Raw genomic sequence first — 72,089 nt, 5'->3', positions numbered from 1 at the left:
GAGCCAGGAACCTTGAGTTTTGGCATGAAAACCTAGCTGATAACATGCAGAGAAATGTGCAAGGTGTGTGAAGGTGTGCATCTTTGATCTGCAGAAGGAAACTTCTCACACTTCAGAAATCACAGCCTAGTTTTTAGAAAAATTTGGGACAAATCTCTACAGTTAGAAAGTGATGCTGGCTGTGCTGAAGGAGGTTAAAACATTATCCAATGAAAATGATAACACCACAGTGAAGAGACTGATGTACTAAATAAACGCCCTGGTGATGCTGTAGCCCATCAGAACAGGTGTGGGTTTGATCTGATCTGAAAGTCTTTAAGCAAGAGCGCCAAGTGAAGCTCCAACACAAAACCAAAGGACCTGAGGTTTCTGCACACCGTAAGTGGGATCTGAAATCCTGTCAAGTAAAAGCCAACTGCATTACAGTGTTATTGATTTATATAACCATAGACAGATAATAGCAACAAGGGCAGAAGTGAAGAAAATGCAGATTGCTATCAGACTGTTCAGATCAGGTCAAGAAGAGAGGCACAAATGAACTAAACAAAAGGCCAAGTCCCCCTGGGGCACTGTTGGCAACAGCTACTGGAGCAGTCTCACTTGCAGCATCAGTTAACCAAGCCATGCACTAGAACAACATAATGAAAGGTGTATGAAACTTATCTGCTTCCTTCAGAGAGTGTGACTAATTCTAGTAAGCTTTGACCCCAGGAAGAAGATGATACAGAGTACAATCAAATAAAGGAAGGGAAAGATGCAGAAATACTGGATCCCGGAGGGAGGTATGAAGATTGCAGGAAGGAAGAGGTTGGAGGTATCACTCTAACACCAATTTATGTAGGCAGAGCTGATGGGAGCCTACCTGCTACACCACCTTACTTAATTTAATTTTACAAGCTCTGACTCCTCTGACATTGTTATTCTCTGTGCTGCACACAGAATAGTAACAATACCACCCACGCATAGACAGAAAAATGATAAAGAAGTCCAAATAGGATACAAAGATCTGAGACCTGGCTCTCACATGGGATGAGGGATGGATGCACACTGGATGTGGACAAAAGCTCATCTTCACTGTGGTGGAAGACAATGATTTCAGAGTAAGTGATATGAAATAAACCAATGTCTACACAGTAAATAGACTGGGGATCCAGCTCAGATGCACGCTATCACAAGTGCCTAAATGCAATGGAGTGCTATTAGATTAGTTGATACTGTATAGGCAGAGCAGTGGGGATGTGCTATTTATGTCTCAGAACTTCTATAGCTACACTTGCTCCACACAGCATGCAAGCTATTAAATACAGTTTCAGTAAGTCTGGAAGCTGTTGCCTTCATGCATCATCTAGTTCCATCCTGGAGCTGGATCAATCATTGCTAGCTTGCACGCTCCAGAGTGCTGCACAAGATGACTTCTAAGTCACTTCCAAGACAAAATTTGTATTTTCAAAGTAGTTCCAAAATTATATTCATGTGAACTGATAAATATATATATTTTTTCACAAGTGAATGATATCCTGTTATTGTGAATGCTGATGCCTTCTCCCATGTGGATCCCTACATACTGCCTAATGTAGCCATTAGGTTTTAGAACACATTTAATGGAAAATATAATAGCAGATTACAGTGATCACAATGATTACAATCTCAAGACCACAGAACACCAATGTAAAATGAGACTAATTAAGTAAACCTTCAAAAATCAACAACAGCAAAAGGCCTTCATTACTAGGCAATTTGTAGGACAGGGTACTGTTACTCCATACAAACAGTACACATTCCAACAGCAGATCCCAAGGGTATATTTTATAACCAATTCCATACTGTCAAGTAAGATAACACAAAAAGATAATGAGAAGTAGTCACACAGTGGATGGATTGAATACCTTGATAATTTCAAATACATTGCTACATTAACTTTTGATAACTTTTGCTGATGTGTATTGAATTAAAGAGATTTTCTCATTACTGAATTTGAAGTGAGAGAAAATAGGCGAGTAATTCAAGAGACACTCGCCACATCAGGATATGCCTTTTCTATGTCAGTGAACGTCTGTCTTTGCAAAAATGCAGATTTTCAGACTCTTCAATTTTTGTGAAAAAGCTGCTTATTAATCCAAGTTATTCGTTGGAATAAAATTTGCATAAAATTTCATTTTTGACAACAGTATTCATGTAAGGAAGACGCTAAGCTCATTAGGTTACTGTTAGATGTTTCTGCATTATCCTGATTCTGAAAACTGATCCCCAATGTACAGCAGAAGAGGACTCGTTATTTTGGTGTATCTTCTGTTCTTTGATAAGCTTCTTAAGAATCAGTATTTCCTATCCTACTCTGCACACGCATGTATACATATACATACACATATATATATATATGCATCTTGATTTAAATTTGGACGTTTCACAGTAAAAAATCTATAGTGCACCCCAAGTAATTTATTTTCATCTACCTCTTAGAGCCATATATTATAATCTACATTATCTAAAACCATCACATGGCAGGAACTTTTCCTTCAGAAAATTAACTGTAAAATAAAGAGAATTAAAACTAAGATATAAGCTGTTCATATTTGAAGAGTTTAAACTGATGTGTTAAACTTTCCTTTTTTGTGTAATTAATTGTGATTTATAAGGACTGTTTTTAGAATAAGCAGTTTAGGAACTGTTAAGTACTGTAGTTATAAACAAAGATTTGACTCCTCAGGATATTGACTGGAGACTATAAAAATTATCTTAGGATCCAACAGTATGAACTTTATAGTGAGTATAAATGTTACATTACATTACATATTACATTATCCAGATGCTTATTAAGTTATACTTATTCATTTTTGCTATTTTTTTTATGTCAAGCGAGGAGGAGGGAAATATTCCTGATGCATTTGAAAGTAGTGGTTGTGCAAAGCATGGGCTTAAGGGTACCACAGAACACAAAACCAGAGAAGGGCAAGTGTTTGATATGTTACCTATTGCCACTATTATTTCTGTGAGAAAGAATCCATCCAGTGCCACAGGAATTTATTTTATTTTCCGAATTTACATTGCTTTTTTGGTCTACATAAGCCTGAGGCCCATCCAACTTGACCTTGAATGCCTCCACAGATGAGGGCATCCAAAACTTCTTTGGGCAGCAGGTTCCAGTGCCTCACTTTCCTCTAAATAAAGAGTTTCTTCCTAACATCTAATCTAACTCTCCTCTCTTTAGTTTAAAATCATTCCCCCTTATCTTTGAAGGCGCATTATTTTAACATATCCATTAACTTCTTATTTTACAGTGAACTTGAGTTGGTAAATTAAACTCCAAATATTTTCTCTTGAAGGGATATTTTGATTGATCTTCTATCTCTCTGAAAGAAAGCAAGCATTCAAGAATAAAGATGGAGCTTGTCTGAGAGGTATATTATAATAATAATTTAAGTAAGAAAGCTTAGGACTTTAGACTGTTGTAAAAGACTTCAGTTTTATCTATTGACTTTTGTAGCATTTGGGTAGTAAGAATTAGATCATAGACAAAGAGATACACAGAGGTGTGTCTAAACACCCAGATAAGCAAGGGTTCCAGCATTTTCTAGTTAGTGTTTATTTATTTCCCACAATTTTTTGCACAAGGTGGATGAACAGATAGACTCAGATGCAGAGGTCTCTGCAAAGTGAGAAACAGAGAACATTTCCCACTCCATCACACATCCAATATTACTTCTACAAATGGGTGGATCAAGCACAGACAAGGCTGGCAGCATTCCAAAGTCAAATGTATGAGTTGAGTTTTTCATTAGCTTGCTCATTGTTTAAATTATCTGGCACATGGCTTAACAAACAACTTGTATAATGGTAAGTAGTTTTCATTAACTTACAGTATTCACCATCTGAGAGACTGTACTTTAAAAGTCAAATTTGATTTAGTTATCAGTGAGACAAATGCTATGGCTGCTCTCTTTGTGTTCTCTTGACACACCTTGGCTTTAGTTTTATGAGCTCATAAGAGGGCTGCAGCAATAAATAATAATGGAGAACTGTTTCTTGTTAATCTATGTTACTCTATGCAATCTCTTCTTTCTATAGGCAGAGCTGGAATGAACTATCATATCAGATAAAGCAAACTTGTCTCAGGGGTTTTTTACTACATAGAATTCAACTTCCCTGAGTAATACAGTTTAGGAATGATTTTGTGCTTCTTAAAGATGATATTTACATATTCCTTTCTGATGTAGAACCCAAGATTAATCACTCCAAAAAATAGTGTCTTGTTAAGTCTGAGACCTTTAGTAGGAACTTCTCATATTCTTGAAGGAATATTTATCTTTTGCTGCTATGTCAGAAAACAAAACCACTTCTTTAGCAGAGCAAGCCTGCAGGTGGGAGAAGATACACGTATGCAGATGAATTACATTTCCTTCATATGCAATAGTAATCATACCTGAGAAATACTGCAAAGAGATAACTTAGGTCAGATTTCATGCCTCATGACTTAATTGAAGATCTGTTCTTCATTCTATTGTAATCTCAAATCTATTTCCATGGAGATGCAGGTTTCAAACACATTAGTTCCTGTATGACTTCCACTCCTTTGTTATTAGGCAAATGTGCAGCGCAAAAGACAACCATCTCAGAGAAATTGTGCATGCTCTTATTGCTCCAATGAATATGAGCCTTTCTTGATGTTTTGTAAGCCATACTTTCAGATGAGTCAACAGGGAGTATCCTTAAATGGATAGTCATGCCCATAAACAAGAGGCTTGACTTGAAGTCCATACAGGGTGCGCCATCTCTGAAGGCAGCCTAAGAAAGTTTGGGGCAGATGAATAAAAAAAAAAATGTAACTCTACTGAAAGCCTCCTTTAATGATTTTTTTTTGTTCTGAAAACTTCCCTGCTGCTCTTTCAGTGTTATTACTGTAAACTTGTCCTTCATTTTTCCCCTCCTGAAAGGTAAATATTTTGTACTAAGGATATTTCTGTAATGAATAAAGAAATCTCCTAGAACACTTCAGGGTTGATTCAGAGAAGAAATTTTAGAGAATTTGTCAATTCTACATTGATACATAAACATTCCCCTAACAGTTTGTCTTGCAGATTAGTTATTTATTACTGACATTTTCAATTGAGATCTGAATGAAGCTTTTAAGAGAAATACTGGGATCCAGTGTAAATGAGTGTGGCTGTTTATAAAAAAAAGAGCAAAGACAAACTTTTAACAGCATTTATTGAATCTGGATTCAGAAACATGAAGAGTGCAAGACATTTTCCAAGCAGAAGTGGTAAAATGAAGACCTCCAGCATGATAAGCTGTGTTTTCTCTAGGATTGAGATATGTACAGCTGAGAAGAAAGCAAGCAAGTAGCTAGGATAGCTGTAACTGAAAGAGGAATTTATGAGCTAAAAGGTAGGCCAGTGGAGCTTCAGTCTCTGTTCCCTCCCTGGACATCCATACTGAAGGCATGCCCATTGAAACAGAAGTAGGTAGTGCTGCAAGTGGAAGAAACATGGGGAATCTTTATTTGGCCATTTGTAACTAATTACCTGCAGTGAAACAGGTGTATCTAAAGCCTAAAATCTGCCTGTTGGCCTTATAAAGTCTTTGAAAGTATTGTTTAGACTCAGCAGTTGGTAGCTCCAAGGCTTCTCAGTTTTACTTCTATAAAACCATCTCACTACTACACATTTGACAGTTATACCTTCAAAATACTGAGTAAGACATTAATTATGGATATTAAATGATTACATGTCCAACTTCATGCAAAATAACAACATTAACAGCAATAAAAGAATCTTTATGGATTGACTAATAACTTCAGTACATGTGATCCTGACATAGAATCATAGAATCATAGAATCACTAAGGTTGGAAAAGACCTAAAAGATCACCCAGTCCAACCGTTCACCTATTCCCTATACATGCCTATACATTCCTATACATGCTCAACAGGAAGGCGAATTTTCTATCTGGGACCAACACATGACACTTTTGCCTGATCTCATAGCACCAAAATGTAGTCATATCTCTGTAAAGACCAAAGGATTTGTACAGATCTTAAGCTGGTGGGAGAGGAAGCAGTTCCCTCCTGATTCTCTGATCCTCATGAATATGCAAGATTCCTAGATATGTAATGCCTAGCAAACTTTGCACGGTAGCTGCACATCTCAGTATTTTTTCTTCTTTCCTGCACACTGTTTATACAATCTTACAAAGATTTATTTATACAGAGTTAGAAGGCAAGGAGATACAAGGTAATGTACACAGCTGCTGAAGGAACCATCAAAGCATGAGCAGGACCATTACCATAGGCAATTTCCCTACATATAACAATAGGAAGCATCATCTATTGGATGTTAATTTTTAACAGCAGACGTTTAAGTGACTTCAAAGATACTGGGTGATTAAAATAGATAGAGGAAGCAAAGAGAGGCTGACCTCGTGGAATGGGAGAGGCTGGGACATGGGGAGGGATAAGCTGGGTATTGCAGATGGGAACCTGGCCAACCAGCCTGCCCTCCAAGTGGTGCCTTACTCAAAACTGTACTAGTTTTCAAAATCTGCAGTGTCTTATTTCATGGAGAAAAAGTATTCTTAGCTGCTGATTGTCTTTAGCCATGAAAGCAGCATCCTCAGGTTTGACATACTCTGAGCCTATGAGGTGAAGAAGAGGTCCTGAGGCTCTCAGTGGAAACTGCAGAATCAAGCTTAGGTGAGGTTGCTTATCTACAGGAACTGCATTTGGGGCTAAGTGTGAGAATTCCATGAGGGATTACTGATAAAACTCTAGCTGGGAGCAAAAATATTCTTTAGGTAAGTTCACAGCACTTCCTTCACAGTCCTTCACATACCCTAAAGCTTATTCAAAGGCAACTTTCTAGAGAATATTCTTAGCACAGAGTGGCAAGCAAGCTATCATTTCCTTCTGTTTCAGAAAACAAAGTTTAATGCAGCTGCAGTATCGCCAGAAATATTGGAGAGACAATTAAGTATATTGTGTGGGTTTTATCCATTATCTTACAACCTTATGAAAAATCTCATTATTAGCATAGTTGCCATTATAAAACTATACTTCTGAAAAAAAGAAATGCTTAGAAATTGTAACTGCTTGAATTAGTACTCTGTTGAGGCTGGAATATCAGTAGGGGCTAGAACCCTGTCTGAGCATCTAAACCAAAATCTAAATTAATTTCTTTTAACTGGAGTGTCAAAAAACTTATCTAATTAAAAGACCATCTACCATCTACTATTTGGAGAGAAAAAGAAAGTGCTACTGCGTACAGTGCCAGCACAATGGTATTCATTTTCCAACCAGAACAACAATGAACACTTTAAATACTCATTTGTTATTTGACCTCCCTTATTTTGATTTATTTTGTGCCTGACTGCAGGAGAGGGTTTTTTTTCTGGAGAGTAGGGAGTTGTCTATAGTCATCTAATGGAAACTCTTTGATGTTCTATGGTGCAACAGCAGTTCACAGATCATGGGATGAATAATGCTAAGCTAAATCAGGAAACGTTAAATCAATCAGAGTAAGAGCACAGTGCAAACTTTGTGCCCATAGAGATGCCTTACATGGACACATTCTGCAGAAGTTAAAACAAAGTTATAAAGTGCACAATGAAACTTGCATGCTAAACTCAAACTGGTGTCATAAATAAATAGTCTGCCTCCCTTGAAGATGTCCTCTCAGGAAAGTCAGGTTGCCACAGTGGAAGAACAGTGGCTGCTCCAGGTTCAGCACCAGGTATACCTTCTGACTGTGCATGAAGGGGAGTAAAGAGATTTCCCTCTCTCTCTCTCCTTTTGTAATACCTTTCTGCCTCCTGTGTCACAGGCTTGGGACATGTCCAAAGCTGAGCATGGTTGACAAGAGCAGGAACGGGACACACTGCATCAGACAGCCTGCAAAGAATTGCACCTCTACAAGTTTCATCAGAGCTACAAGCATGCTGGAGGACCACACAGAATCCAGCAGCTAGAAAAGAAACTTCATTTTACTAGGTAACTTAAATTAGGACCACATAATAATTCAGCCTGGAAGGAGCCTCAGGAGGTCCCCCATCTCCTTCTCAGAATTGAGCCAGCTGTGTGATCAAAACCTGTTGCTCCAAGATTTATCCAGTTGCGTCCTGGAAGCCTCCAAGATCATAGGTGGCCAGCCTCCCTAGGCAACCTCCTCCAATGCTGGGCAGCACTCATGGAGGAAGGGCTTCTCTTTACATCTAGTCTGAAGCAGTTGTGGAGGAAAAGTTTCTCTTCAGGTCTAGTCTGATCCTTTCTTGTTTCAGTTTATATCCCTTCCCCTGTCCCCCCTCCTCAACTCACACCTTGCTATATATAAACTAACAGTGACATCCATCTCCTTTGCTTAGCAAAATGAGGAAAGTTTGGTAGTAACCCTCAACTCAGATCTTAATTAATCTTCATGGTTAGTAACAACTGTGTATCTTTAATCTGTCTGATGGAGCAACATTACCAGAGCTGGGAAGTAAATGTTTTCCACCTTTGACTACATATCAGTGCTTTTTGAGAACGGATTTCAGTTAAAAATCAAAGATGAAAAGTTGAATATCTCTAGTAAAATAAGTTTCAAAATACTATTTCAAAAGTGTTTTCTGTCAGTTATGTTTGGCTCTGTTTATGTTTTCATTTTTGTATGCACTCTCCTATTTGAAAGTCAGTGTTCATTTTGAACTGGATGGACTGGAATTTCCACTTCCACAATGAAACAAAATGGTCTATCTCTTCTGGGAAATTTTTCTAAATCTTTACAAACTGACAAATTCACAGAACAGTTCAACTTGTAGGGGCAAGATGATAAAAAGAAACAAAATAAACATGCTTTTATTTCAGAGCACTGGTATCTCCTTCCAAAAGCTTTCACCTATCCCTGATCAGCTACAGTCATCAATTCAAATTCAGTGAAGTTATGATTCTATGATCTTTTTTTTAAGGATTGGTTTAGATGATGATAATTATGTTGATTATGTTTATTATTATTACTATTATTATTATTGTTATTATTATTATTATTATTTTAATTACTGAGATGCAAATATAAGAGATTTTCTTACACAACAATGTATTGGTACCGCTGTATGGCAGTAGGTTGCTGGCATAATGAATGATGAAAACAGTATCACCAGCAAAACTGGTTATAACTCAAAACTAGTCAGATTTTAGGTTTTTCTGATCTTATGCAGTTGCTCAGTTCAAAGCTTTTTGAAGAGTGCTTCTATCAGAGAGATGATTAGTGCTTCATGAAATTCTCTGTCATCCAAAGGAATTCTTATCTGTTGCCTTAAAATATTTCCTTAGACTTCTGCTGCTTAATAACTCTGGGTCCAATATCCAGATCTACAAACAAAAGGAAACCAAGAAGACAAAAGAAAGAAAAGCTTCTGATTTTGAAATAAGCTGCAAGATGATGGTGGAGTTTATCTGTGCTAGCACAGCGCCCAGCAAGGGTGTGTGGTGTGTCATTATGTAGTCAAACTTAGCCTCCGGCTTAGAGCGAGTATTTCAGTCATTTCTTCAATTAATGCCGGCACTCCCTCAGCAAGGCTAAACAAAAAGCTCCTTAAAGTATTTAAGGTTTGAGAGCTACTGGGAGAGTCCTGGATGTTGTGTTTACATATTTACATATTTCGTGCAAAGTCAACTGAGTCTCTCAGGCAGAGGAGATTTCCAGGTATTCCAAGGGGCCACGCCAAGGTCTTAGGGAGAAGATATCAGCCCTTGACACACACGATGTTCTCAGTGTAACATTTCCATGCAGGAACACCTCAGCCTGATTCACTGCCAATGTGATGTTATTAACATTATTCTCATCATAAATGGAAAATGCAGCACATACAAGCTACCAGGAAAAAAATCATCATAGCCAAACTGGGATATCTTCCACCATTTTACTCACTTTCATGCAGTTTCTTGCTTCCCCTCTGCAGTGTTACATTTGCTTCGCTGTCAGACCCATGATGAGAACACAAATGCATCCCTAGTCACTGTTCACCCATTCTCCCATCTTGGGAAAAACTGGGAGAAAAAAAGTATAAAATAACAAAGTGCAATCAATCCTACAAATATTAAGCAGCGCTGCTTGAAAAATAAACAAAAATTTAGCCTCTTATTGTCATAGTAGATTTCTTAGAGTAAATTCAAACGCTGATTTAAAAGCACCATCAAAGTTAATACAGTGATGAAGGAATGAGTCACATACAAACTTCTTAGTAAAAAAATTCAGAAAGAAAAAGATTTTCAGAGCTGTATTGCTACTAGTATTGTACATCATTGTGACTAATCTTGAAAGAAATTTATACAGCACAGTTGTTCCTATCCTTTCCACAAACCTATAAAGTTAGACCTAGTCTAATCAAATAAAGCTTCGTTGTTAATTATGAAAATAATTCAGCCAAAAGATGAAGCAAGAGGAAGGTATTCACCCTTTTGTTGTGAAGGTCGTAATGCAGAGAACTGAGAAAATTTAGAAGAGAATAATTTAAGGGGTATTTTAGGAATTGTTATCGACTAGCAGCATTTAGCTACATGGGTAGAGGAAAAGCATTGTAAATTGTCCATGCCAAGATGTAAATAGGTAAATTGAAGATTTTTTTATTTTTATTTTTATTTTTGCCTTGGGCTTACTATGTACTGCTAAGAGCAAACATAACCCAGAAACCATTAGAGAAAAAGTGCTATCTGCACGGTACCTGTTTTATTTACAGTGTTCCAAAATTGTAAGCCTCAAGATCCAGCCTGGTTCCTATCTAGCTGGGAAGGCACTGGAGAGACCTGTCAGCTTTCACTTTTACAGTGTTCTGACCATTAAAATCTTCTTTTAGACATCTCCAGGTCTTTCTGGCTAAGATAAAGTCATAGTCACTCTCACATCTGTGCTTTTAAAGTTTCTCAGTAAGGCTTTCCTCTGCTTATTACACTTGAAGTACCTTGTCCATGTATGCATGGTCTGTGTGCATCCCTGGTTAATGCAGAAGGTTCACACCAAGCTGAGAGGGAATCATGAACTCCTCAGGAATTTCTCCCCTGTCACAGAGCAACACTGTTGAATCTGAGTAATCATCTCAGCAATCAGTCAACCTGATGAGAATAAGAAAGCTGTGTCTGTTGGTTAAGGAATTCAGTCAGACCAAGAAAGAATTGTATGTTTTTGGTCTTTGCATCCAGTTCTGCTGCTTTATTTTAGCTAAGAGGCCAAATGGAAGAATTGTGCTTGCATGGCCTGTTTGGAAATCAAGTCTTAACTAGTTACATAAAAAACCTGCGGAAAAATTGCTGAGCCTTAACCTTCCAAGTGCTCGTCCAGTCCTCTATTTAAACACATTGCCTTTCCTGAAAATCAGGACTGGGAACTGCCCTCTCCTGGGTATAAATCAGCATGGAAATTGCCTCAGTGTTATTTAGATGTAGCAACTGTATGTTCTAGTATTAGCTGGAAGTAATGAATACATTATTAACTGGGTTGTACAACCAGCAGTATCCATTTATTCACACTGCTTTTGTTTTATGATTCATCTGTATTTTCTCATCTGTACAGGGAATATGCATTATGTACATGAAAAAACCACAGAAGATGCTTGAAAAACTCTGTCATCAGTTCCTCTTTTCCATACCCTTTCTTCTAATGATCACCTTTTTATGCCTGCACCATCATCATGCTGAAAGCAAATGAATTATATGTTTCCTAAGTATAATTTCATATAATTGATTACTAGCTAAAACAAACCTCAGAGAAAGCTCTGTTCTTAATTTTGGAGGACAGTAAGAAATCTTCTGCAGCACCAGAATTATTTATTAATGTACATAAATATTAGATATGTGTTTGTTATTTATATAACATTATATATTTATTGTATGCACATATATATCAGTCACTTCATCTAATCAGTAATCATATGAATACTGCTATCAAACCAACACATTGGTACCAATTCTCAAAACCTGTGGATGGCCTAAGTGCCAGTTTTTCATCTCTCTGATCGTGTTTATACTTCTGCCAACACAAAAGAGCAGAGATATCTGAGCAGGTTTTGGCTTATAGCTTTTCAGATACTTTAGCAATCTCATCATAATTGCAAAGTTGGCCACAGCATGAAAGATTATGTGGTGTATCTTCATGTTTTCAGCAGTGACTCTTTACTAATTAATGCATGAGTAAGAGTGAATGGAGAGTTAGAATTTATTTTAGAGAACGAAGGAAAACTGAATACCAGATAATTTACCTTGATAGCAGGCATGAAATTTTCATCAGAGGAGGAATACTGTGGACCAGACATTACTTGAAACTTCTCAGAAGTGTTTACAGTAAAAGATATTATTTTACATTACTGACAAGATCAGATTCCTACCTCTTACAGTTTTATGTCTTTTTGCATTTTCCAATGGAGGACTGAAAAAGAAGAGAGGAGAGGAGAGAGGAGAGGAGAGGAGAGAGGAGAGGAGAGGAGTGAGGAGAGGAGAGGAGAGGAGAGGAGAGGAGAGGAGAGGAGAGGAGAGGAGAGGAGGTTTCAGTTGGAAGACATCTACAATATAATCTAGTGCAACTGTCAGACTACTTTGGGACTGACCCAGTGTTTAACATATCATTAAAAGCATTATCCAAATGCCTTTTAAGCAGTCTTAAACAAAGACAGGCCTGAGGCATCAACTACCTCTCTGGGAAGCCTGTTCTTGTATCTAACTACTGCCTTGGTAAAGAATCATAGAATATCCCTAGAATATCTAGATCCTTCACCATATTTTTAGCACTCCTTTGGACACTCTCTAGTAGTTTTACGTCCATTGTTATTATGTCCATTATTATTACTTCCATATTTATTGTGGCAGCCAAACAAACCTGCATGCAATGCTCAAGATGAAGCCACACAGCACAGAGCAGAGCAGGACAACTCCTCCTCTTGCCTAGTGGCAGTGCTGGGCCTGGGGGATCCCAGGGTGCAGTTGGTCCTTCGGGCTGCCAGAGCGCGCTGCTGGCTAACCTTCACCTTTCCATCAAGCAGAACCCCCAAATCCCTTTCTGCAGGTCTGCTCCCCAGACTCCCATCCCCATCTGTATGGAGAACCAGGGTACCCTTATGCCAGGTGAAGAATCCATCACTTGCTTTTGTTAACCACCATAAATCACCATACAATTGGTGATTGCCAGCACTCTCATTTGTTTAGATCTCTCTGCAAAGCCTCTCTACAATTGAGGGAGTCAACAGCTCCTCCAATTTAGTGTTGTCTGCAAACTTAGAATAATTTCAAGGCCTATATCCAAGTAATCGATTAAAATATTGAAGAGTGTTGTCTCTAAAATGGAGCCCTCCAGGACCCCACTAATGACTAACTGCCAACTTGATGTAACTCCATTTACTAAAACACTTTGAGCCTGACTCATTGGCAATAGCCACTGCACTGTGTTTTTGTCTAGCTGAATGCTGGACATATTGTCCATAAGGATACTGTGAGAAACAGTACTGAACACTGCTGAAAACCAACATGATTACATCACCTGGCTTCACTTAGTCAAATAGATGGGTAACCTTGTCATAAAAGGAGATTAAGGAGATTTGCTAAGCATGATTTTCCACTCACGAAGTTGTGTTGGCTGCAACCATTGACTATGTTTTTCAGGTGTACTTCAATTTCACAATAACATCAGACAGCTCTTTGAGTACCCTGACATGAAATTCTTCCTAATATCCAGTCTGAACCTCCCCTGGTGCAGCTTTGAGGCATTCCCATGTGTCCTGTCCATATGTACCATGGAGAAAGCATGAACACGTCTCTCTTCATTTCCCTTCTTTGGGAAAGCATAGAATGCAGTGAAGTCATTCCTCAGGCTCCTTTTCTGCAAGTTGAAAAGTAATGGAATTTCTCATACTGCCCTCCTGGCCAGTAACAGAAATCTCCCCAAGTTCTGACTGGGAATTCATCAACAACAAGTGCAAAGATTTCAGAATGGGGTATTCTAACAATTTAACTTGAGAGAAAGCCAGAATAAGGTGCAGTTCATGTACCTCTTGATTTGAGCTCCACACCTAAATAAACACAATTATAAGGAGGACAGAAAAAAATGTGTTTGGACAGGAGCTGCCTTTCCGAATTTTAAGAAGCACTAAATACACCAGGTGAGGCAGCCCATTCATTGTGCAATGCACACACTGAGCACCATCCTGGCAGACTGTCTCACCTCAGTGGTGCTCAGCAAGGGAAAACTCAGCTCTGTCATATAAATTGCAGAGGATTATGTCTTCTCTAATTTTTCTGAGATCTGTGTTTAAATTCTAAAGAAGCAGGTGTTTTTAGTGCTGTATGGAAAACGCTAGCCCATTCTTTACAATTTTTTTATTTGCCACATTATTTTGCCTGCCTCTTCAAACTGCTGCAAATTTGGTTTGCTGCTGTCAGAGAATTAAAGTATGTCAGTGCGCACTTTGGCTGCGTTGAACAGATGTAGAGACTAATAACTCCTTTCTCATCTCAGATTCTTTTTCCAATTTAATTAAGAGATTTATAGGGGTGTATTTAAGTATTATGATAATAAATATTTCATATTTTCTCTCACAAATAAAGTAATTTCTAAAGAATTCAAGGGCATAATGGTTCCTGCTTCTCAAATAAGAGGAAAAAGGTTTTTAATTACTTCTGCAGAATGCACTAGAATATGCTTCATGGTATACTTCTTGAAACTTGAGGCAGCCAAAGTTTGCAAGGTCATCTGTTCTGTGTTTCCTGTAATTTTAGAACCCAAGGCAGTCATAGTGAATGGACTTATTTAAAATTAAAAGGAAGAGGAATTATTAAGTAATAACAAGAATTAAGTAGGAGGATTTATTAAGTAATGATCTTGGTAAATTAAAAAATAAGATTATTATTATTATTTTCAAAAAGGAAACGAATGCATTTTTCCTGTTCAAACTTGTTTATTTATGTATTTTTTAATTTATTACTCAAATTTTCTAAGACTTGCCATCTGAAGAAGCCAATGTATTTTTTACTTCCTTTTGAAAATAATCCCTCCAAGTTGCCCATGTGACCAAAAAAATCAGTAAATTTTCTTTATTCTCTGGAAGGCAGATCCCTCTGAAATGCACCCCTGGGAATTTCAGTGGTGACTGAAGGCAGCAAGATAGCACAAATAATTTTAAGGCCTTAAAAATTTTAGAAGTATTAATTTATTTCCTTGAGAAATCAGTGAGAGTTAAATATGATGCATCTTTTCAAGATAAGCTTTTCTACAGATTATAAAGAGTTTAAATGCAGTGCTTAACCCCCACAGCCTCCTCCAAACTGCAGTGCACAGGTGCCAGCAGGAGAAGCACTGTGAGTAGGGTACAAGACACAGAGGTGCCCTCTGGCTTAGTCTCCTTTTCAATATCTTTTGCTCCCTGGCCACGTTTATGGGGGGAAGAAAAACAAGGACCAAGATGCTCCAGATAAAAATTAGTTCTGTTACTAATCTCTCAAAGGCTCAATACTGTATTGTTTGCATGGCTTTATTACTTTCAGTCTGCATGCTGGGCACAACAGATCCGATAGGATATTTAGTTTAAAAGAGCCAGTTCATGGGACATCTGTACTTGAAATCTGTAGAGAGAGGTACAATTCTCTTGTGTCTTATTTTTTTCCAGTAAGTGAGAAAGACTCTCTTTTCAATCCAATTATTTGTGATCTTGTCCTTTAAAAGCATTTTCAAGCCTGATCATTGAAAGTATCAGAGGATGATGGCATGGTCCCCTAAACAACAGCAGAGCGGTTCCGCTGTGAGCTGTTTGAGTGAAACGAGCATTTCTCCAAAAACCTGCTCCCTCCACTAAAGATTTGCAGTACACAGACCATCTTAGCCTGGGGTGAGTTTCAGTGAGATAACTAGAAACCTAAGTATTAGGTGACTGATGGTGTATGTTGTCCTCCTAAAGCCTTTTATCTGAGGTATCAGAACAAAATCTAGTGACATGTTTCTAATCTACCTAGTTCATTTTTCCTCCAAATCCTTATATACTTTCCTCCAAATACTCATGTTTCTCAGAAGAGGAAGAATAAAGGGTTCAAATCTTGAGGTACGACACTTTCACAGCACTTCTCTGGCTGATATGCTTATTAGTGTGCTAAGCTCCAGTACAGCGGCCATATACTGATTGCTTTTAGTTAGGAGGAACCATCATCAATTGTTTCTGAGAGCATCCTGACCCCAGCCACAGGCTGCCTCCTTGACGAGTCTGTTTATATACCTCAGCAAAGCTAAACCAAACTGTCCTACCTTGGAAAACACTGAGATACTTTTACTTTGAGGAACAGGTCATAAAGAACAATTGTGAAAACCGCGACTGATGGGCTTGAAACTGCACGCTATGGACAGGGTAATGTTTAATCTCTTTTATAACTGAAGGTGTTTTTTTCAGTGCTTCTCTAGTGAAATGCTGCCGAGAATGCTGCTGGTAGGGTAAGGTCAGGTTGGGCATAAGAGAGAAAAGCAGGAAGGAAAGAAGGAATGAGAATTATAATGAGTTATTGTAGGTGAGACCAGAAGAAAGCCCTGAGCTCAATTAAACGAAATGAATTTTACTTCTTTTTCTATGTAAGCAAAAGTTCCTCTATAAGTTGGACATACAGTATTATGCATACACGTACATTCATGTATGCCTGCATAAACATCAACACAACCCTTCTCACCTCCTCACTCTTAGGTAACTTTCATTTTTTTCACTTTTCACTTGCTCTCTTCCTCTTCATTTCCTTTCTTCATTAAGTCTACATACAGGCTGTAAGCTTTTCAGAAAGGTTACTGGTTGCTACTTGTTTTCCAAAAGAACCAAACATATATTCATGACAGAAAATCAATTTGTCATTAGCCATTCAGTCGTAGCGTGCACTCATGCATAGAGAAGCTGCTGGAAGCTGATTCTTTTAAACAATGTGATGGAAGTGATTGTCAATAGTTTTTACAAGGCAAGCAGTGAGGAGCACAGATTTCTGAAGGATATTCCATGTAAATAGGAAACAAGAAATTAAGGTGGAGGTGGAAGTAGGGAACAAAAAGACTACTGAACCTGACATCATGAGCAAGAAGGGGTTAACAGGAAACAAATACAAGGGTTTGCAGGTAAACATGGGATGCTAATGCAGTAGATCTTACTCTGTTTAATGCTTTATCTTGCTTATTGATACTTATATTTTATCCCAAATTTTTATATTAAAGTGATGTCAGCCTTGTTCCTTCCTCTTTTGGTCAGGCGGGATGTATGTCCTGTACATAAAACACTGATGCTGCCACATGCAGCCTTGAGACCTCCATTTACAACGTTCTGCTCAACATATCTGATGTCAGTGTTTTTTTAAAAGATACTCTGAATTTTGAAATGAAATATGTTGCTAACAATAGGAGCCAGTGAAAACAAGAACAGAGGAATGAGCTGAGCTTTAAAAGAAACATTTTATTTGGTAAAAAATAAAAGTAATAAATTATTTCAAGACATTTTTGGTTTGTATATGTACATACACAGTAAATCTGTAACATAGTTGCTATGTAAACTGGGAACTCCATCTGAAAAAAGGATTTACAAATCAAGTATCAATTTTAAATGAGAACAGCACAATCAATTGCTGTCAGTATTGGAACCAACTTGTTAGTATTAAAACCAACTTGATGGAATTCCTTTTCTTTCCCCTCAGAAATTACTCAGAAAAACCTATTTCGAGTTTTATGTGTTTGTAGCACTCCTCATGGTTGTTTTGCATCCTGTAGATCAGTGTTACTCAGCTGCTTTTTTTTTTTTTAATTCAATGACTGCAATGTTGAAATACAGCTTTCAGTTTCAAACTGTAAAAATTACATTATGAATGTGCACTTCTATGAATCTTCTGATTTGACTTGCTTCCTTTGCTCTATGTGGAAATATATAGTAAAGACTTTTTGTTTGGCTTTGTTGTGCTTTTAATAATCTGAACTAATAATCTGAACTGTCACTTTCTGAAATCTTTTTGGATCACCAGGAGTCCATAGAACATGCTCTCGGAAAAGTGATCCAGACCCTGAAACCAAGAACAATATTCTCATACTGGCAGAAGTGAGATTTTGAAGAAACATGCCAGACATGATATAAAAATGCAGTATCAACACGGGTAAAATTAGATATGGCCCAAAGAAAACAATTAAATCATTAAAAAACAGTTAAATCACATATATTCAGCAGTTTCCCAAAATGTGTCAGCTAGGATTGCACTGAGTTTTTTACACCAATATTTAGCAAAACACATGTAGTCATGGCTGGTGTTGTGTTTTATCCCAGGAGGATTTAAACTATCACAGAATAATAGAATCTTTTGAGTTGGAAAGGAATGTTAAAGGTCATCTAGTCCAACTCAAGCTCAAAGAGTACTGTCTTTAGGTAGGTTTAGGTTACACATAAGGAAAAAAATTTTTACAGTGAGAGTGGTGAGATACTGGAACAAGTTGCCTAATGATGTGGTTGATGCCCCGACCCTGGAGACTTTCAAGGTGAGGCTGGATAAGGCCCTGGGCAACCTGATCTAGATGTGGTGTCCCTGCTCATTGCAGAGGAGTTGGACTAGATGCACCTCAGAGGTTCCTACCAACTCTAAGGATTCTGTGATTCTGTGATTCTGTGAACTCCCCTGCAATGAACAGGGACATCCACAGCTAAATCAGGCTGCTCAGGGCCTGGTCCTAGCCTGGTACTAACCTCCTATTTTAAAATTAAGTGGGTGTTTAATGCTTCGCTGGATATGTTTTTCCAGGTATTATTCAATGTCTTGAGAAATTGAGGACAACTAGTCTGCATTTTGAGCAGGCTGATTGCTAAATGAGGCAAGAACAGACAATGTACAACAAACAAGTAAGAGTCCTGTGTTTGAATGCTGAAATAAATGAGTTGCATTCATTTCTCAAACATAATGAAATATTGCTATTGGTGCTAAGTCTTTATAATAATGATACTTGGACTGTCATCAGTTCTCTACTTCATAGAGACAAGAAGTAGGTTTTTCTCAGCTATATTTATGTATAGAATCAACGGTATCAAAATAAACATGAATGATGAGCCTCTTATCAGAAATGCTTATTTTCTCCACAGAAATCTTTTGTGCTTGTCCATGAAATTTTTAGTTAGCCTAACACACGTGATGGGAGAAAGGTGCATAGTCTTCACAGAATCCATCAGTTTCTTCTGGAGAGATGTTCAGAGATCTTCCAGAAAAAGATATTTTCAAGGTGTACAGAAACTTGATTTGGAAGTATAGGACCCCAAATCCTGGATTTTCAAAAACAGGACTTACTTCTGCTTTAGCGTTGCAATATATGAAAATACTGACCTGGAGGAGATTGCTAGAAGGCAGAAGTGAGTTAAGCAGAACTTAACAACTCAACGTCATTAAAGCAGAAATCCAAACCACTATCTTTGCCTAAGAGCAATGTAGCTCTATTCTGCACTGTCAAAAGCACGTGGTTTCTTCCATCCCGTTTCTCAAAGCTGTTGCCAGAACATGCAACATTCCTTTGGCACCATATTCAAATGTAAAACAAAGGAGACCTAACTGAAACCCTTCGTTAAGGGTTGGAAACAAAAATGTCATAGTCTACAGAAAGGCACAGAGACATCTGTAAGCACCTGTATGAAATGAAATGGCAAGATGGCATGTGAGCAGTGCAGACTTTTCTCATCACTGGGGTGCTGATGGAGAATGTATTCATGCAACTTAACACAAAACTAGGGAAACAGATTTTATTTACCAATGAACTACTGCAGATTTATGTTGTTCTAACTCTACAGCTTAAATCAAAATAGAGTTTTTTAAAAAACAACAGCAGAGCACAAATATTGTACTGTGCAGTACAGTATTGATCTGGGGAACAAGTTCTTACTGATTTCTGTTCATCACACTGTTGTACAGTCACTTGTGGTTGTACAGTTTATGTCAGGAAAGAGCAAGGAAAAAAGTGCTACAAATGAAGAAAAGATATTTCTCGTACAGCACAGTGGAGCCATTTTAAATTTTATTTTTACACTATCTTGGCACAGATCTTGGGATTATTTTTCTTATGACTTCTTCTATAAACCACAACATTCCCTTTTATTTTTCAGAAAGCCAAAAAAAAAAAAGATCAAACACAGTTTTTTTGTTTGTTTTTTTTTTTTTTCTGAATGATATTGCTCTTGTATCTATCAATAATAAATTATTTCAAGACATTCTTGGTTTGTATATGTACATACACAGTATATCCATAACACAGTTGCTATGTAATCTGGGAATTCCATCTGAAAAAAAGGATTTACAAATCAAGTATCAATTTTAAATGAGAACAGCACAATCAATTGCTGTCAGTAATGAAACCAACCTGACAAGCTTATGATAAGCTTTCTTTCTGTCAAGGCTTCTAACAAAAAATATTATCCTTGTGAATTAGACAGCAGGAAATTCAATTTGTCTTAATTTTTATTTACACAAAGTTCATATTCATTAGCATGAATAGAGTGCTGTGCAAGCTCATTAGTAAAATAACCAACGTTTTGCAATCTGAGAGGCAGTAAAAACTGTTTACTACAAGGCTGAAGATATGAAGCAATTAATTCACTGGGTGTTACGATCATATGCTGAGGTGGTTTATTTACAACACGAATTGAACGTGTGCTGTATGAGGGGTCTGTATTTCCTGTATGAGCTGCCCACGGAGCTCCTGAGGGCCACATTCAGTACTGTGTAACTCTGATCATCTGGATCTAACAGAGTTTTATCTAATGTGAAAATGACACATCATTTTTTTGTGTGTTTCACAACTCCCAAGCCATTTGGCCACATGACCATCATGCGTGGCAATACCTATTACTTCAGAGCCTTACAAAACTGGGAGTACATTGGGTGTGTGCAGGGTGTAACAAACATGCAATTTGCAAAGCACATTCAGGACACATTGAACAAAGTGCATCTCCTTGGGAAGAGCAGAAAGATCAAGACAAGCTTGGGGAAAAGGAAGTTTAAATATATAAGCTCTATTCCTCCTTCCAAAAAGACACAGATTTTGCTGATGCAAAGAGCTTATGTATTTTTTTCCACACTTATCTATTTTGTGGAACAGGTGGGATCCTCCACAGACAGGAGGCAAATCAGACACAAACAGCTGAGCACTGCTTCCCCACCTATAACACACAATTCTAGTGGGAACAACAAGGCAGCTGGTCCTTGCATCACTTGCCTTGGAGCTCTACCAAGGGCTCCCTCATCTCTAAAGCTGCAGGCAGGGCATCAAGCTGCTGCTCCCACAGTGCCAGGGCTGCATGCTTTCCAAGCAGCATTTTGTCACACCTCTAAAATAGTGGCATCACTACATTATGTGTCTGATCCAACTTTCACTGAGGCCAGTGGTGATCATTTTCATTCAGTTCAGTTAATCTTGGATCAGGCCTCAATGCATAGTCTCTGAGGAGATACATGGAAATGAAAAAGAAAATTTTACTGTGATTATTTTTTTGCATTATTAAGCATATGAGCAGGCTCTTCACTGAAGACACTTAATCTGCTGTGTATAAATACAAAATGGAATTATATATAGGTGACTTGATAAGTTAAAATACTTGCTTTCTCAGGACTCTCTTATAAACAATCCACTCTGGAAAATACAGAAAAAGTCTCCTAAGTGTATCAAAATATGTTTCCCACATTCTACTACAAAATGCAAAGAACTGTCACTTCAAAACTACTTGGGGAAGTATGTTGTGCCTATGTTGAAAATATGCACATAATACTAAGGAGATACATCTTGCCTCGGGATCTGGGCCTGAAATTGCTGCTTCTGAAAGGACGGTATGAATGCTTATTTGGGAAAGATATGTACTGGGGCATTTTAACATGGAGTGATCAAGTGGCCAGTGTCCATTTAGAAATTCATAGTCTTTTCCATCCCAAGTAAATCATAGGTAAAGGGGTGACTGAAACTTTCAGCAGAGGATTGAGACACAAGGCCCTTAAAAATAAATACCATCCCCACAGTGAAACAGTAATTATTATAACGCATCAACCTAGTAAGTTTGCCTGAGAAACAGTTTGAATGAAATTCAAATGAAATTCTTAGTGATGAGATTTCCATGTAAAATCTCCTCTCAGCACCATAGGTAGCACAGACAAATGAACTCAATTGAGCTGGGGCATGAAATGCCTTTTTGATGTTTTTAAAAGACAAACCACAACCTCCGCAATGGGACTCCAGCATGGAATGCTGTAGGACCTTTCAGGTCTAAAAGTGAAACGGTCTCCCAAAACATGCTCCTGAAACATGAAAACCCTGTATAAGGTACGTAAGCTTTCAGCAATGAAGTTACCCAAATTTCTGTTGCTGAATATTTACAATATTGCCTAAATCCCCCAAAATGCTGAGTTGCCCAGTGCCTGCTGAAGGTATATTTTTTTCCTAAAAAAGTATCTTTCATGATCCCACTAGAACTTAGTTCTCAGTTGCTGTTCTCAAAACATGCCTAAGACATATACTGAGAAGAGGCAGGTGTGCTAGCAAGGCAAGGATGTGAATATGCCTTTCCAAAATGCTGACTGCCATAATCAGAGAAATGCCCATTTTATTGTCTTCAGCCCTCTTAATATGTAATTATGTAAAGTGTGGTGGAAGAGCTTTACAGAATTCAAATGAAACAAGCCTGTCCCAGAGCATCTTGCAGCTAAATGGTTACAGGTGCTCTCCTAAAAGAAAAGCCACCACCAAGGAGGGCCATGAGCCAGGTGGATGCTTTGACTATGAGCCGCAGAAGAAGCAGATGCCATGTCCCTGTGTTTTTCTGTATGCACTGATCTGCTATGGGCATTTAATATCAAGAAAGTTCTTATGACTGAGAGACTGAGAGTCTGAATGAACACACAGATACATCCCCTTAGATTGCAACTAGGTGCCTGAATACGTTCACTAATGTTAAACAATTGTTGCTATCACCCTTCATTGATACTTTAGGAGAGGCGTCATATTGCTTGATGTGGTGGCTTTCATCAGTCTCATTTTTAGATATCTAATTGTTCCTGGCCTTCTGACAATCCTCCTGACATAAAGCAACAGGGCATGGAATATTCAAGTATTGCAGTGTCGAGTTTACAACCTCCCTCACATGCCTGGTCTAAGCACTTGCAACCTTACTATCAAAAAATAGGTTATTAAAGGCAGAGTTGTACATAATCTGGTAACACTTTACACAGACTGTTGCATATGAAACTCTAAGACTTACCTGAGAAATGGAAATCCACTTTTTTTTCATGGAAACAACAGAAAAATCTAACAAAAAAATTATTTTTAGAATACATTACAGAATACTGGCATGTTATACAAAAGTACTTAATTCACTGAAATTTAAACCAGTTGTAAGTTCTTTTGAAGGCACCCTGTTTATAAACTGTTGGGGGTCTTTTTTTGTTACTTTCTTTTTCTCAACATTCATCCTACATTCACATTACTTTAGCCATGTAAACAAGTCTGTAAAAGCTTGGATTAAGGTCACTTTAAGATGTGTGCCAAATAGTTCAGAAAACATCATATTAAACGGAAAATTCAATGAAGATCCATCTGCTGCCTAAACAGCTCAATACGATGCTAGGGGGTAAATTATTACCAAGATGAAATCTATAAGAGGGTTTAAAAATGAGTTTAAAGATAAGTAACGTGCAATGCATTAACATCTGTGTTTATCATTTGAAAATGTACATAAATGCTGAAAAGATGCAAGCCACTATTCCTAGTGCTATCCTATTTTTAAAGGGAATATCTTTGGAAATGGTATTATTTGAAGTTTAAAAACACTCTCCATATTTCTTTTCCCCCACAGGCAATCTTACAAGATGCTAACACATACTTTCTTCACAAAGAAAACGTATAAAAGTAATCTTACAATATAAACACTATAAACAACTCCCTTGAGATGTTTTCTGGACACAGAATTTCAGTAATGATTGAAGTATAATAATCCTAGGGTAATTATGTAAAAATATGTACATTCATTCAATTGTCCTCGATTCTGAAGAAACCTAAATAAGTTCTACAAAACTAGAAAACCACAAAAAAGTTCATCGGCCTTGTCCAGTTAGGAATGTACAGCTTTGCTATTCTTGCTGTATATCAACAACAGTAGCAGAAGTTCTACTTGTTTTTGTGTAGAAAGTTCCCAAATTTCTGCATGAATCCTCTCAGTTTATTTTCATTAGGCTGAAATGGATGATAAGCAGTTGAGTTGTAGCTGACCAGGTGATTACTTCTGCCATAGTTATTCCCTAAGGTCTTGCTTTTCATATCTGAGAGATGTGAACTGCTATTTAGTGTATTTCCTGCAAGTTGACTAGCATTTTCCATCTTATAGAATGGCTCAAAGCGACTATAAACACGTCTTTCACTTGAACGAGATCTGAGATCCTCTTGATGTTTTGAGCTTGCCAGTTGCGGTGTCACTGAAGTTGCTCTTTGTAGAGCACAAACAGGGGCACTCTCAGGAGCAGCATTTGTGGTAATTTCCTTTACATCTTGATACTGAATCTGTTCCGTATTAAATCTTGGGGTAGATGCATCTCCTGCAGTTTCTATGAACTTAGTTTCAAGAGGGCACAAGACAGGACACTTTTTATTGCTTTCATCAGATGGAGGTTTTTGAGGCTTTGGAGACTTTGGAGACTTTGGAGACTTTGATGGGCTTGAAGTGACATCTTCTTTACTTCTGTTCAAGCTACCTTGTGAATTTGATGTGTTTCTCTTTCTCCTTGGGGAAGAATCTGTCTTATTTTCAGATACCTTTGGTTTTTGATTCTCTTCTTCAGAAACCAAAGTGTCAGAACTACTACACATTCTGTAAAAAGCAGGACTTTTGTTTTTTGACAAGATTTCTTTCTTGTCTGGTGTGAGATTAAGAAGTGACCGCAATTTTTGGGATCCTTTCTTTAGAAAATTTGGGGAATTCTTACTTTCCTTCTTTGATGTACAATCCTTACCAGATTCCTCTTTGATAGCTTCAGCAAGAACAGCCATAGAGATTGCCTTGGTAGCAGTTGGGCTCTTCAGCTCTTCTTTAAGATCCTTTTCCTCCTGTGGTAAATGGTTGGCCATACTATGCAAACTTTTAGAGCTCTTTAGTGTATCTTCTGGAATTTTTGGACTAACTGGCTGCTTAAGCCTATGCCTAGTCAGTGTGCTGTAAACATAACTGGATGTGTGTTTATCAGCATGAGGGTCCAATATAGACTTTGAATTAAACATGGGAAAGCTTCTTCTTTTAAGGATATTGTCATTTTGAAGATTTTTCATGTTTTCTGCATGCTTGTCTGCACAGAGCGTTGTGTATATATAGGCAGATGGGTCCCCTACTGCATTCGAATTTACAGTAGGCTTTCTGCTTTCTGCCATTTGAATTTTGTGGTTTTTGGGTGCCTCTGATTTAGGTGAGGCATTTGCGCTAAGCTCTTCTGAAGTATTACCTGTTCCATTTTCCAAACTTGGTGCATGATTAGATGTCCCTTTAGGTGTTTCACTTCCTTCTGACCCAATTATAGTTGAATTTGAAGAACTTGCACAGCTGCTTACCTCCTGTTGTTCAGGTAAAGTTGGCTGGAACACTAATGACGATCGTAAGCGAGAGTGGGAGTACAGAGCATGAGCTTTAATATTTTCAGTTGTGTCATAGCCATCATATCTGTCACCCAAGACTGATCCATTAGACTCTACTGGATAATCAGAATGGTCATTTAAATATGACTTAATTCGCCAGTTACGTAGGAATGATTTTGTTGTGTGTTCGAGTGTTGGCATCCTTTGCTGCAGATGGCGGATTTGATTATCTGTCCCATTAAAAGACCTCCGTACAATTGAATTTCTTTCTGCAAGATTTACCTTTGGTCGTGAAAATTGATCAGCAAAACTTTGTTGGGGTGTATTGTAATTATTTGCATATCCTCCTCGTAATGAAGATACAATACTAAGGCTATCAGATGGCATTTTCCAAGTATTTGATGGATTATTGGCTCTATTAATAGCTCTGTTGAGCAGTAGGTAAGGTGTCCTTTCTGGCTTCTCCCCAGCATAACTATGTCTCTTCCAGTGCTCATTTTTTTCACTAGGTTGATACTGCTGGATTGGATTTTGCATATTAAAACCTGGATGAAATGGTTGTTTATTAAAAGTTTGATTTCTCAAGCCAAATTTATCTATTTCATTTACTGCAAATCGTCCACGAGTTTTCAAGTAAACAGGATCTAACTTGTGAATCTTGTCTTGTCTACCAAAAAGGTTTCTTTGGCTAGAAACTGAAGCTAAGGAAGACACTGAGTGTTGGCATGTGTCATTATCCCAGAGCGTCCTGCGGCTGTTTACCCGCACTAATTCAGGGGCAAATGAACTAGGAACAGAAGAACGGGCATACAGTGTCCTGAACTCTTCATCAAAGGATTCAACCAGCTGTCCTGTTATAACTTGAACCATACTGAGGTTGGTTTTTTCAAAAGACCACATAAAGCTGAAAGAAGAAGAAATGACCATTAGGAACAGTTCTTTTGAACTAATATAAATCAGTGGTCCTTGAAAAAAGAAAAATCAAGTAAACATAGATTTAGTAAATAAATAAATTGGGAGTAGGATTCATACAATTTGCTTTTAGAAGATCTAATCTAACACGACTTGAACTCAGTGGAAGACTTCCACTGCTTTCAGTGGGAGCAGAAATAGCTACTTAAAAACCCTTACAAACAGCAAATATTGCAAAAAGTATTCTCAAGTACAGAACACTGGAACACAAATACCTAATTGTGCCGAATTACCACTACAAAGACTAAGCCAGAATTGACCAGATCCACTCCTGAGTCAGAGAACACTGGGGTATGGCTATGTGTTAAAAAAACTGCATTTGAAATAATACATGAAACGGTTTCCACAGGTCTGAATATACTTTATTCTAAACATCTTCTCAAAAAGATGCACCTCAAAATTGTCAAAAAGATTCATGTTCTAGCATGCACATGGGATTGAATATTAACTTTTCTATTAATTGCAATGTACAATATCCTGATGAAGTTTTCTTTCTTTCAATTGTGCATAGAAAAGTTGAACCATGCTTAAATATAACTATGCTACTTTGTAGCTACAATATGAAATAAAATACATTAACAACTACACCAAGGATATTTCAATAAGCCTAATAACACAATGTTGAAAGCATATAATTTGTAGATTACAACAAATAAAAAAAAATCTGTCCTATGATCGTAATTTAATGCCAAAAATAAGTGAGAAAAAAAAAAGTTAAATGAAAGCAATAAACTTGTTTTATTTGCATCTCCTGCTTGTGAGGAAAATGGTTTGTTGCATTCACATAAATAGCTTGCTGGTTTAGTTTTATTTGCTAGTTTTGAATTTTTTGGAGAATAGTGTGATGAGCTTGAACAAAATTATGATACATAATTTTTTTTCTCTTTTTTTTCTTTTTTCAAAGAAGTACTTATTGATAACAATATATTTTGCAATATTTGTAAAAAAAATTAAACTGAGTTCAGAGAGCAAGAATTCAGAAAACATCATTCTTTCCTGCTATAAATCACTGAATTATTTTTCAAAGAAAGCTTAATTTTAACAGAAATTGGTGATTCCCACCTCTGTCTTAAAGTCATGTTATTTTTCAAAAAGAAATGAGAAAACCGATCACATTCTTACAGACTCTAACAATGTGTGTAGATGTCAAAGCAGGCAGACTCTCTCTGGACTCCCTTATACTGACTCATTTATGAACTGCTGATTTATCTCAGTACCATTTACACATATCAATCTAAATTAGATGCTGCTTGAGTCTCAGAGGAAATAAAGAGACAGATTTTCAAAAGCTTACAGTAGTGGAAATATACAAAAATCAGTAGCTATGTATCTGGCACCCTGGCACTAGGCTGGCAGAAATTAATTCAGTAAGCCAAAAGACAGAAGTGAACCATGAAGATAAGAAAAATAATCTGTGAGATAAAAACTGTTACTGCTACAACTTTTTTCCAATTCTGCAAAGCTGTAAGTTCTTCTGTCTTCTGCCTTGCAAGAATATATTAGAATTCAAACAGAAAGTAGAATAATAAAACTTATCCAAATATAAAGAGAAACTATGCCAACTTATCTTGTACAGTTCTGAATTTGACCACGATATACAGAGTGCATAGAGTAGGTCTATAATTTTAACTTTAGAAGATTACTACAAGGAAAAAGTATCCAAAAGAGCTTATGAAATTTTTTGAAAGCCTTTTCTGGGGTGAATACTAAGCAAGAATAACTCAACATAGAATAAATCAGGATTTTTCTCTTTTTTCATCAAATCTTCAGAAAAAAACAAATGATATATCCATTTAAGCTTCCAATAAGCTGCCTCTATGACAACTTGTCAAATTACAGTAAAGATAATCAAATTTGCCCCTGGAGATTCTTTGAAGAATTTTTAGAAACGGAAAAAAATATTTACTTTGCAGTAAGTGAAGTACTGAGATGACAGGTAATCTACGAGCACCTCAGTGACAAATCTTACCTGTAAGAACCATATATAACTTTCTTACAGTCAACCAGCAGAAATTTTTGTTCCATTTTTCCATGGAATTTTGCTCCTGTTTTAGAATAGTAATCTTGTCCTTTTACTGTCCGTACTCTCATGTTCTGAAAAACAAAATTGAAATACTTTAATTGATTGACTATATTTGACATTTAGCATCCAGGACTTTGAAAATCAGAGGTACAGTAGACTAGTTACATTACCGCATACCACTAAGCTCCAAAGGACAGTAAACTTTGATCAAACCTGTCCCTTGGAGGGGCAAAATGGCAAGTCATCCCTTTGTTTTAATGAATGAAGAGATTTCCCAGGCCATGGAAAAATGAATTTCCCCGTTTTCCGTAGAATTCACTCTCAGAAATGAGGTTCTGGCACAAGAAGTCTTTGACAAGAGAAAGGTTTTGTATTGAAAATGTATCTTTTCAGCATCTGATTTCCAAACATCTCAGGTAGTAAGAAATATCACTTAAAGCATCAGTATCACTTAAAGCATCAGTATCACTTATTTCAATTGAACAAGAGTGTTCTGTCTATAAGTACAGACATCCCACTTTGTGATGAACTACTGAATGATACCACCTGAATCCACAATCCCTTGAAGCTGTATCACTAATAATTTTTCTCAATTGAATTTTCAGCATGGAAGCGATTGCATTTCTAAACCCAGAGATGCTATCAGAGCATGAATAGGTAGAACAAACTTCAAAGCAGTTTGAGTTCCAAACCTTATCCATAAGCTTTATGTTTTAGTCATGCAAACTCAGTAAATTCTCCTGGAGAATTCTTCTGTGATGGAAAATGGAAATGTGGTCACCTTTTCTCCCACACTGTGAGCAAAGCTTCCTCAGCAAGCTCCTAGAAATAAAACTATTCTAAACAATATCTTTAGGAGTGTACTAATAATAATTTCAGAAAGTTTTTACATGGATACAGTAAAATACCAACCAACCAAACGACAACAAGAACAACAACAAACCCAACAAACCAGCACATTTATCAGAAATGTTTATTAAGAGGTGTTTATATATAAGAAAAATGAAATTTATATTTAATGTAAGCTGATCTATAGCATCTACCTCATTTGGCTGTTGGATATGAAGTACTTCAAAAGACAAAATACAGATTAGAATATATCTGTGAATGTCCACAATATTTATTGTGGTTTCTATCCTTGCAGTATGTGCTTTAGCAACATTAATGTGTGGTGATTTACAAGTATTCCTGTAGGAGCGAAATCCATAATTTAACATTGACAGTAAAAAAGCAATCTATATGATAGTTACATATACTACATATACAGAAATAGTGGATTATAATAGAATTTCTGAAGACAAATGAATAGCTTGTTTCTTGTGACTATTGATTAACTGTGAAGGTTAAATTCTGCCCCAAATTCTGATGTTACAAGTAGAGGCTGAAAATTACAGCAGAAGTGTGTTCTGTGAAGGGTAGGTACAGGAAACTGATTAAATCTATTCATGAAGCAAAGTGGATCAGACCTTGAACTGTGTAAATTCCGGCTATAGCAGCTTTACAGTATCTACAATAATCTAATGAACTTTCTCTAAATAGAAAAAATTAGGAAAAAATACAGACAAAATGACAGACATTTTGAAATAACATGCTTGCTAAATCCCTCTATATTTTCTTGTTTCTATCTTAAAATTTTTACTTAAAAATAGAGAATTAAAAAAAATGAAGAGTTACACATAAAAACTGATGAGTTGGTAAGTTGCAGTTTGACTTTATGGTTCTTTAAATATCTTTAGTTGAGTTTTTATTTAGCTTTCTTTTTTCAGGGTATTTGAACAAAAAATACATTTAAAAATGTATTTTTGCCTTACAAATTTGCTGGAAATATAAAGTTTATTTTAATTTGTCACATCAAATTGATTAAATAAAAGATTATCTAGCAGTGCTGTAAAACCTAATAGTTACTTGGACTCAGTGAAAATACATGTGGATGCCCAGATTATTTTGAGAAACAGTTAAAAAATGATCAACAATAATAATAATAAGAACCCAGTATGCAGTATGGTTAACATTATTTGTCTCTTTGCATCTCTAACTGCTAATTACCTTTGATTATCTAGCATTGTGCCCTTTGTGTTATCACAACATTGATTTTAACTTGGTATCTAAAAAAGAAAGTCAATTTTCCTGTTTTGCCAGCACTGTTTTTTGCTGAATTTCGAACAAGCCAATTCCAGTGAAGAAAATTATTCTTTCCCCACCAGCTACTTTAGCAGGAAATAGAAGTAATTAAATAATAATTGTAAAAAAAACCTTTTATTTTGTAAGTTAAGTAGTGCATAAATAGTAATTACTTTAAAAAGAAGAAAATAATGGAATTTGCCCCATTTTGAAGATTATCAGGATTGTAAACCTTTATTTAATATACATCAAAACGTGATCAGTTAGAAAATCTGCATTAACTTCAATAGTTAAGTATTTAAATTAATTTGATATATCATTTGTGTCATAATAACAGAAAATACTGATATAATGACATGCTAGTGGAATCTATCAAATCTTTTTGAGATAAGGCCCAAAGAGTATTGGGCAAAATATCACTAGAGAATCTGGAATGCTGTAGGCACAAACAAAGCTAATGGCTTGCAAGCTACCATTCTGTATAAAAATCCCTTTGCCTTAAGTAATCATAAGTTAAAATACATTCTCAAGTAGGCTCTCAATCCTCCAAAAAATTATTATAATTTACATTTCACTGACGTTTTTTTTTTTAAAACATCTTAGTGACTGTTTTCTCATCCGGTTTTCCTTTTCTTCTACGCTATTGCTTCTGCAGCATTTGTATCCCACTCCCTTAATCTTGCCAACTTTTCTGTGTCTCAGGATGTCACCCAGGAAAAGATGGGAACATAGCACTACAAAGGCATGTGCCAGAGATCATGCTCACTGTTCTCATGTAACACTTCCTCTTCCTCCACAGCTCATCTGGCATCCTTCAAGCCTTCTAATTAGCTGCCAAGGATGCATCCTTTGAATAACCTCCAAAAATAAAGAAAATATTTGAGAACATAAAGGAACGCTGTACTCTACTTAAGAGCACTAGCAGTAAATACAAATATACATAACTGAATTGCTAGCCCTACTTTGTATGAAATGCTGGATTTCTCCTTCCTACTTGGTTTCACTGTCATATTATAGCACTCTCATGCTAACTGCACTCAAAAAGGTGTGCCAATGACAACTGCAGAGATGCTGCATCATTGTGGGTAAAGCAGTAATTTATTTATGAATCTTGACAGAAAATCCTGGGCAACTGGAAACAAACAAATCCATACATGAAGAGGGAATCAGGCTAGCCTGGCAGGAGACACTGAAGTTTGTAAGATCAGTCGAACGGTAAGTCTGCCTGGTCCTGGGAACCACTTTTGTCAGTGACTGCTAGTGTGGAAGAACAACTTAATCAAGGACTTGATATTTTAGGAGGTTTATGAAGCCAAAACCAGGATCTTCTCCCCCCTCCAAGAACGGGTTGTAGTGTTGTTTGTGTTTATGATATTTAAAACATTCAATGTTTGGGTCTCTATGCTGCAGTTTAAGGATGGCTATCAGGGTTATTCAAATAAATGACACCCAGATTATGAAGAAAAAACAAGCTCTAGCCTTCTCTTTATGCATAACTAGTTTCCTAGGGAGAGCCACATAACCATGACTTAAAATTCAGAAGCATAGTTTCAAATCATATATAATTACTCAGTAAAAATCGTCCAATGCGATAGATAAGTACAATGAATATACTGGTCTCAAACATTTTATTACAGCATTTTTTATTTGTAGAGTCTGTTTCTATCAGTATTCAATTATTTATCCTGTACTTGCTGTCAAGAATAAGCATGAAGAAGGGAACAGATGTCTACCTAATAGTTAGCCTAGCAGCTTTAAAAAAGAAAATAGTCCTATTTCCCATATTTTTCATCCTTACTTATGTTATTTATTATCCTGTGCCTCTGTTCTTACTAAGAGATAGCACCTGCTGTACAAATGCTAAGCAGCTCTCCAGCTAAGTTTTGCTGTAACTTTCAAGCTGATTCAGTGACCACTGAAGTCAAATTCTCAATGACTTCATTGAAGTCTAGTCCTTAGGACAGAATTTTGCTCACTGATACAAAGCTGAGCTATATCTGACCACATCTGACTTAGACTTGAAGTAATAGAAAACTTCTGATGATTCTGATAAAACTCATAAGAAATAACGGACTGCAGTCAGCTTTCACGAACAGTTTCTCCCCTGCACTTACGCACTTGGGAGTAGATCTCACAGAAGAAAAAAAACAATTCATAACTGCTTCTACTTTCTCATTTCCCCAGTTCATTAAAAATATTGAGAGGAGTATCACAGTATAAACAGTTCCTGTCAAATTGCTTGCAATATTCTCCTTTAGTAAGATGATTCTTCATTATTTCCAGAGAAGTAAAAATAGGTTTCTGTTCAATATAGAGCCTCTGCCACATGCCACAGCTCATATTCAGTTTGGATATTATGAAAAATTTCTTCTCAGAAAGAGTGATGAGGCACTGGAACAGGCTGCCCAGGGGGGTGGTGGAGTCAGTGTCACTGGAGGTGACATAAGAAATGTGTAGATGTGGCACTGAGGGCCATAGTTAGTAGCCATAGTAGTGATGGGTCGATGGTTGGACTAGATGATTGCAGAAGACTTTTCCAACTTTAGTGATTCAGTGATTTCATGATCTCCTATCAGATAAAAAAAACGAACTCTGATATCAGCTGAAGAGCTTCGTTGATTTCTTGGGCAATAATCAACATTTTCCACACTCTACAGTGTTTTCATCCAAAACCAAGTTACTCCCTTAAGCATTCTGGTGATATTGAGGATTGTTCTCCCTGATGCGTTTCACAGTGCAAATCTATTTCCTAGTTTGCTGCAGCACTTGTCAGCAGCAGAAATGAACAACAACCTCCAGGAAACAAAAAAAAAACAATCAGGTTTTGAAAAATCACCTGAAAAAAGTCAGGCTCTGTATGGGCTTTTCAATATTCTATGCAAAGGAAACGCTGACTGAACAAGTCAGTCTGGTGACAAAGTTAATCAAAACAAGTTTACACAGAGAAGAGAAAGAAAGAGAAATACATCAGCTAATGGGGAAAAAAATTAAGGCAGTCAGGAAACAGAGAAATTAAATTGAAAGTGAGGAAAGAGAAATAGGAGAGTACAAAAAGACACTATCTATTTGAGACGAGCCACTGAAGAAGATAAGGTAAATATTAAGTAGAAATCAATCCAAAAGAAGAAATGTTGTACAAGAGACTGGAAAAGCTCCTAGTAAATTCCTGGTTTTATGTTCTTCTGTACAGAATTCACATAACAATCACATAATATATAGTCTTTTTTTTTTTTTAGTTATAGCTTTCAAAAAAGACAGAAATATGTCCTGATATGCATTCACACCACAGATGAGGAAAACTGTCTGCATAGACATTTAATGTAGATTTACGAATGAATCCCTTTTTATGTACAAAAGACTGAATTGTAAATCTGAATTCAAAAACATATCCTCTGTCATTTTATTTTTTACTGATTGAAAGGAAGAGAAAAATAACCTGTGAGGGCTTTGATTAAGCCAAAAAAGCTTGAGAGATGCCCCACTTCAGGAGTGCATGGGATGAAGAATATCTGCCATACTCCTGCAAGACAGAACCACATCACACCAGAGAATGAAAAGAACAGTGTTGTTGCTGTATCCTGAGGAAAAGAAATATATTTTTACATCTCAGTCCTCTTATTGCTTTCAGTCTATAAAAGAGGAAGTCCAAAAGCAAAAAAAGTTAAATATAGTTTGTTTTTGTGAACATTGAGGCAATAGAAAAAAAGAGAAAGGGAGAAAACCTTTTCAAAGAATTTACTGCTCTTTCATAGTCACCAGCAGTTTCCCTTAATCTTCAAGGAGGGAAATAATTACTGCAAGAGTAGTAAACTTTCATTCTTGTGGCAACAGTCACTGGGAGTAGCACCTGGCTGAGGAGCTTGAATCAGAATCACAGAAACCCAAGGTTGGAAAAGACCTACAAGATCATCCAGTCCAACCATCCACCTATCACCTGAATAGTTCACACTAAACCATATCCCTCAAAACAAAATCCAAACGTTCCTTGAACACCTCCAGGGTCGGTGACTCCACCACCTTCTTGGGCAGCCCATTTTTGATGTAATCACTGCATTTTGAATTCTATCTGACCACTCTCAAAAAAGTAGTATTTCCTAACGTCCCGCCTAAATCTCCCCTGGTGCAGGTAGTTGTAGAGAGCAAAGAAGAGCTTTACTACAAGCTAAACTGGAAACCCAGGAAACAGCAGGATTACTGGATTAATGTTTAGCTCTTTGGCATATATTTTCATTTGCTGATAAATCTTGAAGCATTCTAAGTAAACTTTCAATGTAAATGTGTTTGTACCATCATTACACAACAGAAGCATATAAAACATAATCCCACTAAAGAGGCCAAATCCAAACCTCTATGACCTACTAATCCAAACCAAATCCACACCTTTCCAACTCACTAATCCATACCAAATCCATTCTAACATATGCACGAGTTCTTTCAATCACAGTCTATGTAATGTCTATAAAACCACAGTATATCACAGTACATAAATGTCTATAAAACCATTCTAGAAAAAAAACTAACTCATCCCCCAAAAATTAGGCTTTAGAAACAGCTATAGAAATATACTGCACAGAATAAATGTGAAAATGCATACTATGGTATTTTTTAGAGATAGAACTTCAATTGCATGCTCCTAATTTCATTTATACTGGGAGAATAAAAGTCACACAATTAAAAAAAAAAAAGAAATCTCTATGGTATAGTTAGCCCAAATCATTGGGAAATGGTGGTACCTCAAGTTGCAGCATGTGTAACTATTGGTATATATTGACTTTATGGAGGCAATCACTACTAGTGTCTACAGATAAGCAACATTTCTGACTTTTTCTTTCTAAAAATTGCCATAGCTTTGTGTATTAAGCCAGCAGAGGGCAATCTCACACACAAGGAACAAGTACAGGAAGTGGTGTGGTAATACCTCTGTGTGTCTAAGTCAACACTCCAGAGCAAAAATTGGTATAGAAGTTCAGACAAGGAAATATCTAGATCTTTGCAGAGGAGCTCTGGCATTGTCCTTGTGTCGTCTTCAGAGCTATCTACAAAAGAGTAAATCTAGAAGTATTTATGAAGCACATGTCAGTTCAGTGCAGCATATGGTTTGTATTCTACTTCCTGTTAAGTTGTGGGGTGGTGCAAGCAATTGAATGAGAAATGTAAACATTAATCCTCTCCTGATTATCTTTCTTACAGGAGAAAACTATATAACTAATTTATAAAAGTAAGCCTTCTTGTATTGCATACTCTCTAAGACATGCTGTTAACAGACATTATTGTAAATATTTTCAAAAAATATTACTAAAATAGAATCCCAGGCTTTTAAAAGCATTTTGAAATACAATCACACTTAAAAAAATAAAGACAAAAAATGAAGTAAACGAAGTATATCATTTATTTTTCCTAATTATTTGCATAAGCTTTATGACTTTATTTGCAGGTTATTTAACATAAAGCAAAAAGGTTTTCCAAACCTGGAGTATTCCTAAATATATAACAACAGGAAAATGTTATATAAATAATATGTGAAAAATTATATCATTCTATCAAGTGCATGACACATGTAAGTTTTTTCTAAAGAGAACAACATTAATAGAGAAGGTTCTGTTGAAAGTTTACCTATTTCTACTTCATAGTTAATTTGAAACAGCAACATTTGATAATCACTTTTAAAATAATTTTAACTTTTCAGTGGGTTGCAAAGGAAAGTCCAAGCAGGAACAGGAACACAGTAAGTCTTACCCTGAGCCTTTGAACTTGGCAGCCTTGTTTCTCCGTCATTTTCAGAAAGTGACCAAAGTTTGACTCATCAAGCAGGAGGTACACTGCAATCCCTCTAGTAGATGCCTCTACAATTTCTCTAAAGATATCCACATCTGTAAACATATCCATAACTATGGCAATGACCTGAGTAAGAAATAAAAAAAAAGACACAAATTATTGTTTTATACACATATACAACTTTTCACTGAGATTTGCAGTGTACCACTAACGCTAATACTATTCATGTACCAGCTCTGATATTTTCCATGTGTTACCACTTAACCTTAAAGCCTTCTCAAGACCACTGAATTTTCTCTTTGAAAAGTCAGGCAATTGCTTGTATGACATTCACAACAAGCAGAAGACTGGCAAACAGATGAGCTTAGAGATGGGTTAAGGGAAAGTCAGTGGAAGGGGGGGGAGTGAGAAGCAGAGCAATAGTAATACAATGACAAAAAATGGAATCATCACAATATAACTGCATAAGAGAAAGTTCAGATAACACCATTTTTGTACAAGATAGTTGTTTAACCTAATCTAAATTCTGTTCTCCTTTTTCATTATTTTCTCTAAAATAACAGCTTGAGAGTTTGAAGGAGTCAATAAGCACATGATGATCTGGAGCAGTTGATGAGGACTTCAGGATCCATACTGAGTCAGTGCACATGAAGGGAAGAAACTTATTCAGATGGTGAGACCTTGGTTCAAGAAGGCTAGAGAGTGCTGCACAGCAGCTACTGATGTCCTTCAATCTATGGGAATAATGCAGGTATTTCTGATTTGGAAAAGCAGTGTACTGCTAGTAATATTTTGGAGATGACAGACAACTGACTTACTGTTAGAGAATTGAAGCATTAGAGGAAATAACATTGGGAGAACAGCTATCTGTGTAATTTTCAAAAATAATATTCTTATCCATTGAAGTCCTCATAAAAAGGACCAGCAAGACTTTACAGGTACAAATTCAAATCAAATGAAGTCTATCAGGGGCATAAGAGCAAGCTTGATAGTGACCTTGCTTTACTAATTTCACTTGTCTTTAAACTTTCTATATATAAACATTAGCAGTACCTTTGTTAAGTTACAACTGCACTTTCCGAAATAGAAGCATTTATCTTATACACAAAATTTGCTAAAGGATGTTGCACACACCCAAATGAAAGCTACGTCATCTGAATTACCTTTTCAAATCCTACCTGTGTAGAACTAGAAGACTCATTTATGCCAAATATACGGTTAGAACAAAAGAAATAGTAATAAGAGTTGACCAATAAAAGAAAAATAACTATGTCATTAAGAAAGGTAAAAGACATCTCAACAGTACCATTAATCTAGTAAGCACAACAATACCATTAATCTAGTAAGCACAGATGTTGTAAGATTCAATTGCTGGAGGAGAAAGAGCGCCAAATTTGAGTCATATCAACATATGTTCATAAGTTAAAATAAGCAATTTACAAAGATGAGGTAGACTGTGCATTAGATTTTCTACAATTTGGTCATAACTCCACATATTTTGATGCAGAAAGAGTCGATCTCAAGAAATGTCAGAATATTCTGTCTTCCAAGAATACTAAAGAATACTAAATTTCCTTTAATTTTCCGATTATACTATTTTTCCTTTAATTTTCCATAATTCCTTGGGTACATTCCCCAGTACATCTGCTACTTAACAGCAGAAGTGCACATTGCGCTTGGGGAAAGTGAAAGCCAGTACAGTATTCAAACTCCCAAGTTTTGATTAAGGAGATCATGACTAGGCAGTTACTCCAAGAGATGTATGTATGTTTACTTTAAGGTCTAACATCACATACAGGGTGAGTTATTTCCTGAATCACTTTTGGAGAAAAGATTTTACTTCTGTTCAACACCTGTTCCTGAAATTGCTGGTCTCCACCCTGATACTTACAAGAGGAAGCTAAATGACAGTGAAATCTAGCAAGGAACGGCAAAAATGATAGAATTCAAAATGCAGTGATTACATCAAAAAATTGGCTATTCCACAAATTCTGTTTCTTCTGGGCATAAGTTTAATGTCCTTTGTCAAGAAAATTCTCCAAGGCAGAACACTTGAGTGTCTTACAGTACATTTCCAGCCATTCTTATAAACTGCCATTTTCTTTCGAAAGCATGTTTGTTTCCTAAAAGGCAGTGGTTTCTGTGAAAGCAAGCATCAATGTTTTTAAAAGGAAATGCAGAAAGGCAATCCAACCATGCAGGGCATACTGAATAGGGGCAGTAGTTTTCAGATGAAAGCTGAAAGCACCAGGATTCTGGGAGAACTTGCCAAACATAAGAAACTCATTGTCACCCTGATCAAAAGTGGCGCTTGGGAATAATTAAACGTTTCACACTTTCAGGGCAGAGACAATACTTGGCAGAGCAGAAACACTGATATCATGCACAGCAAAAGTAGACTATTGCCACTTGATTTGCAATTAGATACAAAAAAAAGCCAAAACATCTCAATAGCAAATTAAAAGTATAGCCAGAGCAGAAAACAATTTTTATACTCTATTTCTTCTCTCCAGATTAAGTTTAATTATCTTAGGTTGTTACTACTGATTTTTTCTGCTTATCTTCCAACATTTTTTCAAAGTGGAAATGCTTTTCTAGGTTAAATTTTGGTTTCAATGGCATCCTTGCAGATGAAGAAAATCTACTAAGGACAGTAAGTACAAAATTACCTCTAACACAGATGATAGTTTTATCAACTAAAATAAAGGCACCAGCAGAGCCATACGCTATTTTCCTCACCTCTGTCTTGAAAGTACAAATATGGCTTTCAGGGTAAAAGCAGAGTTTCAAACATTAACATTTTATTAAAAAATTAAGTATAGGAAGAAAAATACAATTTTATTAAATAGTATTTTTATGCAAGCATTACAAAGCACTTGGTAAGCTGATGTATTTTACTAAATTCACACAATATCAAGTAAAGTTACATTTCAAAATTTATTATCTCTAAAGTATCAGATCATTTTAATACATAGTTCTTTACATTTTTAATAACTCTTAACTCTATCCAAGTTCAGGAAAGGACTCATTCCTAAATAAGATACTAGTTGCCAGTTTCATGAAAGACAGCTACATGCATACACAGTGCTGGTGAGACCACACCTTGAGTGTTCAGTTTTGGACCCCTCACTAAAAACAGAAAACAGTTGCTGGAATGTAATCAGAGAAGAGCAACGAAGCTGGTGAAGGGACAAGAAAACAAGACATATGAGGAGTGGCTGAGGGAATTGAGATTGCTTAGTCTGTAGAAGAGGAAGCAGACTTCATCACTGTACAACTACCTGAAAGGAACTAGCAGTGAGGTCTCTTTTCTCAGGTGACAAGTGACAAGAATTGAGGAAATGGCCTCACACTTAAACAAGGGAGGTTTAGATTGGATATCAGAAAGAATTTCCTCATAGAAAGTGTGGTAGGAATTGGAATAGGCTGCTCAGGGAAGTTGTGGAGTCATAATCCTGAAATGTATGAATGTGGTGCTTAGGGACATGGCTTAGTGGTAGACTTGGTAGTGCTAGGTCAATGGTTGGACTTGATCTTAAGGGTCTTTTCCAATCTAAACAATTCTGTGATTCTATAATTTTACTCTTTGAAGTTTAAAAGAAACACTCATAGTTGAAATTTCATGCAAAACTAAGCAGATTATTGCAAACCAGGAATTAAAGCACACAATAAGATGACACCACGCTGTGTATTACAAGGCTGAAAATAGAGGTTGATGCACAGTTCTGTTATCTATCATTTATAATGGATAGTCATTACTCCTAGGAGTTGCCAGTTTAGGCCAATTCACATGTCCTGTGTTTACTTAAATTGATCTCACCTTCAGAAACAAACTCTGTCCAAAGGCTTATATAGAAGGAAGCTGCCGAAACTAACCCCAAAAATGCAAATGCATACATCACTAAACACCTCCTAAGCATGTCCAGAGGGAGAGCAACCATTTATCTGGTCTGATAATGATAGGACAACAGAGAATAGTTTAAATTAAAAGAAGGGAGATTTAGATTAGATGTTAGGAGAAAATTTTTACTCAGATTGTGGTGAGATGCTGGAACAGGATGTCCCATCCCTGGAGGGGTTCAAGGCTAAGTCAGATGGGGCCCTGAGCTGCCTGATCTAGTGGTTGGCAAACCTGTACACAGCATGGGGTTGGAGCTGGATGGTCTTTCAAATCCCTTCCAACCTAATCTATTTTATGATTCTATGATACAGTTCTAGCACTACCAGAATCAGGGATGGAGGATTTGCCCTGTGAAAAGTGCCTGAATGAGCTGGGCTTGTTCAATCTAAAGCAAAGGCTGTTTTACTGACAACTTCATTATCCCAGTATCTCTACTCCTTTCAGAAGAACTAATTGCCATTCTTTGAGAAATGTCTTGCAGAGTGTGTCGTTCAGCACTTTCTTTCCTGTAAACAGTAAAAAGAGGAATCCTCTACTGCTGCTGCTTCCTTAGGTCAGGCTTTACTGGAGACACCTACCATGATATCTATAACCTATTAAGGAATAATGCTATCGGCCTACCTACGCTGCAGGAGTATTGATTTCTTGTAACCTAAGAGAGGCTTACTCCAGGCATCCTATGTCGAAAATCCATATTGCTGTGCTGTGCTTTTGAACACACCTCCGTTACTTATCTGAGGCCAGAAGAACCATTTTTTTTTTTAGCGAAAAATGTTGACTGTATTTTGTCAGCCTTCTCCCTGGTACTCCAGTTGAATTTTTTTATGGTTGTAAGTTTCAGAGACAATCTCCTTGTGGCACAGGCTTGGTGCTGCTTGAATATGGTCTTTCTGAGAGAGTAGGCAAGCAACAACCTTTGCAAAATATTGCAGAAAGAAGATACAGTTTTTCATGTGTCGCTGCTAGGAACAAGAGACAAGCAGCAAACGGACTGGGTGGATTTCAGGTACCATAAAAAAAAAAAAAAAAAAAAAAAAAGAGAAAAATACTGTAACCAATACAGACAGCCTTCCCAGTAGTTTTGGGAGTTACAAATTATCATGGTCTATTTTGGGAGTTACAAATTATCATGGTTTCCAATTACATTATGCTGTGTTTTTACACTCGGGGGTCCAGAACACAGATTGAGGTTATGCTTGCTGTAATTCACATTAGCTGTTTGCAGTCAGTCACCTGATATCCATAATTTCGGGCACTGTTTCTCAACACCAGAGTGCTTCTAAGATGTTCATTAAATTCATATTAATTTTCAAAATTAAACTTAGCTCTGAAATAGTTTGCAAAAGGACATCCTTCCCTTGCAAAAATATACTTTCAAACCATTGTGAATTGCATCTGATTATCTGGGCAGGCTGAACTGCTGAGGTCTCACACAGCAAATGTAGCAGATCAGAAGTCTTGAGATTAAGTCTCAAAGTATAGTATAATGAGGGAAGCTCTCCTTTGTAAACAAAAAGGTAGATACAATCACATAAACACTAATCAAACATCTGAGTATGACCTATTCTCCTACAATTACCATGACAGTGTAATGGAGCAAATGCTTAGTGATTTACATAATTTCTATGAAGTTAATGTCACTACTTGCGACATTATCATTACCAGAATTGGCTGTCTGATTTATCTAACTTGGCTCTGCAGCCAGGGAGCAATAGACCATACTCATGCCATGTACTCTGAAATATACTTCAATTATTACATTCTTTAAATGCAATTTAATGAACTGTATGGTGAAGACTGGCACTCCACAGATGGCTGTACTACCTCAGAACAAGCCCTCTCAGCCATCACCATCCTCTTCGCCTCCTGCTGCTCCAAAACATTTGTGTCATCAATTCTGAAGATGTACAAAGTACACAGCTAAGTACTCAGTGTGTCTTCTGATGACCAAGCCATTGCTGATTGTCATGTGCCACAAGCATACCACAAGTATTTTAAAGAGAAAGCTAAGTTTAAATGGAATAAAAATTAACTTCAATATGTCCATAACCACAAAAACTTCTCTCTGTGAAAGGTAGTTAGATTTGCTTAGCATGAAGGAAAACTGGTAAGAAGAAAGAGCTGGAAAAGAACTACTGTTTGGAAAAGAAAACTAAAAGCTAACAAGTCTCCTGCAATACAATATAGAAAACTGATGGAAACTATTCTCCAAAAATTATGAACACAGGGATAAAGCATTATATAGAAACTTGAACTCAGTTTAATGTCCCCATGGCAAGGCCTAATCTGTTCTGTAGTCTGTAAGAAATATCTTAGGAAGATGTGTGATGGGGAACTTTCTCGCAACCAGTAATGGGGAGAAACATGACTCTAAAAACTGGATGAGGAGGTCAGGATTAGCTCTTCCACAAATGAAACTGAAAACAACACGGAAGAAAAGTTCTTCGAAGAGCAGAAAAGACTGTCTTCTCTGAAAAGTGAACGTATAAAAGCCTTCTGCATTACCTTTCAGAAAATTACTGCTGGCTGAGCTAGGCTCTCACATACCATATACATTGTCTCAAAATCACACCTCCAAGTGTTATCACTACAAACTCACGCACTGGTGGATTTATAGGCAGGTATCTTGCAAAATGTATGGGAGTGAGCTGCATCAATTCTATAAATGTGATCCATATCTATGGGCTTGGTAGCTGTTATTCTGGCTGAAGGATTAGTGAGATGTCTGACTTAAGGAGGCACTACCTCACTTCAGCAGGCAGCAAAGGGGCTGATTCCTCTGCAGCTTACTTCCGCCAGACAGTGCCGAGCTTCTGAAAGGCAGGGAGAAGAAGGGGACAGCCTGGGATTCTCTGCAGGGACTTTCCAAGAAGCATTTGTAAACCTAGCCATTGGAAGGAAGGGAAGAGCTCGAACATTCTGCAAAGAAAGCTGCTGCCCAGTGACTGGCAATGCACTAATGTGAAAAGACTTAGCAAAAATTGAATAAAAAATAAAGTTTATTTACCTAAATCTGCAAAGAATTGTCAAGAACTGTCAAGATCTGAAACAAAAAACATTCACAGTGCTCAATTTCAACACTTTCCTTCCTGCTTGCAGTACTCTCATAAACATGTAAATCAGTTCTGACATGTAAGCAAGTAGTTTTCTGTTACTAAGAAAAGCAGCAGGCACAGGTCCTACAGCATGGCAGATAATACAGTGCAGAAAATCCTGGGTATTACAGAGGGAATATGTTCGGGAGCTTGCTCTGCCCCTTCAGGAGGGGGAACAACCGTTTACATGGGTTCATAGTGATAGGGACAAGGGGGAATGGCTTTAAACTGAGATGGGGGAGATTTGGGTTGGATTTTAGGAGGAGGTTTTTTGCTCAGAGGGTGGTGACGCACTGGAAGAGGTTACCCAGAGGGGTTGTGGATGCCCCCTCTCTGGAGGCATTCAAGGCCAGGCTGGATGTGGCTCTGGGCAGCCTGCTGTAGTGGTTGGTGACCCTGCACATAGCAGGGTTGAAACTAGACAATCTTTGAGGTCCTTTTCAACCCAGGCCATTCTATGATTCTATGATTCTCCTCTTGCCACTGAAGTCCTTGCTCTGTCAGATCCCATTCTCAGCGCCATGTGTGCTGCAGCTGGTTGGGTAGCAGGATTTTAATAATTGCATTTTGCTATTCAGAATGTTCTTACTCAGTTGTTATTTTGGGGAACTGCCAAGCTTTTCCTAAGGAAAGCAAACAGAAAGGAAATGCCAGGATTTTTTTGGCGGCCTACAACTCAGCTAGACCAGAATGGAAATTCATGATGAAAATAAAAGGTACTTCTCTAGCCTCCAGCTTTCTCTATGATGAATTTCAAAGACTTGCTGCTTTAGAAATAATTTCTTATTTAAAAGAATATTAGCAGCTTTAATATGTGGGTTCTCACCAGATCCCTTACTACTTAGGGAATGTTCAGTCTACTTAAATTAATATGGTAATATTAAACTTCTTATTTTAAGAAGTTTAAATTTAAATTTAAATTTGTAAGTAGAAGCACTCAGTTAAACATGTGTGCATTACTTAGTGACTATAATAACAATTGATAAGAAAGCCTTAATTTTTTTTTTTTTTTAAGTGCCAATATTAAAACATGCTTTATGCTAAACTCTTCATAAATCGTACTGATTTGCTGTGCAGGACTGAAAATCACCTGTGACACCTTGGAGGCTAGTCTGAGTCTTCAGATTTCAATTGAATGTTTCTAGCTAGCTTGTGGCTTGTAGAGGAAAGCATGAGTTTACTGCCACGTCTGGAAACTCTCAGTACTTGAAACTACAAATGGCTGCCCATGCTTTGCCATACACAGCCAAGTACATGAGAAAAAGTTTCCTGGAGGGAAAAAAAAAAAAAAAGGAACTGGGAAAATAGAGCAAAGTACAAAAACTTTATAAAGAAAACACACTAAAATTGCCCATTCAAATTGCTCCTGCTTACAAATATCTTTTATGCCAAAGAGAACTAGTCTAGATCCCAGTAACTGAGGGCTCTTTCTAGGATTTTCTTAAAGACATTTTAAAATACTTTGCAACTCATCACTCATTCAAAGTAAATGCCATAGATTTCCATTAAACAATTCTACAAGAGATATTTTACCACCCTTAAAAACAGATTTCAGGGTTTCTCAGAGGAAAAATGGAATGAAGTTCTGAGTCAGCCTGCCTCCCCACTGCTTCATTCAGCAGCCTCAAAAATCCTATATAAACTAATTGTCAGCACTGAACCCCACTTCCTGGGATTTCACATATTTAAAGAAAGAAGAGAATGTACAGAAAGCCACAGTTTTAATGAATATTTACAGGCTGTAGACTATAACCTATTAAAATAAGCAACATTACAGTAGGCAACTTTGCTGGCAGTTATTAATTAAACGCTTGGATACAAAGATTCTCCTTAGTTACAGGCAGATTTAGGAAGAAGAGATTATTCAAACCAACTTTTCTAGACCGAGAAGAATAATTTTGCTTTTAAATTGTCTTATGCAAGAACTGTGCAGTGTTTGTCACATTGGAGAGCTTAATAATAAATGTATGCTTCTGAAATGAAATGGGAAGAGATGAATATATAATATTCATATTTTATAAATAAGCAGCATATTTCAAATATCTTATACAGTTCAGTTCTCCTACAAATACTTGCTTATTACTCAGAATAAAAAAAACCCAGTCAAACACAACAATATTGCTCAGCTGTTTAATACTGCCTGAAATCCCTTGTTACATATAGGAATGAATATGTGCTACAGATACATTGCAAATACTAAAAAAAAATCAGAAAAGACAGGCAGAGGCATAAGGAAGAGTGTGGAAAGAGCATGTTCACAGTAGGCCCCAGAAAATAAAGGTGTAAATAAAGGAGTGTTTCAAAAACAATACCTTTTTTAGAAAGGTTTCTAAGAGCAGAGAGATTTTGGTCAGGACATAAACTTGACATGTTTCAGACTTGCTTGCAGTTCAAAAAGATAGACTTTTGAATGCATACATGCAGTATGTTAACTACAATTTGCAAGAATATCTCGGTGATGATCTACAAAACATTTTTAGTATGCAGAAAAAAAATCATACAGTTGTGATGGACTTGCAAACTTTCCAAAAGAAAACAAATCTATTTTGGTTCTCAGTATACATTTAAAAATATATATTTAATTGCTGTATTTCAAATTAGTGGAAGTCTAAAGACCAATGACCATTACATGATTATACCTAATACTGAGAAACAATTCATAATTATATAATTAGTTGTTGGAGGTTAGCCATCCGTAGTTACTCAAAACCTCGCCTTCCAAAAGGTAAATTTCCTATGGAAAACTGCTGGTGAAACAGAAATGTGGAAGAAAAACAGGAATAAAACTGGAAAGGAAGTCCTTTCACAAGAATTTTTAGATGACCACAGAACCACAGCTGATAGGAGAACCAACTCTGGTTGAAAACCTTCCTTAATTTACTGCATATCAAAGGTAGCATGAAAGTGAAAAGAGGAGTTCTCAACAGAGGCTAGAGATGATGCTCTTGTTTCATAGGTTTAATATGGCACATTACAATCCATCAGCATTTTTGACAGTAACTCAAAACTTCTTCTTCCAAGAGGTAGATTTCCTATGGAAAACTGCTGGTGAAACTGTCTGGGTAGTTTACACCTCAGCAAGGGAATTCCCTGGTGTTTAATATACAGCTGAATATCAAGGAAATCCCACAGCAATGAAACAGCCCTTCATGCTCAATGTTCAAATACAGTTCAATGCCCCAGGTAGTTGTTTGGCCTGACTTTTGGTCAGAAAACCAAAACAACATGCAATGAATATAGAAATAAAGACTACTGAGATTTAGGGAAGAGTAAGTCGGAAAATGCTATTTCAAATATTGCAAATTTCATCCTGTTTCAAGATGACAGCTTTTGCACTCAACTGCATCTATTAGATTAAAATGTCAGTAATAGACATTTTAAGTATACATTTAAGGGCTAACTGGTTAATGGACAGATGTTAAAAGGAGAACATTATGACAGGATGGAAGTATTTATGGACATTAAATATTTTCACACTGATGTGACAGAAGTGCAAATAAGATCGTTATAATTTACAGATTATGATGGCTTACTTTCTGTTCCCCCCCCCTTCCTTCCCTTTGTTCTCTCTCCCTTCCCTTCTCTCACTAATTTCAAGCCCCATACATGGATCAAATTCTGTTTAAGAAGCACCATTCAAGAAATAATATGGCAATGAAAACTAGAAATACAGACAGTTGAAAATGCTTAAATTTACTGGTGACAGTCATCTATGGGCTAGTAAGAAGGAAAGTCGTTGATCCTCCTGAACAAATAGAAGAGGATGATTATTGACAAGTTTCCTCAGGGCTTAACTGACAAATTCTCTGTTCATCCTATGCACATATCCTACAGAGTCATCTTTAAAATTTTTCTAGTTCAGCTACATGACCCAATAAAATGCCTTTATAAGTAAAATTACTATCCCTGCACAAGCACTCGTGGTAACACTCGTGTTAAAAAAAGCAAGAACAGTGACATCAGATCAGCATTTTGCAACATTCATTACAGACTAATATAAATCTGCATATGCCTGCATGGCACATTCTTACGCTGGAGCACCAGGTAAACAAACAGCCAGTCAGATGACTTTAACCATTTATTTTCTTTAACAGGTGTTGCTGAGCAGAGCTCAGTCCTTTGTTTTGCTTTAGGAACCTTCACTGCTATCAAGGAGAAACTCATTGTGCCACCTGCTTATAGAGCAGCTGCAGTTAATGGTGCAACATGTTCTTAATGACCACATCTCAATTTCACCTATTTTAAAGACAGTTTGTGAAACTAATTAATTAATTATTGTCTGCAAAGCGTGTTGAGATCGTCAGGTGAAATCCATTACCCTGGCATGCCTGACCATTTATTACAGATCAGATGAAAATGGAAGAATAATTGTAGCTAGTGTGAAAGCTTCAGCAGAATGTCCTAAAGATAAGAAAAGATTAACTTAATTAATAAGTAGTTATATGTAGCTTTTCAGGAGAAAAAAAAAGTTAAATTTAAATATTATGCACGTTACCAATTGGAGCAAGATGTCTGAAATAGCAGGGAAGCAATTTAAGTAAAAAAGCTCAAACCTCCAATGGAGCAAGCAAGTGAAGCAGATAAGCAGTTCTAGAAACCTTGTAGACCCTGGTTAGTAAATGGGAACTGAAGTAGCAAACAAAACTTAATTTCTAGATCAAGTACAGAAATTAAATAAAGGAAAAAACAGAGGAATTGTAATTAAAGTGACCACTAGTTAAAAGAGTGATAATTTCACTAAAAATGTTATTCTTTAGAATATTGCATTTTTAAAAACTACTTGAATTTTGAAATCCTCTGAAAAGTTTTTAAGATAAATATGGTGGTTCTTGTCTAAAGGCAAATCTTCTGAAAAAAATAAGACGTTTGAGGGAGCTTCTAGTCGATAGGTAAGAAAGGAAACTGGCATTAGGAGTGCTGAGCCCTGCTTTCCTGCAAGTGGCCGAACATCCGTCTGTCAAAAGGGAAGCAATGAATTAATTTCTTCATTTAGTTTGCTTCTGCATGCACGGAATGGCTGTCCCCAGTAACCTATCTTTATCTCAACCCATGAGTTCTCACACCTTTACCTTCTTTCCCCAGCAAGAATCTGGGTGGTGCCAAGCTGCCTACTGTGGCTGAACTGCAACAGAAACTAACAGAAGCAAGTTAAGAAAAGAAAATCCTTTCTTATTTATTTCTGCAAGGCTTCTTTTAAACTGATATTTTGGTCTCAATGTGGGCTCAATTTTGAATCTCTGTCAGAAAAGCCATACAGCTTAATAATGATCTTTGTGACTTTCTCTCTTTCCTGGTATATCCATCAGCTTTCACTGATATGCATACAGGTCCTCAGTGAGGCCACAGGATAAATATTAATTCATCATTTGCAATTTGGTTCCATAGTAATGCAAAATCACAGGAGATATTTTTTGGCCTTTGTGACACAATCAGATCAGGTAGCCACAATGCTCCATCTTTAAGATCTACTTGTCTGTTAATTTAAATGTAAAAGTTTATTTATAATCTTTAGAAGTTTAATCAGTGTATTTTACAATATTTTCCTAAATTAGAGTCATAGGCTACTTCCAGGACGCAGCTTCAGCCATGGGAGGTGTGAAGACCTTTTGCTCACAGTCTACTCTTCGCATTTTTCTCATCCTCACAAAGACAATGTGACGCACTCATTTGTGAATGAATAAGAATCAGAAAACTGTTATTAAAATAAATGAGCTATCAGTATGCAATTAGCTGAACCCTTCACTCATTCGAATTAGTGACCATTACTGTAAGTAAATGCAGTATTATTAATGGCTAGAAAAGGAACAGGTTATCACAAGCCTTCCATTCTACACACCATCACAGCATCATTCTATAGATCATTTCCCTTCCTAAAAAATACTCCTCCTGATGTGCATCCAATGCCAGTTATACCCCTTCTCACACATGTCTTTGAGTAACAATAATCTGAGATCTTAACCTGAAGCATGATGAACATCTGCAAGAAAAGCTGATCTCTTGCTAGGGCAAAGCAGTCTTTTCTAAAACATGGCAGAAGACACCGGGATATAGAAGTAGGTGATGAAAACCAAGCTCTTCAGGATCTTTCCACAGCAGCTTTCTTTGAGAGATCAGCTGCATATTTATGCCAGTTTGCAGCCCAAAAACATTCCTGTGCTGAGCAGATATATACTTTGCGTATGTGTAAACATGAGAGTTAGGGAAGATAAAGAATCAATTCACTTGTTTTGACACCAAAAACAGAAGCATTTTCCTAATTGTGGGGAATAAAAACAGAAACACCACTGAATAAGCACCCAGAGACCTACATTAAGCCACATTCTGGTGGAAAATTCGGAAATATTGAAAAATGTGCTAAGAATGGTAAATAGCATAACGTGCTACTTGACTTACGTTGAAATAAGGATGAAGATGAGAACCTGGAATACCCTGATGGAGGAGAGGTGAAAAATTTATGCCAAGAATACTTTGGAAAGTAACTGCCTTTTGATGTAAACTAGTACCTTTCATATAGACATTTCTTCTTATGAAGTGCCTCTCTGATCTCAAGAGCTTCCCTTGAGTAACTCACAAATTCATGCCAGTAGGGATCTCTGCACCAGGCTGCTATGCATTCTCTGCATATGCACTGCTAAAAATCACATTTTCTACAACAGTTCGTATGTGTGCCCTTACACTGACCAAAAAAAATATTCAAATGTTTGCCTCTTTCCTTTAGATAAAAAATAAAAACATCATTATACAGAAAAAAAACAGCACTTGTTCCTGATGTAATAATAGGTGGCTTTTCACCTTCTTTCTTTGTGGCCAGCAGGGAGAGGGAGGCAAATGTCCCCCTCTACTCAGCTCTTGTGAGGCCTCATCTGCAGCACTGCATCCAGGCCTGGGGCCCCCAGTACAGGAAGGATATAGAGCTCTTGGAATGGCTCCAGAGGAGGGCCACTAAGATGATCAGAGGGCTGGAGCACCTCTCCTATGAGGAAAGGTTGAGGGAACTGGGATTGGTTAGCTTGGAAAAGAGAATGCTCTGGGGAGACCTCACTGTGGCCTTCCAGTACTTGAAGGGAGCATACAAACAGAAGCGGGAACGACTGTTTAAGAGGGTGGATAGTGATAGGACAAAGGGGAATGGTTTTAAACTGAGACAGGGGAGGTTTAGGTTAGATATTAGGAGGAAGTTTTTCCACACAGAGGGTGGTGATGCACTGGAACAGGTTGCCCAAGGAGGTTGTGGATGCCTCATCCCTGGAGGCATTCAAGGCCAGGCTGGATGTGGCTCAGGGCAGCCTGGTCTGGTGGTTGGCGACCCTGCACATAGCAGGGGGTTGAAACTAGATGATCTTTATGGTCCTTTTCAACCCAGATCATTCTTTGATTCTATGATTCTAGCCGATGTAAAAATGCTTACAGCTATAAAGAGCCTTCTCACGTTCTGAAGCTGCTGCCAGGTGCTGGTACATCCACATGTACTATAGCTCTGAGGCACAGCTTTCAGGCAGGAATCTTTCATGCAGCACATTATTTTGGTCAATCATGAGTAGTAGATGATTGTTACTTGATAAATATTCTTGACTTTTATCAGTGATAAAGATAATGATTTATATCATCTTAATTGAGGCAAAAACAGCTGGTTTTTTGGTGTTTTTGGTTTGTTTGTTTGTGCAGTGGAACAAGTGTTAGGCATGTGACAGGTAAGATTTTCTTGATGTTTACCTGACTGAATAAGCACATGCTGAAATGCAGCCTAAATCAAAAACAGTATTTCCAGAGAACAGAGTTATTTTCTTGTGTCTGGCATCCACGAGGAAGGAACAATGTGACAGAAAGGAATGGCAGAATGTGGTGCAGAAGTAGGGGAGTGAACTGTCCTCCACATTTTATTTGGATAAGACTGAAGTATTTCTGCTTGAATGCTGAAAAGAGCAAACAACTTCATGGGCAAGAACAAACATGGAAAAGGTTAAAGCAAATTTAAACTATTACAAACTCTTGAGAAGGTGGATTCTAGATTAAGCTCTCAATGCTGTGCTTGCTATCCACAGTATGAGTGCCCCATACTATGCACATCTTTACAAATCACTCTGGGCTAATATTAACATTTATAGATGGGAACTTACATGTTTAATTTCTGTGGTATTAGAGAACTTCCGAAAAAGTCTAAATAATTTGCCATAAGATAAATAGGAAGTTTGTGTCCTAAAAGGAATTTGCGTGCCACTCTTCCAAGTTCTACACCTATGTTTTTAATATTTTTTTTTTAATGTAAAAGGTATTTGCATAGAATAAGAAAGTATTCTAGCATTTTAGCTAGTTCCAGAGGATATTAGCATAGGAATACATTTTTAATATTTACAGCCTTCTAAATCATCCCTTACTTACCTATAAAATTAAAACTTACTGAAGTCTGCTACTTTCTGTCATAAAAGACTTAGCAAATCTATCAGAAAAATAAGCAGCTTTTTGAATTCCTCTTAAATTACTCGCAATAACACTTAAGTACGTATTGAAAGCTTTTCATATGTAAAGCTCAAACCGCTTCATAAATGTGGGAATAACACTACTACATCTACTTTTATCTGGGAAACCACAAATGGACATGGTGTGTGCATGCGTGTCACACCACTGTTCTGTGCAGGGACATCTGAGTCAGCCCTGGCTCATTACTTTTAGGGCTGGAAGCAGCCTGGTCACGCTAATGCTAAGCTCTGGTGAGGTGAACCGCCCAGCATCTTGGGAATCTTCTCTCTGTACTTGACCATGCCATGTATACAAATCCTCAGAGCCCAATGCATTTATAGCTATGTTGAGCATCCCAGTCCCTGTGAAAGCAGTTCCTGCAGCCATGCAGAGCCCAGCTGAGCCTCCTGGTCCTGCATTTGCAATCCTCTTTACCCTCTGGCTCACTGTCATGTCAGATGATGAGATGCACAGACACAAAGCTCAGGCACGGCTGGCCTGGACTTGCAGAATGGATTTCTCCAAGCAAATTTCATAATTTAGAGAAAAGGAATAGTACCCAATAGTACCCAATCTTTGAGCAGTTATGGGTTAGATACCCAATGCTAACCATGAGGCTAGGACCGCATGATCTAAGTCAGATGTATTCTTACGATCAGCTCCCTGAAGATGCAATACTGTAAGGCTTGTGATATACAAGCAATCAGATTTCATTATCGTAATGATTCCTTCTTGCATCAAAATCCATCAATCTGTTACTCTTATCAACATCAGTGGATTTTGCAGCCTGGAAATGGATGCAGAGATAGGATAAGATCTGGTAACATATTGTGAGATTCTAATGGACACAAATATTGACTACAGGAGTATGCTTATGCAGTTATTTTCCAGAGTAACTTCCAACAAAATCAATTAGGATATTATATCTGAAAAGAAAAGCAATGATGTGGCCTATGGAAAGGACATGAGAATACAGATCAAACAGCTGCCTAAGAACAAAAAGTAAATAAGAATCACATATAAAAAGTATCAGTACAATTAAAATATCAGAATCGCGACCAGTCTAATGTAGAAGATTGTGACTACATGAATGAGCTCAAAATTACAGCCTTGCCACTGGGATTTGGCTCTGCATCACAGCAAACCTAACTGAATTCAGGGCCAAACATTCATTACCCTTCAAATCTCAGTCACGAGGCACCCAAAAGCCTGCCTGAGAATGAGCAAGTCAGCAAACACTGCTGATCCTCCACAGCATCATAGAATCAGAACCACAGAATGTCAGCGATTGGAAGGAACCTCAAAAGATCATTGATGAACACTTGGCAACAAACAAAGGGAATATTTAATTTGAGATTTTCTTGGTTCTGTTGTTTTTAGCAAATCTGAGAAAGAGATGGTATAATATATTAATATTGAAACCCTTCCTGAGCAGCCTGCTGACCTTCAGAACTGGCTGTGACTTTGAAATTAATTAAAAATGTCCTAAGTGACATGCCATCATCAGCTTTCATAATGCATTAATTTAGCTAAATATGTTAATAATTACCACGAAAGGATTTTCACCGATGTCACACTCAAAGCACTCCACATTTCAGCTCCTGTAGCACACTGCTTGCTGAGGCCACTGCTGATAGTCAGCTTTCCAAAGAAATTCCAGAACGTGTGTGTGAATGTCCATTGACATAAACACTGTGCAACATGTTTACACTTTTTGTTTGAAGATCATTTAACATCACTTTTTTTCCCATCTTTTACAGGTAAACAGATTTCCTCTATTGGGTTTACACAGTTTATAGCAGTTTGTCTCGTTTTACTGTTTCAGACTAAAATCTCACTGAGAGCCATAGATAAGCTGTTTAGGAACAAGACAGGAATACATCCATGCTCATTATTCACATTCCAATTGCTGTTGACTTTATTCATAGCTAATGAAAAATATATATACTATGAAGCAAAAAAATGATTCAGTGTATTTTTACTGTAACTCACCACTGTAAAAACTAAACTTTGTTACCTACTCATATGCAGTTAAGACTCCTCAACAAGCCTGCCAGTCTGTTGAGCAAGGAAAAATTCTGCTTACACCTCAATCCATTTTTTTCTGCATACGTTAAATTCTATGGATCCTATACAAACAATGTGAAAATAAGTAGTTTTAATAAGTTCCATTTTGTTTTTTTTTAAAGCTGGAACCTCAATGTGTCAACAACAGTTAAATGAAATGAATAGAATGTTATAGAATGTTGTTGTTGCTTGTGAATGTCTTTAAAACAAGACAAGGAGTTTTCTGCATTTGGAATTAAACCACAAATTTTCATTTCTCATTCAGTACAATAATTTCCTATCATGTACTGTTATAAAATTATGCTGCTGGAACATTTCAGTCAATGTACTTTGCTAGAAGTAAAGAAATAAAATCTTTAAATACTTAGTTCTTCATATTCTTTTAAAAACAATTACAGTTATGGTCTGTCAAATACCATCACCTAATTCATGTTTGACATACACGACTAAGATTGGTAACTTCAATTTTTGTAATTAAATGCTATTACTACAAATGTCAGAAATTAGAGCTTTCCTTTTCCAAACATCTGTATTTTTGTTATATGTATAGTCTACTACCTTCGACACAGCTGTATTATGAAGTAGTGAATAATAATATATTAAACTGAAATGCTTTTGCTTTTGGCTTTCATCTCAGAGGACTATTTTATATCATGAATGTAGCTAGCCACCTCCTCAGATAATATAAGAAATGTCTCTCTATGAAATTTAGCAGATAATGAAATTGTGATCCCAAAGATTTTTGAAACCACAATAACAAAATTCAGAACCAATATATCTACGTACACACTGTTAATATGGGCATAGTGTCATAACTGTCCATTAAAATATTTGTCAAGGTGTTGTTTTTCTAAATATTTAAGAATACAAAACATTTTAAAAAGCCCAAACCTATAAACTATTTTAGACAGTTCTATCACAATAGCTAAATTCCAGATGATCAGATCTCACTGTTTTTTCTTTCATTTTGTTTGCTTGCATGCCAGCACGCATGAAAAAGTATGTAAGTTTTTAATACATATTTTGCAATAATTTCAAAAGCCTCAGAGTACACATTGAGAAACTCCTCTATGGAATCTATGGAATTTTCCTTGTGTATAAGTAAAGCAAGCATGTGCCATGTGGCAGAAAATAACAAAGCCTCCATCCCAAGAACAAACTTTTCAGGTTTGTTAGCAGAGAACTCAATAATTTCAGTTCAGGCAAGTCAAAGTAAATTAGAGAAAAAATGATTTTTGCCTATATAGGCACAACCAATGCTTGCTCTTTCTGCATAAATGTGAGAAATTTGTCTTGTTCTCTGAAATGGTATTTTTATCTTCTACAACATTCACATGTGTATCCACTCCTTTGGGATAGACTTTGTGGAATTTGTTCCACGTGTGCTTCAAACAGTAAAGAAGAACTGAGTGATGAGATAGCATTTGGAGATGGAAAAATCTTCCACCTTCAGTGCCTTGTTTGGATTTCAGATATTCATATATTCAATTCAGTTATTATTTACAGTTTTTAAAACGGAAAACAGTTTACTTATGCCCTGATTAGAGTTAATTTTCTTCCTAGCTGTTGTCATTGTGCTGTGTTTTGGATTTAGGATGAAAACAATGTTGATAGCACACCAATGTGTTAGTTGTTGCAGAGCAGAACTGCACAGAGCCAAGGACATTTCAGCTCCTGATACTGCTCTGCCACTGGGGAGCTGAGGGTGCACAAGATGCTGAAAGAGAACAGAATAGGGATAGCTGATGTCAGCTGGCCAAAGGTATGTCCCAAACTGTGTGGCATCATGCCGAACAATAAAACTGAGGGAGGAGTTGGCTGGGATGGCTGCTGCCACCTAGGAACAGGCTGGGCATCGGTCAATGGGTGGTGAGCAATCACACTGTGCATCACTTGTTTTGTAAATACATACTATTATTTTCCCATTATTTCCTCCTCCACTATACTGTCTTTACCTCAACCCACAAGTTCTAGCATTTTCCCAACTCTGTCTCCCACCCACTGGGGGAAGAGGGTGAGTGGCTGTGCAGTGCTCAGCTGCCGGCCGGGTTAAAGCACAGCAACTTAGAGATGCACAAATATTTTTAGTTGATTCGTGAATGAAATCAACTAAAGATATACATTCATTTTGTATTACAAGTTTACTGTGGCACTATTTAATAGAAATGGATAATTCAAATACTTAAAATATGATTCTTAATCATATTTTCTTATAATCTTAATAATATTTTCATATAATCTCTATAACAGATTCTAACATTTAGATCCATAGGTGTCAATTCTGCAATCACATGTGCTCATTAAGTTAATGGAACATCTCATGTTCATAAATTAAAGTATTTTAAACCTTTCAGGATTAGGGATCTAATTTTGCTTCGAGAAGAAATGCCTGTAAAGCTTTTTTCAACTTGTCTGAAAAATGAGACAAATTGTACATATAATCAAATCATATAATCATATAATCATATAATAAAATGTTTTTGTAATGAGTCTATTGTAGTTTCTGATCAAGCCAGATCTCTAAATTTCACCCTTGCTCCAGTAAAATTAGAAAACAACATTTAAAATTTCAGATTACTGCAAAATAAAACAGAGGATGAGTAAGATGGCCCTATCCAGGCTATATCCACTCTAATCTTTTAGACCTATGAATGAAAATGAGCTATCAAAAACTTGTCAATACAACAAAGTGATCTGACTAGCAATTTGAAAGCATACTTCCAATGTCATAGTGGCATTTCATACATCAGGGAAGACTGAAGATGATGGAACGAATGAGACCCTGTACTACGTGCACTTCAGGAATGAGAGCAGAAATGTCTGCACATTACAGACACCATATGAAAAAACACAGAATCAGAGAATCTCTTGGGTTTGAAAAGACCTTTGAGATCATCAAGTCCTACCATTAGCCTGACTTACTGAGTCCTTTCCCTAAGCCATGATTCTCACTCCTATATCCATACTCTCAAAAACCTCCAGGGATAGGGAATCACTTCCCTCAGCAGCCCTTTCTACGGTGTGACCACCCTCTTCATGAAGAAACTATTCCCAATGGCCAGTGCAAATGCCCCTGCATGCATGATGCATGCCTTATTTCCATTCATTTGATACTGATTCCTATGGAGTCATGCCTGACCAATACATGACCGAGTGGAACAAGCCCCTAATCAAGACAGAGTTCCTACATCAAGAGACTGCAGCACTGTACTGCAGCACTTCAGACCAGGAGTGCACCTCCATCATTAAATTTAAATGGTGCATAAGAAATCAAATCATCTCACTAATATGACTTCCAGCTCAAGTGACTGTCGTCATAATTCAATAAGCTTGAAATTCATGAACAAAATAGATAGTGATATCACCAGAAAAATAACTATTTGGCATTATTTAATTCTAGTCATTCACATAATGCGATCATACAGCAGTAGGAGATGAAACAAAGCGATTGCAAATAAATAAGCAAACAGATGTATCAGTCATAATTCCCAACTTCATTTCTATGCTTATTTTTCTTATTTTGAAAGTATTTCCTCAGAGCAAAATAGAGCTTTTGTTACATTTTAAAGCAGCCTTCTGTATATTTGTTTTAGCACATATGGAAGAGCGGGATCCACTGAATGGTTGATATTTTTAGACCTATCTCCAGCAATGACAGGTTACTGACCTCTATCAAAGAGTCACTGTGTAGTCACATATACTGAATATTATGAAAAACTAAAAAACAAAAACCAAAAAATCGCACAGCCTTGACAGTGACATTTCAGTCAGTCACTGGGTTCATGTGCTATCTACCATTAGTCAGTGACAAGGAACTATCAGAAGACTGAACAGCCCCAGATATTATTGTTCTTTAAGCTGCTGGCTGCAGCCCCAGGTCTGGTGACTGGCAGTCTGTCCCTGGCACTTGAGTGACATTGGTTCTGCTAACGCAGACACTGCTGTCCCCAATGGTTCTCATCAGGAGATGCTGTCCTCTAGCAGTGAATTCTGCATGGCTTAAAAAAGTCTGTGCATAGTGTCTGCGATGTGCAGACAGGTAGCTCTGCTCCTACTTCTTGAGAAGGTCCCACAGAGGATCAGCAGGAACCTGCTTTTCTCTCTGCGGGTTATACCACCTTATCCCTATGTTTAAGTCTGCCATACTGAGCATCAAAAGCTTAGTATGAAAACACTGACTGCAATGCCTTCTGCAGGCGGATGCCACTCAGATTCACCTGAATTAAAAGGTGATGTCTAGTGCTTACCTAGTGCTTAACCCATAAAGGAAGCCTATTGAGCTGAAGTGCAGCCTGCTTGGGAAAGAGTGCCTGCAGCTCCAGGAAACAGCATGAAAATGAGGCAGAGATGTTACACCTGCTGTTTGAACAGAAGGCACACCCGTTTGGCCACCTGAACACACAGCCCTGTGCTACTGTTCTAGCCCGACTGCTAGTGGATGAAGCAGATATCAAAGTTCTCTTTTCATCTCTGAGAGATACAGCACAGAACTTCTCACATTACCTTATCGGGGCTTCATCTCTCACAGCAGAGTGCTTGCAGAAGCAAAAAGGCCTGAGGAGATCTGGTGCTGCAGTTAGCAAAAAGCCCTGGATAAAAGGCACCCCACCAAAGCTTTCTGGAGGCAGCTCTGTGCCTACATGCCTGGCTGTGAGGGCAAGGGTCACACCAGAGCCTGGACTTGAGGGATTAGTTCTAGTTTTCTTAGGCCTTACATCTTCCAGCAAGTGCTTCGGACTGAGACGTAACTAGTTAAGCCAATCTGCTCTTACCTAAAGCATGAGAACAGCCCATGTGTGTCTTGAAGAAACACCCTCTTTATCTGAAGATAAGGAAGACCTTTATGCTTCTAAATACATTTTTGAAAAGTAAGCAGTACAAAGCTACTGTCATATACTAACGCAAACATGTCTGGAACAGTACTGATGTTCCTCAGACATTAGTTCTCATAGCTATAACACTAAATGCATAATCATGATTTTTTATCAAGTAAACCTACAGAGATGAGAAAATAACAAATTTGTTATCTAACCCCTACCTGCTCCGTTTGCTAATGTATATTACACTTTGGCTTTTGATTTATAATTGTCTCTTTTTTCTACTCTTTTGAAATTCAATGCCTTTGTGGCTTGATATTCTCATCTACAAAACTGCAAACACTTTGGTCATATTCTTTGATGGCTGAGGATAAAGAAGAGCATATAAATTCTGAATCTACTGTGGCAGCGACATTTCTGCCAATCAGGAACACTAAGATGCCAGTCAGCTGTACAGGATACAGACTTAAGGCAAAACACAGCAATGTTTACAGCTTAAGAAAACAAGCACACAACAAATGGGAAAAAGATGGCAAAGGTAAGAGAAACAGAGATAGCTACATGCATAAATAACACTACTGTAAATTCAACAGGCTTACTAACGTACAATAAATTTGTTAACTTTGTTTATCAAGCAAGCTGTAGCCAGACCTTGCAACTATTTATTTTGAACAGCTGTACTGAGGTGAGTCATTTTATGGATGGCAGTAGGAACTCCTACAAAGTAACGAGCAAAATCCTAGTTACAGCATGTGATTGTTATGACAGCCCTCACTTCTCTCCTCTCTAGGTAAGGTCAATCAGGATAGGATTTCCAAATACAAACGCCTTCTGAGGTCTCAAGCATGCTGAAAATGTGGACTTTAATTTTGGTTGTACAGAATATCACCTGTTCATTAGGAAACACAGATGTAACTTAACAGAAGGCTAAAGGGAAAATCGTGATCACACTAATATCATTGAAAAAGTCTGCACTTGTTTTGGAGAGGTGAATTCTAAAGCGTAGTTCGATTATTACAGTGCCTTGTACTACTCCATGGGGAAAATAACACAGCTACAAGCAAGCTGTTCTGAAATAACTGCAAGTGAAGTACACACTTGTATTAAGAAACTAAATACAAATAACTCAGTGGCATTCACCCCCACTCCTGAACAGGAGAATGGGAAATTCTGACAGCAGCTAGCAGGTTTTTGTGCTTCGGGAGTGTTTTCCTCCACATCAGCAGATCTCCACATTTGATGTAGTTTCTATTATATTACGTGAACACTCCTACAGCAGGGTAATGCTCCTTTGAAATGCTACCTGAATAAGTAGTAGAGTATTTGCGTTTCCAAATTCTGATACATGACAAATGAATTTAAAGATTAAAATTGCCCAAAATGTGTTCTTCATTCCTCAGAGCAGCACTGGCTATGTTGGAAAGTTATTTGAGATAAAACGCTATACTAAAAGATCAAAAAAGGCCGATGGCAATACTGAACGTGAAATGATTAAGCCTGTAGATCTTCAGGCAAGATTCTTCCCTGGCTGAAAAACTTGTGGAAACCCAGACAGATCTACTAGGATCTGTGAGGATAGCAATTCAGAAGAACAAAAATGGCTTCAACATTATTGTTTTTCTTTTGAAAAGAAGAAAAAGAGAGAAACAAACCCCAAATACACTGGACTGGCACCTAGAAGCACCATTTTGCCTGAGCAATATCACTTTATGTCAACAGTCTTGTATTTATAGCAGATCTTTACTTATAATCTATTCAGCATGTTGTAGTACAAAGGTATTCCTGAATATGCCTAAAGAACACTTTACAGAATGCACAAGTATAAATGACTTTTTAATAGCACTTTCTTGTTTTGACTGACAAAGATTTATGTCAATAAGAGAAAATGTTTTAATGAAAAATATTGCCACAAAACATATGTATGCACTTCTCATATACTAGGCAGACATTAATAAATACAGCTATCTGTAAGGTCTGATCTTTACTTTTCCTTATTCCATTTTTAAATCCATCATAGATGTGCAGTATTTTGATAATGCATTAGCACAGCTGTGACACAAAAAGGCAATGCCTATCAATCAGTTCACTGCCTCTTTTCAGATAAAACACAAGCATCAAATACTGGTGAACAGACCTGTAAACCTTTGACCTGATGGAAACCCTGTGAGCAAAAACTTCTCAACTGATTACACTATATTTTTTTTTTTTTTTTGGTCAGATTCCCCCTCCTCATGCTAATCCTAGCCTCTGCTTGCTCTTCAGTTTTAGATCCTGTGAGTGAATATAATGTATAGAGAAATGGTGTAGAAGAAATGCGCTTAACAGAAGTCCTAGGCCTCTGGTGTTTGCTTGTGCTCTTTTACATCCCTGCCCTCCTAAATTTTCACATCTCAAAACCTCTTCTCCAGAAGTTATAAAAGTTCTCCCATGTGTTAAAAATTCAGGTCAAATTAAGATGATTTCCTGTTAGCAGTTAAATTAGCATTTCCACGCACTTCAGTTTTAAGTACAATTTGATCATTAAGTCCTTCTACTCCTCTCTTACAAAATCTGAGTGGCCACTTCAAAGAGTGTCCTATTGATGCCTCTTCTCTTTGTATTTATCATCACTTGTATGACTATGCTCACGCAAACAATGTCAAGGCAGGGGGCGAGGGGGGCAGGTAAATAAACAAGGACGAGGAATCCAAAGGCAAATTCAGTCTGGTGAATACCTGACATGATTACTCACTGTGAGCAGATAACAAAGAACAAACACCAAATCATACAGTAGGAACACAAACAACACATCCTCGTCCAGTGTGCTGCATGTCCCCTATGTGATTAGAAAAACTGGGACACAACCTTATTCTCTCTAATGAATCTACAAAAGGCTAACATCATGTTTCACCTGGAAAATATACGCATGACTGCCATGCTGGTCTGCAAATACCAGGAACCCAAAGGTGGGCAGAAGCAGATGATAAATGCACTTTTTAAATGTAGCTGGTACTAAAACACCTGCTGAAGTCCTTGTTTAGTAGCATATCTTAGCAAAGAAAATTTTGTTCAGACATCTTCAACTGAAAACTTAAAAAATATATCCATCGTTTATCAGGGACTCTAGAAATAGCATAATTTTTTTTTTTCAGTGGGATGACTATTTCATTTACCAACCTTTCTCCTGGGATTCAGTAATTTTTTCAGTTTATGAACAATAAATTGTAGCCCCTCTCTCTCATCTACTTGGACTGCTGTAGTTAATGAGCTAAGATAAGCACTGCTGCAAGCATAATTCACTATCATTGTTCCAATCTCTGTTCAAATTATATTTAAAATAGTTGGCAAAGAGTATTGTTGAGAGTAAAAATGATTGCTTAACAGTCTTCCACACCCATATTCTACAAGTTTCTTTCTGCATGGAGGCATCACTCTTCATATAAGCACATAAAGAGCCTGGTTTTCTCTCATATTTGTATACAGCTAGTACTAGATCATTATTTCTATGCATATCTATGCAGATATCCAAACAAGGAGATCAATACCATATGATCATTTTTTTCTGTTATGCACATCCTCTTGCTCATGCCTTAAAGTATGAAAACAAATCAAACAAACTGGGGAAAAAAAGAAATCAGAAGAAATTAATTTCCTTTTTCCACAGATGTAAAAAGAGCCAACTGTTTTTATTTACTTGACTTAGGCCAGGACTCTGCAAGACAAGACAGAAATGATACTTAGACTTCATACAATAGTTCTCTTACAAGAACTCAAAAAAGTCCTCTGTAACTTACTAAAGGCCTACATACAGGTGGTCCAGCAAGACTTAATAACAGGTTACACCCTTTTACACTATAAATTAATTCTTTCTCATGGCTTCAAGTTTTGTAAACATTAAAAAACCCAATTTCAGTAGAAACACTTGCCTCTCTTCAATTTTCCAAAATAATCATACATTAACCATCTAGATCTCAATCTTCTTAAGAAATAACTTTTTAAAAAGTCTTACAATTATTGCTGATTTTATGAATCCAGGTTGAAGATGCTATGCTATTTGAATAAAATAAATCAGTGCAAAGTGTGGCATATTAACTGGATAGCCTGCAACTTAATACATTCCATCAGGAATCCCAAAAGTATTTCAAGGAAGTCTTTCAGTGTTTTCTGGCTTGTGTTGCAAAGCAGTAATCCTTGGGTTGTCTAAACAACATGATTCTTAACAAAACAGGTTTGAATTCTCTCCAGGAAGAGTTGATCTTTATTTGGATATCAATCTAAAAGACTCAGAACTATGCATTCTCTCTATGGTATGTAGGAATGTTTCAGTGGTGGAAAGGGGAATCCAGTTAACGAAGTGAAAGAAAAACATGCATCCAGAAGGACCCTTCGCTGCTATGTCCTGCCCTTTCCCTGTTCCCTTGCCCTGTCAATCATGCTTGAGAAAACAGTACAAGATGTTTGTAAAACCCATGTGCAAGCTTCACAGCTTATAGTTTTGAGGCAACTCATGAAAAGTCATACAGGGGAAGAACACTTCATTATTGAAATCTCTGTGTTACTTTATATTAAGAGGAGGAAGATTGACAAAGATAAGTAATCATCTTGATACCATTTCTCAGATGAATAATCTTGTCAGGAAAAACTGCTAAACATTATCAGTTGTGGTTCAGACAGCTCAGCTGGGATGAGTCAGGCTGTACGAACACCTCAAGCTTCCGAGAAGCTAGAAACCTACCAGTGATTAAAGGCACAACCTTCCAAAACACAAGGAATAAGGCTACCAGCTTGTTTGCAAAGTCCGCCATTAAGGTCAGACAGACCTCGCAGCGCTTTCTTCCCCACACGGTTACATCAACATCTGAAAAAGATTCATGGTTCGTGAACTGACATAGTCCTGCCAAACAGCCTCCTTGCATGAACATCAGTTATGTCAACAGAGGAGCAGGGTTGGCAAGCTGTATCATTTGAAGATGAGGTCTAGTTACACTAACAGTAAACCCACTTTGTTGGCAAGTCGGTTTGACCTGAGGCATTCTGCTAACCTCGCTCTGACAGCATAGCTATCCTACAGAAGTACTGTAGACTGTGATGTAATGTCATCTTCTGTACAACAAATTCTAATCTTTGTTCAGAAACATATATCACAAGTATGCAGTCCATTGATATGAGACTCCATTGTTATATTGACTGAATTTAGCATGAAGATGATGTGCATAATTTTTCTACAGATCATACATCTAAGAAGTGTGTGACAAGATTTTCTTACGACACTATTTCACAGTCAGTTTTTAGTACAGTGTAGCATAGCCTTACATATGGTTTTCCTCTTTAGTCAGGAAAAAATTGCTGTCAGCAAGCAAGTTGCCTAACGTTGTTTACAACATGTCTTCTTAAGGTCAGAATTAACATAAGTAATAATCATTTTAAGGAGTGACACTGTGATGCATCAAGCATGAAAGAGGTCAAGAGTAAGTCCACTAATAATGTCATCTTATCCTTATATATCTCCAAATATTCAAAAGAGTGCACGTTTCAACTAGTTTAGTCTCAGTTATGAATTCTTGGGCTAGTAAACACATACAAATATGTTGAATAGTTTTCTTTATTGGGTGGATCACTGCAGAAGCATTCTCTGACTTGTCCACGTAGGAGTTGGTTTCTCACTGTACTGAGTGTTCAGGTAGTCCAGGAAATCAATGCCTGAACTCAGGTACACAGGTGTGGTGCATAAAGTTTTAGTGGTATGAATACTCTCATCTTAACAGTCTGTTTATTTTCCCACTGAAATTGGGAAAATGCTGAAATGCCCATCAAATTTGCTTAGAGCTGTATTGGTTTAATGTGATTTGCTGAATAACCTTTTTATTCTGTACAGGTTTCTTTTCTCATGTGTGACATTTTTAACTTCCTTTGAAAATTATCATATGACAACATGTCTCCACTAGTACGTAACACAGAACTCTGTTTAATATAACTATATTTTTATACATGGCTTAGGAGAAGTGGGTTAGCCTGTTTACAAAGTGTTTGCCTGCTGTAGGCATGCTTTAAATACCTTACTTTATCTCACTTAGAAATCCTTTAAACTTTTCCACACATATCACAGAAGAGGCTGAACAACCCTCTATCTTTTAGATTTAACTGCTGCTTCCTAAACTAACCAACCTGTATCGATCGCTGTGTCAACAGTGTTATGATTGCTGCTCCTGAGGTTGTACTGATCAACTACACAAGCCTTTCAGCTGTCTCATTTGGCAGTGACACATACATCATATCCTCTTTGTAACATGAGAATGACACAGCCTTATGAGTGAGCTAAAGTAATATAGAATAAACTTCCTTTTCAAAAAGAGGTAAGAATCACACTTACTTTTCTGCCAAGCCAAATTCAGAGTAGACAAACTCCCTAAAAAGACATTTAACTAGACAGCTCTTGAGAGTCATTGGAGAGGGCCTGGATGGCATATAAACAAAATAGCTAAGCAGAAGTAGAAAAGGACTGGAAACAGTATTTCCTCATGATGTTTCGGGATCTCACAAATCTGAGCTGGCCTTGGCAACAGACTTAACTCTGTTTTCCTTCTTTACCTTTCAGCAGATACATTAGTAGCTCTGGAGCAGCAGTTGAAAAAGATCAAAGTATGCCAACCAAGCCAAGTCCTACTGCATCCAAAAGAAGAAAACAACAACTGTCAATTTAAAAGGGACAAAGGGGAAAAAAAAAAACAAAAGAATTCTCTTCCTTGTGTTGAGAACAGACGATAATTCAAGGCTGTAAATTGCATGACAAATGGTCTAGTGATAAGTCTATTGTAGCAACAAATTATATGCTTTATCTAAATAGAGAGACCTCATAAAAAGACATCCTTCCCTTCCACACACCCTTTTCAATTCACTTCTATTGCACCCACTTACATGCATATTTAAGTCACAATAGTGTTTACAGAGGTACTTGACTTGGATGTCCTACAGATTTAAAGCCGTCACAGAGCAAAAATAAACCTTTTCCATGGGGAAGAAAGGAGGGCATGGTATACTTGCTAGGAATACTTCTGAAACATCTGTTTCAGGAGGTAACATGGCCCAGAGTCCACCTCAACACCTTAATTATAGATCTACTTTTTATTTTTATTTTTGTTAAACATAATGCTAGGAAGCAAGAGGCACATGCATTGTACATACACAGCACCATCTTCTCAATGTGACTCTTAGGAAACTCAAGATGCAAAAGTCCCTAAGCAGAGACAAGTACATTCGGAGAAGTAATACTCTTAATACTCTCTGATACCTTCCCAATTAACTTTCATGGTGATAATGGGCATGCAAAATCACAAAATCACAAAAGCTGAGAATCATAAGGTGCATGAGTACAATGTACATACAGATGTTATTTTTTTCTAACAACAGGATAGCATGCCAAACTGATGCATGTTCCCATTGAATATATTCCCAACTGATGAAGGACAGAAACCTTAGGATTATACCCTGCAGTTGGATAGATCTGTGTCATTTGAGGCATATTCAAGTGAGGTCAAAGCAATGGTATGCTGATTACCAAAAATTTCACATGGATTAATGGTCAGCAATACAGTAAAATAGTCATAATGCTTCATTAATTCCTTCAACTAATCCCTGATCCCTTGTAAATGAGGTTAAATTGTAAGCAGCCAGATAATTTTTTTCTTGCCAAGGGAGGAAAAAAGCTCCTGATAAAACACCAACTAGATAATTGATACTTTTTTTTTCCCCAGCATTTTTCATGTTTACCTTTCTTGCATCTCTTATCATCTTCCGAATAGTTTCCTTTATGGTGTAAGGCTGTGCTCGTGGGGGATGAAAAAGCAGATCGATATTTGTGCCACCAGAAATTCCAGGCATCAGGTAGGGCCAACCTAAGTCAAGATTTGGAGCTTCCACATCTGATTCAATAGGCCAGTAGGTTCCCGAGGAAGAGGTGTCATCAATGGCATTGTTAGAGGAATAAACTGTGTTTTGGGGAAGTTTATGAACATTGTTCAAAATATAATCAATTTCCTCATCTGCAAGGAACTCTGAACATCTCTCTTTCGAAAGAAATTCTTTGTAGGCTTCTAAACCTCCTTCAATTAGAGCATCAATAGCTACTCGGTACCATTCCTTGTAATGAGGCTCAATAAAGTTGTCTGATCTGCATTCATCATGTAGGGATGATAGTAAAGATGAGGTCTCCATTTTCACATATATTTTGTACAAAGTCTCTTATACTTCCATTTGTGAGTTGGTGAAATATACCTGGAAGGAGAGGAAAGTAAAGTAAGACAACAATCAGAATAGTTCTAGCAGTCTAAGTCAGACACACGCACAGATATTATGCAAAATACTTTTCTGATAATATTGCTGACACCTTTTTCTCACACCTTCTAAGAACATCAAAGAGTTTTGAAAATGCTCAGAGATGAATATTCCCAAATGACTATTAGGAAGCTACTTAAGGAGCCTCTTCCACTTAAGGCAATACGAAGCATGTGAAATGATTTGGTGAAAGTCTTCTATTTAAAAGACAGCAGAACACTGAATATCTGCACCAGTAACACATACACAAAGTATACTCCAGTACACTACTGTAGGCAGTGTTTCAAAAGTCTCTTTATAATAACAACTGACAGAGTAGTGTTGAGAGAAACACTTCAGAAAACAATTATTTCCTAATTTTTGATGCAACACATACCTTTTCTCTGGCTTCTTTGAAATTACAGTAATTCAGCTCCTACTTCTTATCTGTTTGTTCTCCCATGCTGATCTAATCCATTTGTTGCTCCTAAGCAGGTACAGCCTACCTCATTTCAGCGACTTATGAGGAACTCCAGAAAGATGTCCCCTCCCACATCTGGGATCAAACTCTGATTCAGCAATCTGATGTCTAGTTTCCACCCTGCTCATTCCTTCTGCCAAAAGGAGCGGCTGCTTTAATCTCACCTTTTTTTTTTTTCTTTTTTTTTCCCCGAAACATTATTAATAAGCAAGAATAAGTAAGCTCTTTATTGCTGATGGTATAAAAATTCATTCTTACCATCTTTTTTATTTCATTGAACAAGGATTGAAAGGCTTGGTTCCTGCTGTGTCAGTTTTGGATTTAAGGCTGACAGGACAATTGACCAAGATTCCTTCCCTCATGCCTGTGCAACTCTAAGGAATTCCTGCAACTCGCCTAGAACCTACACTGCATGATTTTCTGCACCAGACAGAAAACCTGGAAAAAAAAAATAATGTCACAGGAATGGCATCACCAGCCATGCGAAATAGAAAGATGATGATATATGGTAGTGGTGCCTCATTTCTCAGGGCTAGGACACAAGCCTTGCATCATGTGGAGCTTAGGAGAAAGACAACAGAAGTAGGAAAGAACAGCTAGTGAAGCCAGAATAATTATGATAAGCACATACAAAGTATTGTTTGCAACTTAACGCTAGGTTACCTTGTAAGCCTAATTATTAGTATGGCAATATAATAGGAAGAGTCATACAGAGTTTCATTTACTGACATATAAATAAAATTCTCTATTCATATCAAGTCCTTTCAGATATTTTTGCTAACAACGTTTCTATTGTCCGCTGGGAATGGTTTAAATCTTCTTGAAAGGAAACTTAAGTTTGCTGCATTAACCTAGGAATGGAAATCAAAATTTCCATGCCTTATTGGTACTCTGAAGTACAATGAAATGTTCAATTAAACCAAGATTTCTGAGGATCTTGGGAAATCTAAGGTTAAAAAAAGACAAAGAAAGAATAATCCAGATCTGAGGCTGGCACCAGCATGTCATAAGAAATAATCCCATTTGAATCCTGTCTCCCAGCCAAATAGCAGGATAGATCTTCCCAGATAGGATTGCTTTCGAGCCTGGGGGAAAGGAGTGTTTCCTACAGCTTCCAGAGAAGCTCTTTATGGTGAACAGGAAAGCAGCAAGTAAAAGGGATCTGATAGCTTTCCTCTGATCAAGAATTATATGTATTCCTATGGCAGATACTCAGGGCTTCATTCTACACTGCATTTGCAAGCAAAAATACGACATTATAAAATGGAAACAATACCATTTCCACACATACGCTGCCCAGATGCAGATGACAGACTGTGGTGTAGTGTGGCAGATCAACCAAGCATGCAGCACAGACAAAACAGACTATTTCAAAGGTCAAACTCTGAAAATACTGCAAAAATAAAAACTTCAAATTGGTATACCATAAAAAGCAATCATGTGGAACAGCTTTTCAAGAAGTTTTAGGCAAAGAATGAAAAACTACCAAGAGTACAAAGTGCACAGCTATTAGGCTGAGTTGTTCTGAAGAATCTCAATAGTAATGGATGCAACTTTACTGACCACCTCACATACTCCTCTCATAGGACCTTCCAGAACAAGGACCACTCCAAACAGTGCTAGAAAACAGTCAGTCTTAGCATGACATTAAAGGATTAATCTTTTTTTTTACTAAGGCAATTGAAAGATATTTTTGAAATCATTATTGTTTTAGAATGGATATTCTCCTAGTAGTTTTGTCACTGGATGCCAATATATGTTGTTGAGAAAGACATTCAAGCATTTATTTCAAAACTTCGGTTAAATCCCTTTCTCTTCTTCTCTCCCTTTGACAACAGCACTAGGGAACAGGACTATATTTAGTATGTGGAGTTGTGCAATATAAAATATTTAATGTTATGAGCACATCTACATATATATAATGCAGAAATGATTGCATGCGTGTACATTTGTGACCATTAATTGTTGCATGGACCAAATACAGTAACTTACACTCAACACCTTCCAAACAGGAATAGCTATTTTACAGGGAGCATATTTGACACTGATCTTTGATTTACAAGTGCTGTTTATAAAAGAAGTTTAAAGCTGCATATATTTCTTTAAGAAGTAGATGTTAAATCTGTCAGCATGGAAATAAATCACAGAGGAGGTGAGACAAGTGAAATAATTCTAGTTCCACTTTTTTGAAGTAAGGACACCAGCATGCGATGCATTCGTGAGAAGAAACAGAAGAAAACTCTCAAATTAAAATTATAATGTCAGGTGTATTTGACAAGAAGTCTTGAAGCAGGGATTTTCCTCCTCAGAAGGCAAGAAGCTATTTTGTAGAAAATATATCTATGAAATCAATATCTTTATTGAATGAGAGATTGAGGTTTAAGCAAAACTCTAAAGGAAAGCTTTGATATAGTTATCAACCATATCTAACTTCTGCAAAATCAACTTGATTCCTCATGATTTATTCTCCTTGAGCAAACAATTCTATCAGCAAAGTTGTGCTGAATGAGGCCCTTCTCTGGAGGCTTCCAGGACCCTGACAACAGCCACCCTCCCATCTTTGCAGATGTCACCTATGCTTTGTAAGACTCATGACCACAAATGCTACCAGGAGAGGTGTTGTTTATACCCTGAGAAAGAAGCTTAACTTCTAGTCCTGTCTGTCACCCACCTGGAGTCCAGCAAGAAGAAAAGCTGAAAGAAAACCAAGCGTGTGTTTTTATGGGAAGATACGGAGAGTATCCCAGCTTCCACAAAAACAATATATGAGAAACTCCCTCTGCAGAAAATGACACAGTTTTCTAGGGTGGCTCCAAAAGTACAGCCTTCCAGGCTAGAGCTGAGGACAAGAAACTTCCCTGCCTAGCTATTTTTCATAGGATTTCAAACATTTCCCATTCAGTAACTCTGGGGCAGCCCCGATCTCAGGCTCTCACGACTGGTCCACGGAAAGGCCCTGGCCATGGTGCTCTCAATAGGGACGTCCTCAGCCCCTTCCCCAGTCACCTGGCCAGCTTCCACGCAAAGTTTCCATCTCTATACCTTGCAAGAGGGACATTTCTTGTCCCAGCCCCTTCGCGTGTGGTCTCTGGGGTTCTAGGAACCTTGCTGCCCTGGAGACGACTGGATGTTCTGCATCCGTCCTCCACCAAACGCGGCATTAAGGAACCGTACCGACGGCACTCGCTATTTACTAACGCCAGGCGGTAACAGGCAACCGTACCGTCGCTTGCACCGAATCCAAGCAAAAACAAACAACAGAACCAAACACAGAAACAACACTGCAAACGTTCCCACTCCTCCACTTTTGAGGCTGGAATTCACTTTTCAGGCAAAAGAACCATCCGCGGGCACCGCCACGTGCTCGGCCACGCCCCAGCCTCGGGGCACCGCACGTGTGGCACCTACGGCCACCTCGGGGCGGACAGCAGCGCCCGCCGGGGCTCGGCGGCACCTCAGCGCCCCTCAGCGCCGCCCCGGCCCCGCCACCGGGGGGAGCCCTTCTCGAGGGCCGCCCGCCCCAGCCCGGTGCCCCGTACCGGCCGGGCCGAGGGGGGCGAGCGGCCCCGGCGGGAGGCGGACGGAGAGCCACTTACTGCGCCGCTGACCCGCGGGGGGACTTCGCCTCTTCCCGGCTCTTCCCGGCCCGGCGGGAGACCCAGCTCCTGCGATCGCGGCCGCGGCGAGTCAGGACGGCGCAGGGCTCCCCGCAGGTACTTCCCGTCGCTCTCAGGCGCGGTGGGTGTGGAAACCAGTTACAACATGTCAGGACGGTGTCGCACCAAAACTCGCCGCAGAAGCGGGGCGAGAACTTGTCTGAACTGGGGAAGCCCGGCCCTCCCTCGCGCAGAGCGCAGGGCAGCGCCTTCCCAGGGGCGCGGCGGGGCCCCCGACCCGACCCGGCCCGGCCCTGCCCTGCCCTGCCTTGCCTTGCTCTGCGCTGCCTGCCGGACGGGCCTGCGGGCGGGGGTGGCCCCTGGGGCGGGGGGAGGTGGGAGATAACGCTGACGCTGCGCCCTGAGCTGGGGAGAAACGCACCCGTCAGCCGCGAGTCACGGTTTCCAGCTTAACTGCAGGGAGAAAGACTCGGCAAGGGAGCGATATCTGTCTGCACCGAGTTAGATCATGTAGGCTTAAGCCTTTCATAGTTTAATTTCTTTAAAATGCCCTTCATCTGGTGATGTCTTCAGTTAAAGAAACGGCAGTGCACACGGTGTGCCCGCTGGGCCCTCCCGCAGCCAGGGCGCTGAGGCGGCTGTCCGCTGCTCCAAACCCTTTCGGAATGGCCCATCAAAAACACAGCCGTCTTCGCAGCAGAGCCATGGACCTGCCTACAGAACAACACCAGGTTTAGTCAGTTAAAGACAACAGATAGGAAACTGCTGATAGACTTTACCCCTGTGAGACATAACAGCTTTTTCATGAGTGGTGTCACAGTAAGAATTACATCTTATCAATAACAGTTCACCTCGTCTGGCTTTGGATGCAGACCTCCACCCTTCACTGTCCTGTAC

At 37.7% G+C, this 72,089-nt stretch overlaps 1 protein-coding gene across 3 annotated transcripts; it reads right to left on the bottom strand.

Annotated features, from left to right (window-relative positions):
• Positions 1–22,059: 22,059 nt before the first annotated feature.
• On the bottom strand, positions 22,060–71,679 carry FAM83B (family with sequence similarity 83 member B). 3 transcript variants are annotated; one of them, XM_042895169.1, is made up of 5 exons: positions 71,614–71,679; positions 66,552–67,055; positions 36,430–36,594; positions 28,519–28,643; positions 22,060–26,481 (listed from the first exon to the last, which is right to left on the bottom strand). In XM_042895169.1, exons 2-5 carry the CDS (start codon positions 66,993–66,995, stop codon positions 24,126–24,128), a joined length of 3,090 nt encoding a protein of 1,029 aa, XP_042751103.1. In that variant the 5' UTR covers positions 66,996–67,055; positions 71,614–71,679; the 3' UTR covers positions 22,060–24,125. The 3 variants fall into 3 exon arrangements, with proteins under 3 accessions (XP_042751103.1, XP_042751102.1, XP_042751104.1); XM_042895168.1 differs by lacking the exon at positions 71,614–71,679 and adding an exon at positions 71,172–71,345; XM_042895170.1 differs by lacking the exon at positions 71,614–71,679 and adding an exon at positions 67,834–67,901.
• Positions 71,680–72,089: the final 410 nt, after the last annotated feature.

The sequence above is a fragment of the Lagopus leucura genome, unplaced genomic scaffold (assembly GCF_019238085.1).
Source record: "Lagopus leucura isolate 7727_CA_CO unplaced genomic scaffold, USGS_WTPT01 Super-Scaffold_73, whole genome shotgun sequence".
NCBI classification, from domain to species: domain Eukaryota; kingdom Metazoa; phylum Chordata; class Aves; order Galliformes; family Phasianidae; genus Lagopus; species Lagopus leucura.
Note: the sequence above shows the minus strand (reverse complement) of the source record. Positions and strands in the feature narration are given on the sequence as shown.

What these genes read in the sequence shown, in the direction of transcription:
- FAM83B (XM_042895169.1), bottom strand. Translation starts at nt 66,995, where the DNA reads ATGGAGACCTCATCTTTACTATCATCCCTACATGATGAATGCAGATCA. An exon ending in TGATAAGAGATGCAAGAAAG is followed by an intron (nt 36,595 to 66,551) that starts GTAAACATGAAA and finishes TTTCTTACTCAG; the next exon opens with GTCATTGCCATAGTTATGGA. An exon ending in GCCAAGTTCAAAGGCTCAGG is followed by an intron (nt 28,644 to 36,429) that starts GTAAGACTTACT and finishes TTTGTTTTTCAG; the next exon opens with AACATGAGAGTACGGACAGT.